The sequence below is a fragment of the Nerophis ophidion genome, linkage group LG06 (genome assembly GCF_033978795.1).
Source record: "Nerophis ophidion isolate RoL-2023_Sa linkage group LG06, RoL_Noph_v1.0, whole genome shotgun sequence".
Classification (NCBI taxonomy): domain Eukaryota; kingdom Metazoa; phylum Chordata; class Actinopteri; order Syngnathiformes; family Syngnathidae; genus Nerophis; species Nerophis ophidion.
The window spans coordinates 67,594,010-67,666,098 of record NC_084616.1 but is presented as its reverse complement, the minus strand read 5'-3'; the positions used below and the strand labels follow the sequence as shown (position 1 = coordinate 67,666,098).

At 41.3% G+C, this 72,089-nt stretch overlaps 3 protein-coding genes across 8 annotated transcripts in view; 1 reads left to right on the top strand and 2 right to left on the bottom strand.

The window, feature by feature from the left end:
* The window catches only part of LOC133555160 (sodium-driven chloride bicarbonate exchanger-like), a 123,153-nt gene extending 112,214 nt beyond the window's left edge, over window positions 1-10,939 (bottom strand). For 2 of the 3 annotated variants that reach the window (XM_061904692.1, XM_061904693.1), the window contains exon 1: window positions 10,582-10,939. In XM_061904692.1, coding sequence (XP_061760676.1) covers window positions 10,582-10,629 — 48 coding nt within the window. In that variant the 5' untranslated portion in view covers window positions 10,630-10,939. The remainder of the gene's footprint in view (window positions 1-10,581) is intronic. The other variant, XM_061904696.1, reaches the window with a different exon arrangement.
* A 6,362-nt stretch (window positions 10,940-17,301) lies between these two features.
* Window positions 17,302-56,027, top strand: LOC133555154 (serine/threonine-protein kinase 24-like). Of its 4 annotated transcripts, none has more exons than XM_061904680.1 (12): window positions 17,302-17,424; window positions 17,867-17,982; window positions 32,107-32,337; window positions 32,436-32,492; window positions 34,943-35,051; window positions 44,895-45,052; window positions 47,002-47,187; window positions 47,262-47,410; window positions 47,624-47,747; window positions 47,855-47,923; window positions 49,076-49,212; window positions 49,288-56,027. In XM_061904680.1, exons 2-12 carry the CDS (start codon window positions 17,941-17,943, stop codon window positions 49,322-49,324), a joined length of 1,299 nt encoding a protein of 432 aa, XP_061760664.1. In that variant the 5' UTR covers window positions 17,302-17,424; window positions 17,867-17,940; the 3' UTR covers window positions 49,325-56,027. The 4 variants fall into 4 exon arrangements, with proteins under 4 accessions (XP_061760664.1, XP_061760663.1, XP_061760662.1 ...); XM_061904679.1 differs by having other exon boundaries at window positions 17,328-17,449; XM_061904678.1 differs by having other exon boundaries at window positions 17,342-17,569.
* LOC133555155 (protein downstream neighbor of son homolog) lies at window positions 55,816-71,573 on the bottom strand. Its single transcript, XM_061904681.1, is given in 13 exon segments — window positions 55,816-57,676; window positions 57,739-57,869; window positions 57,951-58,020; window positions 59,737-59,935; window positions 60,006-60,134; window positions 63,869-63,950; window positions 64,044-64,146; window positions 64,360-64,435; window positions 64,507-64,685; window positions 64,757-64,866; window positions 64,869-64,956; window positions 68,167-68,241; window positions 71,113-71,573. Coding segments are annotated over 13 exon segments (1,722 nt in total). The 5' UTR covers window positions 71,452-71,573; the 3' UTR covers window positions 55,816-57,535.
* Window positions 71,574-72,089: the final 516 nt, after the last annotated feature.

The window sequence follows — 72,089 nt, the reverse complement described above, 5'->3', positions numbered from 1 at the left end:
ATTTCCAATTCTTGTTTTATGTAGAGCTTCAGTCGTTCTTGCTGCATTGCTGTCGTATTTTACGCTTCATAATGCGCCACACATTTTCGATGGGAGACAGGTCTGGACTGCAGGCGGGCCAGGAAAGTACCCACACTCTTTTTTTACGAAGCCACACTGTTGTAACACGTGCTGAATGTGGCTTGGCATTGTCTTACTGAAATAAGCAGGGGAGTCCATGATAAAGACAGCACTTAGATGGCAGCATATGTTGTTGCAAAACCTGTATGTACCTTTCAGCATTAATGGTGTCTTCACAGATGTGTAAGTTACCCATGCCTTGGGCGCTAATGTACCCCCATACCATCACAGATACTGGTTTATGAACTTTGCGTCGATAACAGTCTGGATGGTTCCTTCCCCTTTGGTGCGGTTGACACGATGAGGAATATTTCCAAAAACAATTTGAAATGTGGACTTGTCAGACCACAGAACACATTTCCACTTTGCATCAGTCCATCTTAGATGATCTCGGGCCCAGAGAAGCCGGCAGCGTTTCTGGATGTTGTTGATAAATGGCTTTTGCTTTGCATAGTAGAGCTTTAACTAGCACTTACAGATGTAGCGACAAACTATATTTAGTGACAGTGGTTCCCTGAAGTGTTCCTGAGCCCATGTGGGGAGATCCTTCTGGGATTGATGTCGGTTTTTGATACAGTGCCATCTGAGGGATCGAAGGTCACGGTAATTCATTGTTGGTTTCCGGCCATGCCGCTTACGTGAAGTGATTTCTCCGGATTCTCTGAACCTTTTGATTATATTATGGACCGTAGAAGTTGAAATCCCTAAATGTCTTGCAATTGCACTTTAAGAAATGTTGTTCTTAAACTGTTTGAATATTTGCTCACACAGTTGTGAACGAAGGGGTGTACCTCGCCCCATCCTATCTTGTGAAAGACTGATCATTTTTTGGGAAGTTCTTTTTATAACCAATCATTGCACCCACCTGTTCCCAAATAGCCTTCACACCTGTGGGATGTTCCAAATAAGTGTTTGAATAGCATTCCTCAACTTTATCAGTATTTATTGCCACCTTTCCCAACTTTTTTGTCATATGTTTGTTAAGGTTTAAACAGGGGTAGATGACGGCAGACTGACACCAGGTGGCAGTAATGTCCAAAGATTTATTATATATATATATATATATATATATATATATATATATATATTTTTTATGAATGGATGGATACATATATGGTCTATATATATATATATATATATATATATATATATATATATATATATATATATATATATATATATATATATATATATACACCATATATATATCCATCCATCCATCTTCTTCCGCTTATTCGGGGTCGGGTCGTGGGGGCAGCAGCCTAAGCAGGGAAGCCCAGACTTCCCTCTCCCCAGCCACTTCGTCTAGCTCTTCCTGGGGGATCCCGAGGCGTTCCCAGGCCAGCCGGGAGACATAGTCTTCCCAACGTGTCCTTGGTCTTCCCCGTGGCCTCCTACCGGTTGGACGTGCCCTAAACACCTCCCTAGGGAGGCGTTCGGGTGGCATATATATATATATATATATATATATATATATATATATATATATATGTATATATATGTATATATATGTATATATATGTATATATATGTATATATATGTATATATATGTATATATATATATATATATGTATGTATATATATATGTATATATATGTATATATGTATATATATGTATGTATATATATGTATATATATATATATATATATATATATATATATATATATATATATATATATATATATATATATATATATATATATATATATATGTATGTATATATATATATATATATATATATATATATGTAGGTGTGGGAAAAAATCACAAGACTACTTCATCTCTACAGATCTGTTTCATGAGGGGTTCCCTCAATCATCAGGAGATTTTAATGGAAGCATTCACATACAATGGTTTATATAGAGCACAGAGTGGGTGGGTACAAGCAGGCGTAGGGTGTGGTGATTGGCTCATGTGTTACCTAGGAGGTGTTTCCGTCTATGGCGGCATGTTGAAATGATTTCACTGCGCTTGTTGAGGGATGATAGATCTGGATGATATATAATAAACAGTTTCTCTTTTAAGCATAGGTTGCATCTTTTATTACCACTGTTGTAAGGTGTGCTGGATGCAAGAATTTGCCATGTTATTGAATATTCAACATTATTGTCTTTGAGGTTCCAAATGTGTTTGCTGAGTTCTGTGGAATTCTGCAAAGTCTGGTTTCTAAAGGAGGCGTTGTGATTATTCCATCTTGTTTTGAACGCTCCTTCGGTTAATCCTACGTACGTGTCGGATGTGTTAATGTCCTTGCGTATTACCTTTGCTTGGTAAACGACTGATGTCTGTAAGCACCTTCCGTTGAGAGGGCAACCAATAATGAATGTAACTGTCGCAAGAAACCTGATTGCCCTCTCAACGGAAGGTGCTTACAGACATCAGTCGTTTACCAAGCAAAGGTAATACGCAAGGACATTAACACATCCGACACGTACGTAGGATTAACCGAAGGAGCGTTCAAAACAAGATGGAATAATCACAACGCCTCCTTTAGAAACCAGACTTTGCAGAATTCCACAGAACTCAGCAAACACATTTGGAATCTCAAAGACAATAATGTTGAATATTCAATAACATGGCAAATTCTTGCATCCAGCACACCTTACAACAGTGGTAATAAAAGATGCAACCTATGCTTAAAAGAGAAACTGTTTATTATATATCATCCAGATCTATCATCCCTCAACAAGCGCAGTGAAATCATTTCAACATGCCGCCATAGACGGAAACACCTCCTAGGTAACACATGAGCCAATCACCACACCCTACGCCTGCTTGTACCCACCCACTCTGTGCTCTATATAAACCATTGTATGTGAATGCTTCCATTAAAATCTCCTGATGATTGAGGGAACCCCTCATGAAACAGATCTGTAGAGATGAAGTAGTCTTGTGATTTTTTCCCACACCTACATATTGCGCTCTACCACGGTATCGAGCACTATTCTCCGGATAATCCAATCAAGACATATATATATATATATATATATATATATATATATATTATAACAAGGGAAATGGAGAGTGAACAAGATCGAAGAGTGTCTATAGTGTAAGGCTATGTGCAGGATTTAACTTGAGGGATTTTACCGTAAGTGTTGGAGGTGCGTGTTGAGAGAAGCGGTGCAGTCCGACAAGGGCAAGACAGGCAGGGTAGTCCAGGGGCAAAAGCGAGGTCGAGAGGCAGGAGCAAGTCGTCGTTGTCCGGGGCGAGCGAGGAGTCAAAAACCAGGAAGCATGAGGAAGACAGGGAAGATCCGGAAGCACACGACACACAGCGTGAGTCGGGGATGAACACAGGGAAGGTACGGAAGGCTATACTCCGGCGCCAGCATGTCAAGTTGTGCAGGCTTATGAAGGCAGGTCCTTCATTACGGGCAGGTGTGGTGATTGTCGGTGAATGATTACAGCTGGCGGCCGCTGCAGGGCAGAGACGCGCGCGGCGCTTCCCTGGGCGTGTCCTGAGGTGCGCTCACTGAAGCGCACAGATGGATGAGCGCCGTTGGCAAGAGTCTGAGCCGCAACAGTGTTGCTGGCATCAAATTCTAAAGTTAATGATTATTTGCAAAAAAAAAAAAATTATCAGTTGAACATCAAATATGTTGTCATTGTAGCATATTCAACTGAATATGAGTTGAAAAGGATTTGCAAATCATTGTATTCAGTTTATATTTACAACTAACACAATTTCCCAACTCATATGGAAACGGGGTTTGTACAAAATATGTAAATGAAAATGTATTTTAATATGAATAAAATACAATTAAACTAATAAAATTGAGACTATTGATCAAAATCGCATACAAAAATATTATTTGTTTATATTGTATACAGTGGGGCAAAAAAGTATTTAGTCAGCCACCGATTGTGCAAGTTCTCCCACTTAAAATGATGACAGAGGTCTGTAATTTTCATCATAGGTACACTTCAACTGTGAGAGACAGAATGTGGGGAAAAAAAATATCCAGGAATTCACATTGTTGGAATTTTAAAGATTTATTTGTGAATTATGGTGGAAAATAAGTATTTGGTCAACCATTCAAACCTCTCACTGATGGAAGGAGGTTTTGGCTCAAAATCTCACGATACATGGCCCCATTCATTCTTTCCTTAACACGGATCAATCGTCCTGTCCCCTTGGCAGAAAAACAGCTCCAAAGCATGATGTTTCCACCCCCATGCTTCACAGTAGGTGTGGTGTTCTTGGGATGAAACCCATTATTCTTCCTCCTCCAAACACGACAAGTTGAGTTTATACCAAAAAGTTCTGTTTTGGTTTCATCTGACCACATGACATTCTCCCAATCCTCTGCTGTGTCATCCATGTATCCATTTTGGTATAAACTCAACTTGTCGTGTTTGGAGGAAGAAGAATACTGAGTTGCATCCCAAGAACACCACACCTACTGTGAAGCATGGGGGTGGAAACATCATGCTTTGGGGCTGTTTTTCTTCTAAGGAGACAGGACGATTGATCCGTGTTAAGGAAAGAATGAATGGGGCCATGTATTGTTAGATTTTGAGCCAAAACCTCCTTCCATCAGTGAGAGCTTTGAATGGTTGACCAAATACTTATTTTCCACCGTAATTTACAAATAAAATCTTTAAAATTTCTACAATGTGAATTCCTGGATTTTTTTCACATTCTGTCTCTCACAGTTGAAGTGTACCTTTGATGAAAATTACAGACCTCTGTCATCATTTTAAGTGGGAGAACTTGCACAATCAGTGGCTGACTAAATACTTTTTTGCCCCACTGTATGTTATCATTATTATTAGTAGTATTATGATTAAATGTTTTTTTATAATTGTATAATATATGCATGTTTGCCTATTTGTACAATAGGGTTTTGTTGTGGTTGGGCCAGTGCTTTTTTCTTATTGAACTGCAGAGGTGTCCAAAGTTCGGCCTGAGTTCCATTTGCAGCATGCAGCTATTTTTTTTAACCTGCATAACATTTCACCTATAACACAAATATTCTATTTATAGTAATGTTTTCTTTACATACACTATACAGTATTTAATCGGCCTGTTTGTTACCTTTTCGCAAATGCCCACAGGGCGCTAACATTCCAATGTGTTTTAGGTGGACGATTGATACTCTGATACAAACATGTGCATGTGTGCAAAGCATCGCCAACTGTATTGCAATTGCTCCTCAAAATTTGCATTTGGTTTGCACACATACACTGAGTGAGTCAGTGAGTGAGTGAGTGAGTGAGTGAGTGTGTTTGTGTGTGTGGGATAGGAGATTGGGCTAACAAACACCAATACAGACATGTACGCACATGCCTTCAACACGATAGACTATATTGCAATCACTCCTCTACAGTTACATCTAATGTGCACACATGCGCAGAATGTGCTTCTTCATGCGTGTGTGTTGGAGCAGAGGCCGCCAACACACACGTGAGCACATGCACTTGCATGCTACGTAGCTGACTGTAATAAAATTGCTCTCTGAGTGGTAAGTGCACGCACACATTTGCACGTTTAGGAAGGAAGTTTAAGGTTATAATTGGTACATGTGTGCAGCATCACTGACTGTATTGCAATTGCTCCTCTGCAGTTACATTTTGCAAAGTGTGTTTGTGCTGTGTCGGTGGAATGGGCTAACAAACTCAAACTGTATTTTTAAAACACACACAGTATGTGGGTGTTTGGGGGGGGTCTGAGGATAATTATGCCGAGCTACCATGAAGGCTAGCCGAGTCGAATGCAATTGCTCCTCTTACGTTCAGTGTGCAGACATGCAAAGTGTGTGTAATATTGTGTTTGTTGGAGCCTAGTAGATAATTTATAGACACAGGCAATTGTTCCTTCACAGTTACATTTCCATCCATCCATCAATTTTCTACCGCTTATTCCCTTTGGGGTCGCGGGGGGCGCTGGTGCCTATCTCAGCTACAATCGGGCGGAAGGCGATGTACACCCTGGACAAGTCGCCAACTCATCGCAGGGCCAACACAGATAGACAGACAACATTCACACTCACATTCACACGTTAGGGACCATTTAGTGTTGCCAATCAACCTATCCCCAGGTGCATGTCTTTGGAAGTGGGAGGAAGCCGGAGTACCCGGAGGGAACCCATGCATTCACGGGGAGAACATGCAAACTCCACACAGAAAGATCCCGAGCCCGGGATTGAACCCAGGGCTACTCAGGACCTTCGTATTGTGAGTCAGATGCACTAACCCCTTTTCCACCATGAAGCCCAAATTACATTTCACAAACGATAATATCAGCAGGCAATAAAAAAAATCTCCAAAATAATCCACAGATTCAAAATGAAGACATGTTATTTAATGAAGGCAATTGCTCCTCTGCACACGATTTAGAGAACAGATAATATTTCGTTAACATGTAGACAGAAATGACATGTTGTCATTTCATCGACAATATACGAATATTTAGTTGAATAAAAACACAAAGTGTTGATTGTATATACAAACCCCGTTTCCATATGAGTTGGGAAGTTGTGTTGGATGTAAATATAAACGGAATACAATGATTTGCAAATCCTTTTCAACCCATATTCAGTTGAATATGCTACAAAGACAACAAATTTGATGTTCAAACTGATAAACTTTTTTTTTTTGCAAATAATCATTAACTTTAGAATTAGATGCCAGCAACACGTGACAAAGAAGTTGGAAAAGGTGGCAATAAATACTGATAAAGTTGAGGAATGCTCATCAAACACTTAAATGGATCATCCCACAGGTGTGCAGGCTAATTGGGAACAGTTGGGTGCCATGATTGGGTATAAAAACAGCTTCCATGAAATGCTAAGTAATTCACAAACAAGGATGGGGTGAGGGTCACCACTTTGTAAGCAAATTGTCAAACAGATTTAGAATAACATTTCTCAACGAGCTATTGCAAGGAATTTAGGGATTTTACCATCTACGGTCTGTAAAATCATCAAAAAGTTCAGAGAACCTGGAGAAATCACTGCACGTAAGCGATGATATTACGGACTTTTGATCCCTCAGGCGGTACTGCATCAAAAACCGACATCGGTGTGTAAAGGATATCACCACACGGGCTCAGGAACACTTCATAAAACCACTGTCAGTAACTACAGTTGGTCGCTACATATGTAAGTGCAAGTTAAAACTCTACTATGCAAAGCCAAACCCATTTATCAACAATATCCTGAAACGCCGCTGGCTTGGCGGGCCCGAACTCACCCCAGATAAACTGATGCAAAGTGGAAAGGTATTTTGTGGTCTGACGAGTCCACATTTTAAATTATATTTGGAAACAGAGGACTTGATGTCCTCCAGAACAAAGAGGAAAAAAAAACATTCGGATTGTTATAGGCGCAAAGTTCAAAAGCCAGCATCTGTGATGGTATGGGGGTGTATTAGTGCCCAAGGCATGGGTAACTTACACATCTGTGAAGGCACCATTAATGCTGAATGGTCCATACAGGTTTTGGAGCAACATATGTTGTCATCCAAGCAACGTTATCACGGACGCCCCTGCTTATTTCAGCAGGACAAGTGTTACAACAGCGTGGCTTCGTAAAAAAAGAGTGCCGGTACTTTATTGGGCCGCCTGCAGTCCAGACCTGTGTACAATCGAAAATGCGTGGCTCATTATGAAGCTTAAAATATGACAGCGGAGACCCCGGACTGTTGAACGACTGAAGCTCTACATAAAACAAGAATGGGAAATAATTCCACTTTCAAAGCTTCAACAATTAGTTTCCTCAGTTCCAAAACGTTTATTGAGTGTTGTTAAAAGAAAAGTTGATGTAACACAGTGGTGAACATGTCCTTTCCCAACTACTTTGGCACGTGTTGCAGCCATGAAATTCTAAGTTAATTATTATTTTCAAAAAAAATATAATGTGTATGAGTTCGAACATCAAATATGTTGTCTTTGTAGTGCATTCAATAGAATATGGGTTAAAAAGGATTTGCAAATCATTGTATTCCGTTTATATTTACATCTAACACAATTTCCCAACTCATATGGAAACGGGGTTTGTAGATACAGTAGTGTGTTCTATATGAAAGTAATGTTAAATTATGTTGTCTGGTGCTATAATAAAATATTAATCATTTATTGTTACAAGCTATAACCCTAATTGTATTTTTTTCTATTGTCGCCAAGATTACTGACAATGATTGGCTGAACATTGTTTGAGCATATTTTAGGCTACATTGAGTTGGTTTTGGTATAGTTAATGCACAAAAGGGAATAATATGAATACGTGAATATTATATTATGGGTTTCCTGGACGTCGTCTACATCGCTAAAAGAATAATCTAAAGAAGAGAATCCCTCTGCCATCTTCTGGCACTAGTCACTTCTTGTCCCCCCCGGGGCTTCACGGTGGAAGAGGGGTTAGTGCAGGGGTGTCAAACTCAAATACAGAGTGGGCCAAAATTTAAAACCGAGCAAAGCAGCGGGCCGAGGTTGAACAAATTAACCTTTTAATAGGGACCCAAACAAGTTTTGCATTGAATCTTGAACAAGCAAGGCTCACAGTATATACATTTATAGTGACATGCAAGATCGAGTTTCAAATAATAATAATAAATAAAAAATATCAATGGCATATAAAATAAAATTTAAATAAAAATGGAACGCCTCTTTTCGGCGGCGGGGTTGAGGTGGACGGGGTCTGGTGATAGCGGGGGGGTGTATATTGTAGCGTCCCGGAAGACTTATTGCTGCAAGGGGTTGTGGGTATTTGTTCTGTTGTGTCATTCTTGTTTGGTGTGGGTTCAGTGTGGCGCATATTTGTAACAGTGTTAAAGTTGTTTATACGGCCACCCTCAGTGTGACCTGTATGGTTGTTAACCAAGTATGCATTGCATTCACTTGTATGTGTGTGTATAAGCCGCATATATTATGTGACTGGGCCGGCACGCTGTTTGTATGGAAGAAAAGGGGACGTGGCGACAGGTTGTAGAGAACGCCAAAGGCAGTGCCTTTAAGGCCCACCAACAATATTGTTGCCCGGGATGAAATTCGGGAGGGACAATGAACTTCGGGAGTCTCCTGGGAAAATCGGGAGGGTTGGCAAGTAAGAGTATTAGCGGTGAATGCTGTGTCACAGCAGCGGGCCAGTTCTAATGTTAATTTGATATTGCCTCAAGGGCCAAGTGAAATTACACGGCGGGCCAGAGTTTGATACCCATGGGTTAGTGCGTCTGCCTCACAATACGAAGGTTCTGCAGTCTTGGGTTCAATCCCGGGCTCGGGATCTTTCTGTGTGGAGTTTGCATGTTCTCCCCGTGAATGCGTGGGTTCCCTCCAGGTACTCCGGCTTCCTCCCACCTCCAAAGACATGCACCTGGGGATAGGTTGATTGGCAACACTAAATTGGCCCTAGTGTGTGAATGTGAGTGTGTTGGCCCTGCGATGAAGTGGCGATGAGGTGGCGACTTGTCCAGGGTGTACGCCGCCTTCCGCCCGATTGTAGCTGAGATAGGCGCCATCGCCCCCCACGACCCCAAAAGGGAATAAGCGGTAGAAGATGGATGGGATTGGCTAAACATTGTTTGAGCATATTTTAGGCTACATTGAGTTGGTTTTGGTGTATTTAATGCACAAAAGGGAATATAATGGATACGTGAATATTATATTATGGGTTTCCTGGACGTCGTCTACATCGCTAAAAGAATAATCTAAAGAAGAGAATCCCTCTGCCATCTTCTGGCACTAGTCACTTCTCGTCCCCCTGGGGCTTCACGGTGGAAGAGGGGTTAGTGCGTCTGCCTCACAATACGAAGGTCCTGCAGTCTTGGGTTCAAATCCAGGCTCGGGATCTTTCTGTGTGGAGTTTGCATGTTCTCCCCGTGAATGCGTGAGTTCCCTCTGGGTACTTCGGCTTCCTCCCACCTCTAAAGACATGCACCTGGGGATAGGTTGACTGGCAACTCTAAATTGGCCCTTAAGTGTGTGAAGTGAGTGTGAATATTGTCTGTCTATCTGTGTTGGCCCTGCGATGAGGTGGCGACTTGTCCAGGGTGTACCCCGCCTTCCGCCCGATTGTAGCTGAGATAGGCACCAGCGCCCCCCACGACCCCAAAAGGGAATACGCGGTAGAAAATGGATGGATATATTTTTTCTGGCTATGGTGGAAAAAGTTTGGACACCCCTGCTGTGCTGCACCATGCGATTTTTACAGAGGCACTACTCCTACTAGAGATAAGAAAGGGTCCATGAGGTTAGATGGCTTGCATAAGATGCTGCTATAGAGGACGTGTGAAGTACACTCACTGGACCTTTCATTAGGGACACCTGCACACTGCATCACCTTTATAAGCGTGTGATGAGAAATGTCAGAATAGTAACATGACTGCATCATACAAATTAAAAAAAAAAACATTTGTAATGATCATTCACGCCTTTTCTAAAAAAAAACCAAATCTACTACTCTATCATCAAATATCCACCTGACGAATCAAGAAATGATCTTTTTGTTTTCCTCACCGTTGGCAACAGTGGCTCCATTTGGGCACCCTGGTCGGTTACGTCCATCTTTTCTGCTCCGTCACAATGCGCTGCTCGTCTTCTTCTTCTTCTTCCTCGGATGCAGCTTGTGGATGATGATGGTGACGCGGAGGAGGAGGATGACGACGATGAGGAAGGTGGCCGGCAGGAGAGAAAAATGGAGGTCCTACCTCACTTACGCATGGACGTGGGGGAGGTTGCCCTCATGCAGGATGGATGAGAAGGGAAAGATGAGGTAACCTTTGTGTTTAATTGATTTGAAAGTCCGGTACAAATACCTCATTTTTATTTAATTCAGGGCTGCGTGCGTGCTGAGGTATATTAATGTGGTGGCAGGAGATTATTCATAGTCACATAACATTCATGAACACTACAGAAGCAGCAGTGACGAGAGTGAAGAAGGTACGGACTGTATTATAGCGCCCCCCGCCGGTTAATTTGGGAATTGTCCTGATTGGCCGACGTATTTGACCCGTGAAAAAACCCTTAAGCAACACTTTAAAGGCCTACTGAAACCCACTACTAACCACCACGCAGTCTGATAGTTTATACATCAATGATGAAATATTAACATTGCAACACATGCCAATACGCCCTTTTTAGTTTACTAAATTACAATTTTAAATTTCCCGGGAGTTTCGTCTTCGAAACGTTGTGTAATGATGAGGTGTATGCAGAACGTCACGGGTTTTTAGGAAGTATGAGCGCTACGCACACACACAGGTAAAAATCGTCTGCTTTAACGGCATAATTACACAGTATTTTGGACATCTGTGTTGCTGAATCTTTTGCAATTTGTTCAATTAATATTGGAGGAGTCACAGTGGAAAGATGGAGTTGGGAAGCTTTAGCCTTTAGCCACACAAACACACGGTGATTCCTTGTTTAAAATTCCCGGAGCTGAAACTTTCCTATGGATCAGAGCGCGGTCAAGCAGACATGGATCCCAACCGAATGTCAACCAGCAGGTTTCGGTGAGAAAATTGTGGTTAAAAAGTCGCCACTTACCGAATATCAGCTGAGCTTGTGTCGTCCGTACAGCTGCCGTCGACACCCGTGGACAAACCCCTCCGACTATCAGGTACTATTAAGCTCACTAAAACACTAACAACACAATAGAAAGATAAGGGATTACCCAGAATAATCCTAGTAAATATGTTTAAAAACATCGGAATACGTCCCAATGCTATCGCATTTTTTTTTTTTCTAGTCCGTCGTTATCAATATCCTCAAACACGAATCTTTCATCCTCGCTCAAATTAATGGGGAAATTGTCGTTTTCTCGGTCCAAATAACTGTTTTTGTTGGATGCTCCCATTAAAATCAATGTGAATATATGAGGAGCCCCCACACTTGCAACGTCATTGTCTGCGGCTTCCGGTAAAGGCGAGGCTTTTTCAGGAAGTACCAAAAGTGGCGAACTTTATCGTCGATTTTCTCTACTAAATCCTTTCAGCAAAAATATGACAATATCGCGAAATGATCAAGTATGACACATAGAATGGACCTGCTATCCCCGTTTAAATAAGAAAATCTAATTTCAACCCACTACTACTCACCACGCAGTCTGATAGTTTATATATCAATGATGAAATATTAACATTGCAACACATGCCAATAAGGCCTTTTTAGTTTAGTAAATTACAATTTTAAATTTCCCGGGAGTTTCGTCTTCGAAACGTTGTGTAATGATGACGTGTATGCAAGACGTCACGGATTTTTAGGAAGTATGAGCGCTGCACACACACACAGCTAAAAGTCGTCTGCTTTAACGGCATAATTATACAGTTTTTTGGAGATATGTGTTGCTGAATGTTTTGCAATTTGTTCAATTAATATTGGAGAAGTCTCAGTAGACAGATGGAGTTGGGAAGCTTTAGCCTTTAGCCACACAAACACACGGTGATTCCTTGTTTAAAATTCCCGGAGCTGAAACTTAATTGTATTAGTTTACGACAGTGGTTCTCAACCTTTTTTCAGTGATGTACCTCCAGTGAACATTTTTTTAATTCAAGTACCCCCTAATCAGAGCAAAGCATTTTTGGTTGAAAAAAAGAGATACAGAAGTAAAATACAGCACTATGTCATCAGTTTCTGATTTATTGAAGTGTATAGCAGTGCAAAAATATTGCTCATTTGTAGTGGTCTTTCTTGAACTATTTGGAAAAAAAGATAGAAAAAAATACTAAAAACAAACATAAACAAGTGATTCAAATAAAAAAAAAATAAAAAAAGATTTCTACCCATAGAAGTAATCATCAACTTAAAGTGCCCTCTTTGGGGATTGTAAAAAAGATCCATCTGGATTCATGAACTTAATTCTAAAATTTTTTTCACGAAAAAAAAAATCTTTAACATCAATATTTATGGAACATGTCCACAAAAAATCTAGCTGTCACCACAGAATATTGCATTTTTGCTTTTCTTTTAACAGTTTATGAACTTACATTCATACTTTGTTGAAGTATTATTCAATAAATATATTTATAAAGGATTTTTGAATTGTTGCTATTTTTAGAATATTTAAAAAAAATCTCACATACCCCTTGGCATACCTTCAAGTACCCACACGGTACGCGTACCCCCATTTGAGAACCACTGCTGTAATGGAACGACTGGAAATATGTGGTGCCCATCCATTCATTTACTACCGCTTATTCGGATGGTTTCCTGCAGGCTCCACTTTGGACGTGACTCTCGCTGCTATATTGGATCCACTTTGGACTGGACTCTCACGGTTATGTTATATCCACTATGGATTGGACTTTCACAATATCATGTTAGACCCGCTCGACATTCATTGCTTTCGGTCCTCTGGGGGTGGGGGGTTGCCCACATATGCGGTCCTCTTCAAGGTTTCTCATAGTCATCATTGTCACTGTCACCGACGTCCCACTGGGGTGAGTTTTCCTTGCCCTTATGTGGGCTCTACCGAGGATGTCGTTGTGGTTTGTACAGCCCTTTGAGACATTAGTGATTTAGGGCTATATAACAAACACATTGATTGATTGATATGTGATGAATGTGTTGTGATCCACTGCCCGACCATGTTGTGGTTTGGATTTTTTAGTCTTTTTGTGTTTTTGTTTGGTTTTGGACTTATTCGGTTCCGGTTTGTGCACCTCTCGGTTTGTTTCCATGGTTGCTCATTGTTTTCACCTGCTGCTTGCTTCTGACGCGCACCTGTTTTTCTGATTACTGTCATTCTTTAGCCTGCTTTCTCCCGTCAGTCTGTCTTGGTTCCTAATTTGCTACACGCAACAAGTGACGACTTCTGTTCCCGGTTCTGTTTATGCTAACTTCCATGCTAAGGCCCTTTTTTTGTTTTCTAGCTCCCATGCTAGCTCTTTTGGTTTTTGTTATTCTTAAATAAATCATTTCCTACCTGCACGCTGTGTCCGAAGCCCATCTGCATCCTTGGGAGAATGAAACCCGCTGCGCCCAACGCGCTACAGTAGGAAGCAAGCATCAAGAAGTTCTCTTGCTGAGGGCATTTCGGAGGTCAACAAAGGTGCGTGGATGGTCCTCCGAACGATTGAGGCAGAGAGGCTCCGCGTTTCGCCAGATGAAGAGTTTAAAAAAATTTCACGTACCCCTTGGCATACTTTCAAGTACCACCAGGGGTATGCGTACCCACATTTGAGAACCACTGCTGTAATGGAACAACTGGAAATATGTGGTGCCCATCCATCCATTTACTACCGCTTATTCCCTTTGGGGTCGCTGGTGCCTATTTCAGCTACCATTACATTGTAATTGTTTTATTGGCCCTACCGAGGATGTCGTTGTGGTTTGTGTTGTGGTTTGTGCAGCCTTTCGAGACACTACTGATTTAGAGCTATATAAATAAACACTGATTGATTCGTTAATTTGCATGTTCTTGAGGGTGCATGGGCGTTTGCCCAACCAGTCTACATGTGCTTTGTGGACTTGGAGAAGGCATTTGACCGTGTCCCTCAGGAAGTCCTGTGGGGAGTGCTAAGAGAGTATGGGGTATCGGACTGTCTGATTGTGGTAGTTCGCTCCCTGTACGATCAGTTTCAGAGCCTGGTCCGCATCGCCGGCAGTAAGTCGGACACGTTTCCAGTGAGGGTTGGACTCCGCCAAGGCTGTCCTTTGTCACCGATTCTGTTAATAACTTTTATGGACAGAATTTCTAAGCTCAGTCAAGGCGTTGAGGGGTTACGGTTTGGTGGCCGCGGGATTAGGTTTCTGCTTTTTGCAGATGATGTGGTCCTGATGGCTTCATCTGGCCGGGATCTTTAGCTCTCACTGGATCGGTTCGCAGCAGAGTGTGAAGCGACCGGAAGGGGAATCAGCATCGCCAGGTCCGAGTCCATGGTTTTCGCCCGGAAAAGCGTGGAGTGCCATCTCCGGGTAGGGGAGGAGACCCTGCCCAAGGTGGAGGAGTTCAAGTACCTAGGAGTCTTGTTCACGAGTGAGGGAAGAGTGGATCGTGAGATCGACAGGCGGATCGGTGCGGCGTCTTCAGTAATGCGGACGTTGTATCGATCCGTTGTGGAGAAGAAGGAGCTGAGCCGGAAGGCAAAGCTCTCAATTTACCGGTCGATCTGTGTTACCACCCTCACCTGTGGTCATGAGCTTTGGGTCATGACCGAAAGGACAAGATCACGGGTACAAGCGGCCGAAATGAGTTTCCTCCGCCGGGTGGCGGGGCTCTCCCTTAGAGATAGGGTGAGAAGCTCTGCCATCCGGGAGGAACTCAAAGTAAAGCCGCTGCTCCTCCACATTGAGAGGAGCCAGATGAGGTGGTTCGGGCATCTGGTCAGGATGCCACCCGAACGCCTCCCTAGGGAGGTGTTTAGGGCATGTCGACCTGGTAGGAGGCCACGGGGAAGACCCAGGACACCTTGGGAAGACTATGTCTCCCGGCTGGCCTGGGAACGCCTCGAGATCCCCCGGGAGGAGCTAGACGAAGTGGCTGGGGAGAGAGAAGTCTGGGCTTCCCTGCTTAGGCTGCTTCCCCCGCAACCCGACCTCTGATAAGCGGAAGAAGATGGATGGATGGAAATAAACTGAAACTGAACTGCAAATGTATGCTAAAAAACAACTTTTTCCAAATTTATGTTGTGTCTATATAATATTTTGAAATAAAGAATACATTAATTTAGCATGAACAATGCAACATTTGTTGCATGAATTGATTAACGTGGACCCCGAATTAAACAAGTTGAAAAACTTATTCGGGTGTTACCATTTGGTGGTCAATTGTACGGAATATGTACTGAACTGTGCAATCTACTAATAAAAGTTTCAATCAATCAATCATCCATCCATTTCTACCGCTTATTCCCTTTGGGGTCGCCGGTGCCTATCTCAGCTACAATTGGGCGGAAGGCGGTGTACACCCTGGACAAGTCGCCACCTCATCAATCAATCAAAAAACCTATACAGCAGGGGTGTCAAACTCAAATACAGAGTGGGCCAAAATTCTAAACTGAACAAAGCCGCGGGCCAAAGTTGAACAACTTAACATTTTAATAGGGACCCAAACAGGTTTTGCATTGAATTTTGAACAAGCAGGGCTTATATAACTTTAGTGACATGCAAAATCGAGTTTTGTTGGTAGCGGGAGTGTATATTGTAGCGTCCCGGAAGAGTTAGTTCTGCGTATTTGTTCTGTTGTGTTTATGTTGTGTTACGGTCTGGATGTTCTCCCGAAATGTGTTTGTCATTCTTATTTGGTGTGGGTTAACAGTGTGGTGTAACAGTGTTAAAGTTGTTTATACGGCCACCCTCAGTGTGACCTGTATGGCTGTTGACCAAGTATGCCTTGCATTCACTTGTGTGTGTGTAGAAGCCGCATATATTACGTGACTGGGCAGACACGCTGTTTGTATGAAGGAAAAGCGGACGTGACGACAGGTTGTAGAAGTGGATGCTAAAAGCAGTACCTTTAAGGCACGCCCCCAATATTCTTGTCCGGGAGGAAATTCGGGAGAATGGTTGCTCCGGGAGATTTTCGGGGGGTGGCACTGAAATTAGGGATTCTCCTGGAAAAATCGGGAGGGTTGGCAAGTATGAAAATTATCAATCAATCAATGTTTACTTATATAGCCCTAAATCACTAGTGTCTCAAAGGGCTGCACAAACCACTACGACATCCTCGGTAGGCCCACATAAGGGCAAGGAAAACTCACACCCAGTGGGACGTCGGTGACAACGATGACTATGAGAACCTTGGAGAGGAGGAAAGCAATGGATGTCGAGCGGGTCTAACATGATACTGTGAAAGTTCAATCCATAATGGATCCAACACAGTCGCGAGAGTCCAGTCCAAAGCGGATCCAACACAGCAGCGAGAGTCCCGTTCACAGCGGAGCCAGCAGGAAACCATCCCAAGCGGAGGCGGATCAGCAGCGCAGAGATGTCCCCAGCCGATACACAGGCAAGCAGTACATGGCCACCCCTCGACAATTAGCGTTGAATACGGTGATACACCGCCACTGTATAATACCGGCGGGCCAGCTCTAATGTTAATTTATTATTGCCTCAAGGGCCAGATGAAATTACACGGCGGGCCAAATTTGGCCCGCGGGCCAGAGTTTGACACCCATGCTATACATGATGTAAAAATCATATTATAACCGAAAACATCCATTTAATAAAAACATAGGTGAATTATTATCGGGATGTGTATAATTAAACATATTCTCTTTTGTTTTTAAATGTCTCCAAGTCGTGATGAAGTTGTACGTGTAGCGGCACCTGAGTGGAGGTCGCAGCGGGATGTCGTCCGGATCACAAGCACCCTGCGAGGCGTCATGACGCCGACAAAATGGCCGGGAGTCCGGGGCTAAAGTGAGGCAGGAGATCAAAAACACTGGCAAGCTAACCGCTAATGGGACAATAATGTGACGATTCTGTCCTCCTTGTCTTTGAGACATTTTATGTAACGTGCCGCCCGTCGACGTCGGAGAAGGTTACGAGCGCACGACCGTTCTCGGTAGATAGTAAGCTAACGACGCTAGCTAGCCAGCTAGCTAGGCTAGGCTAGCTGACACAACTCTTCAGCGAAAAGCTCGTAAAAAGTTGTGCTCCTGAATAAAAAAAAAACAAAAACAAACAAAGCTGCCACTCCCCGGGCACGCTTAAGTCGGGCGAGGGGTTATTTATTTGTTCGCCTGCTGCTGCTAGCTGGCCTCGCGTCTAGCTAACGGACACCCGCTTGTGACATTAGTATTATTGTTTGTTTGGAAAAGGTCTTCGATATTGTTAGAATACTGTCATGTCTGCCGAACAGGACGAGGTGTCCACTTAAACGTCATCGAACAAGCAGCGGACAGTTCGGACAAGAATCTGTCAGACATCACCGCCATGGCCCAGCCTCCTGTTCGACGGAACTTGCCCGGTATGCAGGTAAGACAAACACTGAAGTTGGTGTTATTATTATGGCTTGTATCTAGGGCAGGGTAATATGGCCTTTTTTAAATATCTCGATATTTTTAGGCCATATCGCGATGGACGATATATATCTCGATAGTTTGCCTTGGACTTGGATTAACACTTGACACATATAATCACAGCAGCAGTATGATTATGTGTCTGCATTAAAACATTCTTATTCATACTGCATTAATATATGCTACTTTTTAAACTTTCATGCAGAGAAGGAAATTACAACTATGTCAATTGACCAAAACTGGCCTACTGAAACCCACTACTACCCACCACGCAATCTGATAGTTTATATATCAATGATTACATTTTAACATTGCAACACATGCCAATTCGGCCTTTTTAGTTTACTAAATTGCAATTTTAAATTTCCCGGGAGTTTCTTCTTGAATTGACATGTACGAGTGACCTCACGGACTGGTAGGAAATATGAGCGCTGCGCACACACACAGCTAAAAGTCGTCTGCTTTAACGGCATAATTACACAGTATTTTGGACATTTGTGTTGCTGAATTTTTTGCAATTTGTTCAATTAATATTGGAGAAGTCAAAGTAGAAAGATGGAGTTGGGAAGCTTTAGCCTTTAGCCACACAAACACACGGTGATTCCTTGTTTAAAATTCCCGGAGGTTAAACTTTACTATGGATCAGAGCGGTCAAGCGAACATGGATCCCGACCGAATGTCAACCAGCAGGTTTCGGTGAGAAAATTGTGTTAAAGAGTCGCTTCTTACCGGAGATCAGCTGAGCTTGCGCCGTCCATAAAGCTGCCGTCGACTTCCCTGAGACACTGGCGTCAAGACACCCGTGGACACACACATCCGATTATCAGGTACTGATAAACTCACTAAAACACTAGCAACACAATAGAAAGTTAAGGGATTTCCCAGAATGATCCTAGTAAGTGTGTCTAAAAACATCTGAATCCATCCCAATGCAATCAAGTTTTTTGTTTTTTTTCTAGTCCGTCGCTATCAATATCCTCAGACACAAATCTTTCATCCTCGCTCAAATTAATGGGGAAATTGTCATTTACTTGGTCCGAATAGCTCTTTTTGTTGGAGGCGAACCATTAAAAACAATGTGAGGATGTGAGGAGCCATCAACGGGTGACGTCATCGTCTGCGACTTCCGGTAAAGGCTGGGCTTTTCTGTTAGCGACCAAAAGTTGCGAACCTAATCGTCGTTTGAATAAGAAAATCTCATTTCAGTAGGCCTTTAAAGTTATTAATGGCCCAAGTGAAATGAAATTTTCTTATTTAAACAGGGGATAGCAGGTCCATTTCATGTGTCATACTTTATCATTTTGCGATATTGCCATATTTTTGCTGAAAGGATTTAGTAGAGAACATCGACGATAAAGTTCGCAACCTTTTGTCGCTAATAAAAAAGCCTTGCCTTTACCAGAAGTAATAGACGATGTGCGCGTGACGTCACTGGTTTTAGGGCTCCTTACATCCTCACATTGTTTATAATGTATGTGTGTAGTGTGCATATGTATGTATATATTTATCATTTATTTATATACAAGCTCATTAAGTTTGTACATAGAGTGAACAAGGAAGTTCGAGCTCAGAGTAATTTATGATTTAAAGAAAAGGGGTGGGATTAAATAAGTGTATACTTCTTCTCACTCCTTTTCAAATATGTAAAAAAAAAAAAAAAGTCGAATGCTCATTTTGTTTTTTTTTGTTTTTTTTATTCTTCATTGTTTTCATTTTGTTATAATAGCCATTAAGGTTATAACACTGTATTGGATCATGCTTGCTTTTGTTTTTTTTTTTTTTTTTTTTTGCATATTTGAAATAAAAATCAATCAATCAATCAATCAATGTGAGCTTACAGCAGCAAGAGCTATTCGGACCGTGAAAGCGAGAATTTCCACATTAATTGCGTGGCGCAGTGGGAGAGTGGCCGTGCGCAACCCAAGGGTCACTGGTTCAAATCCCACCTAGAACCAACCTCGTCACGTCCGTTGTGTCCTGAGCAAGACACTTCACCCTGGCTCCTGATGGGTGCTGGTTGGCGCCTTGCATGGCAGCTCCCTCCATCAGTGTGTGAATGTGTGAGTGAATGGGTAAATGTGGAAGTAGTGTCAAAGCGCTCAGAGTACCTTGAAGGTAGAAAAGCGCTATACAAGTACAACCCATTTATTTATTTAATTTGAGCGAGGATGAGGAAATTTAGAGTGACGGACTAGGAAAAAAAAAAAGGAAGGAAAAAAAAGGCGATTTTATTAGTAGCGATTCAGATGTTTTTAGACACATTTACTAGAATAATTCTGGGAAATCCCTTATCTTTCTATTGTGTTGATAGTGTTTTAGTGAGTTAAATAGTACCTGATAGTCGGAGGGGTGTGTCCACGGGTGTTTCGACGCCAGTCTCTGAGAGAAGTCACGGCAGCTAAGCACGACAGAAGCTCCGCCGATCTCCGCTAAGAGGCGACTTATTTCCACAATTATCTCACCGAAAACTGCCTGTCGACATGTAGTCGGGATCCATGTTCACTTGACCGCTCTAATCCATAGTAAAGTTTCACCTCCGGGAATTTTAAACAAGGAATCACCGTGTGTTTGTGTGGCTAAAGGCTAAAAGCTTCCCACCTCCAACTTTCTACTTTGACTTCTCCATTATTAATTGAACAAATTGCAAAAGATTCAGCAACACAGATGTCCAAAATACTTTGTAATTGCACGATGAAAAGAGACAACTTTTAGTCGTAAGTGGTGCTGGCTAATATGTCCCCTCCAACCAATAGCGTCACAAACACGCGTCATCATACGCGTCATCATTCCGCGTCATCATTCCGCGACGTTTTCAACAGGAAACTCCGCGGGTAATTAAAAATTGTAATTTAGTAAACTAAACCGGCCGTATTGGCATGTGTTGCAATGTTAATATTTCATCATTGATATATAAACTATCAGACTGCGTGTTCGGTAGTAGTGGGTTTCAGTAGGACTTTAATTTGTCAAGTGTGGGGCACAAGCGTTGATACCAAAAAAAGCATTACTGCTAATATGTAGCATCACTTGAAAAGTCACCTGCTAATAACTTTAATAAATACAGTTTTGGTCAATTGACTTAGTTGTGATTTCTTTCTCTGCATGAAAGTTTCAATTGATCATATATTAATGCTGTATGAACAAAAATGTTTTAATGTAGACACATAGAATCATCATCCTGCTGTGATTATATGTATCAAGTGTTCATTCAAGGCTAAGGCAAAATACCGATATATATATCGTTTATCGCGATATGGCCTAAAAATATTGCGATATTAAAAAATGGCCATTACGTCCAGCCCTACTTCACATGTCAACATTTCTGTTTGGTGCCACACCCCCACATCATTAAAATGCAGAGGCAAACATTTCCACATCAACACCGTATGAAAAAACTAGAATTTAATAACATCTGTAGTAACCTATCACATAGTGAAGGACAAACACTATTTGATTTGCTATTATGCAGCTCATTTTTATTTGACACTTAAAATGTCTGTGACAATCTTGCATTTTGTGTCTTGAAATGACATGAATGTTTATCCCACTGCTTAATAACTGTTTAATAAATACAGTGTTGGTCAATTTACTTAGTTGTTATTTCCTTCTCTGCATGAAAGTTTAAAATGAGCATATATCAGGGGTCGGCAACCCGCGGCGCCCTGTCTACATGTCATCGCACCAGGATTTTCACCATGCTATCTACGTACCGGCCGGCCGTTCACATTTTGGATGCGACCTCTCTCTGAACACATAGGCAACTTCAAGGCATACTTGCTCAACAGCCATACAGGTCACACTGAGGGTTGTGATATAAACAACTTTAACACTTTAATATGCGCCATGCTGTGAATCCACACCAAACAAGAATGACAAACACATTTCAGGAGAACTTCCGCACTATAACACAACATAAACACGACAGAACTAATACCCAGAATTCCATGTATCCCTAACTATTCCAGGCTACATTATACACCCCCCCCCACCCCAACCTCAACCGACGCACGGGGGGGTTATGGGTTGGGTTGGTGGTAGCTGGGTGAAAATCGAAGAATGTTATTAACCCGGGATATTTCTGTTCGAGACACTGAAATCTGGAAATCTACTGGACTTCTCCGGGCGGTTGGCAAGTATGCGGCTGAGCCACATCAGAGTGGTCAAAGAGCCGCATGCGGCTCCGGAGCCGAGGGTTGCCGACCCCTGCGATAGACGATATATATCTCGATATTTTGCCTTGGACTTCGACTAACACTTGATACATATAATCACAGCCGTATGATGATTCTATATGTCTTTATTAAAACATTGTTCTTCATACTGCATTAATATATGCTACTTTTAAACTTTCATGCAGAGAAGGAAATTGTATAAACTAAGAAAGAAAGAGAAACTGGAAATATTGATGTATCATGTTGTATGCATGCATGCATGTAAGTTCGAAATAAACTCAAACTCAACTCAACTCAACTTTTATATAATATAACAACTAAGTCAATTGACCGAAAGAGTATTTATTAAACAGTTATTAAGCAGTGGCACAAACATTAATGTAATTTCCAAAACAGAAAATGCACGATTGTCAGAGACATTTTAAGTGTCAAATAAAAATTAGCTGCATGATAGGAAATCAAATAGTGTTCGTCCTTTGCTTTGTGGTAGGTTACTACGGATGTTATTAAATTCTAGTGTTTTCATACGGTTTTGATGTGGAAATGTTTGCCTCTGCATTTTGATGGTGTGGGCGTGTGGCACCAAACGGAAATGTTGACATGTGAAGTAAGCGCTCTTCATTCTCTAGGAGGTGACTTTTCAAATGATGCTACATATTAGCAGTAATGCTACTTTTTATAGCAACGCTTGTGCCGCATGCTTGACTTATTACAGTTGTCTGTACGACATATTCCCACTTGAAGCCAAACCACCACCAGACGATGGACCCCCTGCTGTTTTTCTTGGGAATTACTTCTTCCTTCATTCGCACCTTCTTTCTCTCGTATTGCCACTCGCACGGCTCTGCCAGCATCACAGTTAACGTTACCCATGCTGCTACCTCTCTGCTCCGCGAGGGCGTGTACGTATGTGACTTATGACGTGACAGTTTGTGACGTGTGTAAGAAGATGCGCTTTCTATCTGTGAGAAGGAGAGACAGGAAAGTGCGAGGAGAGCCTGTTGTGCAATGCCCGCAGCTAAAAGCAACTGCGTGAGAACGTATACCGGTACTCGAATATCAAGATATAGTAATTTTCTATATCGCGCAGAGACAACCCCGCGATATATTGTGTATATCGATGTATCGCCCAGCCCTACTTGAATCGTATTTTCAATACAATAAACATGTCATGCCAAGTGATTGTTAAAAAGAACGGTAGGAGAAGAAAACTGTATCACATACGTGTTTTATATTGGTGATAATTGATATTGTTTAGGACAGGGGTCTCAAACTCAATTCACCTTGGGCCACTGGATGCAGAGTCTGGGTGAGGCCGGGCCGCAAGAAAACATTTCTTAAAAAAATGTTGCATACTCCTCAGCATGTCTAGTTGTATAATGACGTTTCAAATTGTATTCCTTTCTCTCGGGGCGCCCCTGTGCTCAACAAAGAAATATTGCATCCCCCACTTTACCTGCAATTGTCTTAGCTTACCACTAACTTTTCTCTTCACTCCATGCTTTTAAAAATACATGTTTGGGGTTGTGGAATATATCTGAAATTAGCCGACGCATGGAGGATAATGTTATTTCCCCAATGTGTGTCGTTCCGCTTTTCCTCCCTACAGCAACAGAGCGGTCGGCGGATAATAGCCGGGAAAGTACCGGGATATCGAGCGCAAAAAAAGTGACAGCTCCCTGAGTGTTATCCAGCATCATATAGAAATATATGTAGTGTTCATCGTGTGAGGCAATGCAAATTAAGCAATAAAAAACACAAATAATGGTTTGAATTGGTCCAGGTTATCGGGGACTGTTATTACTGACGGACAGGTGTCTCGGTGTGACTGCAGCCAGGCACGTAAGAAAACCCTTGTCTCCATGTCAACGTTTCTGTCGCTTCCACTTAGTTTCCGCTTTTCCACCAACGCAGGGGTAGGCTACCCTGAATGTTGAAAGAGCCATTTTGGACCCAAATAACACAACGCTGTCAAGCGCCATTCATATAAAACTTGCGGGCTGCACTAACATTAAAATGTCATATCAAAGTGGGGGCCGCAAAATAACGTCTCGCGGGCCGCAATTGGCTCGCGGAAATTTTGTGTGAGACCCCTGGTTTAGGACAAGGAGCAAATATATTCAATGTAAACATTTGTATTTGAAATGCAACCTTCCTGTGATTATAATCCCCTCAGCTGTTAAAGGCAGAGAGGAAAATAAATGTCAACAACTCAGCTCAACCATGGTAAGCACTCAATGTAAACTGAATTCTCAAATGACATTGAACACCTAGTAACCTCCTAAAACAAGGCTCGGCAACCTAAAATGTTGAAAGAGCCATATTGGAGCAAAAATACAAAAAAAACAAATCTGTCTGGAGCTGCGAAAAATTAAAAGCCATATATAAGTCTTATAATGAAGGCAACACAAGACCTTTTATATTGTTGTTGTGCCATTTTTCATCAGGCAGCACGGTGACCACTATTAGGGGTTCAGGCGGGGTCCAAGGTAATGGGGCCAGTGGGGTTTTGACAGTGTGGTAGAAAAGTCTGAATCTTAAACAGGAACCATAGAGAGTTTGTTACAACAGTTTTAATTACTTACAATCAGATAGTACAAAGTTGGATTGAATCGATATGATTACAGAAAGTGTCTCCGGAGACGAAAGATGGTGCACCCTCGTGAAAGGAATGAATTAGAGCGCACACTCAGGCTTGGTCTTCCCTTCTTATTTATACACTCCATTAAGGCCTGATTTGTAGCATAACAACTTCTATAACAGTCCAATGTTCAGGGTGACTTGACCTCATATGTCGTGTCCCTCCCAATGCGCTCTTGGTCAGGGTGACTTGACCTCCCATGTCGTGTCCCTCCCAATACATTTAGTTTAGAGGTAACCCTAGGACAGAAATTTTTCACTACAACAGCAGTAGAGTTAACAGCTGTGTATAATGTATCTGTGTGCTGGGCTTCATTAAAAGTTTGAGTTGAGCATTATAAGGAGTAAGTCACTTTACTACATGACCTAAGTGGCCTTGTGGTTAGAGTGTCTGCTCTGTGATCGGTAGGTGGTGAGTTCAAACCGCGGCCGAGTCATACCAAAGCCTTTAAAAGTGGGACCCATTACGTTCCAGCATCAAGGGTTGGAATTGGTGGTTAAATCCCCAAAATGATTCCCAAGCGCGGCCCCGTGCTGCTGCTCACTGCTCCCCTCACTTCCCAGGGGGTGGAACAAGGGGACGGGTCAAATGCAGAGAGTAATTTCACCACATCTAGTGTGTGTGCGACTATCCGTGGTACATTAAGTTTAATATTAGCTGTAATAGTCCTGGGTGTACCCTGCTTTCCGCCCGAATGCAGCTGAGATAGGCTCCAGCAGCCCCTGTCACCCCAAAAGGGACAAGCGGTTCAAATTGGATGCATGGATGGATAATAGCCTACTATCAAAATGAATATGTCGCAGGCTGAAGCAAATCTTCCTTGACCGAAATGTTGAAATGTAATATTTATTCTACACACTTTTACAACATTAGAAACCATTAGTAAATCAGAGGCTAGGTGAGAGGAGTCCTGGATATTACTGTCTTTTAATGGCCAAAGGTATAGATGTGTGTGTCCAAGTTAAAAGAAACAGCAGGATGACTTATTTTAATAGATTATTACAATATTTGGCAAGCTAGGTAATGTTTGCTGTGGTCAGGAACAACATGGCAAACAAACAACTATCATAAATGCAGCTCATATTACATACGACATGCCAAACTAAATCATACACAAAGAGAATAAAAGAAAAGGATATTAAATGAGCTCAAATATATCTACAAATGAGGCATAATGATGTAATATGTACATACAACTAGCCTAAATAGCATTTTAGCATTGATTAGTTTGCAGTTGTGGACTGACTAAATATGCCTGATTAGCACTCCAACAAGTCAATAACATAAACGAAACGCACCTTTGCATTCACGTACAGCATGAAACTTTTGGTGGACAAAATGAGACAGTGAAGTAGTGGAAGTTTTTACATGTAAACAAACTGTTGCGTCATAGTCCACACTATGGTGACTTCAATAACCGCTGAAATTAGTAAGAGAAAACGATGTTCACCAAATACTGTCATCAGTGAAGCACACACACAGACATATAAAACAGTGGCCTTACTAACAATTGGGAAGGTTTGTGTAATGTTTGTCCTCAAACGAAATATATACTAAAACAGAAAAAATATTCCCCCCCCAACTTTTTCCATTTTCAATCCTTTTTTAAAAATGCTCCAGGGAGCCATGGGTTGCTGACCCCTGTCCTAAAATGAAGGTGCAAAAATAAAGAATATGTAAGAAATGCTTAATAAAGTGTAACAAAATAGTGCAAAATGTGAAAATATAAACATAGAAAATGTGAGAACTATATTCTTTGCAGGTTTACTGCCAGGAAGTTACGGCCGTGTAACATTTAATTTGGTCTGTTATTCTTATTCAAGAATGCAGTAATTAATGTTTAAATATTATTGGACCAAATTAATTTCATTTTCAAGTAGCACATTTGTTATTTTGAGGAAGCAGTGCCTGGGGAATCTGTGGTGGACTCTCCTATTTCTGGGGCTGAGGTCGCTGAGGTAGTTAAAAAGCTCCTCGGTGGCAAGGCCCCAGGGGTGGACGAGATCCGCCCGGAGTTCCTTAAGGCTCTGGATGCTGTGGGGCTGTCTTGGTTGACAAGACTTTGCAGCATCGCGTGGACATCGGGGGCGGTACCTCTGGATTGGCAGACCGGGGTGGTGGTCCCTCTCTTTAAGAAGGGGGACCGGAGGGTGTGTTCCAACTATCGTGGGATCACACTCCTCAGCCTTCCCGGTAAGGTTTATTCAGGTGTACTGGAGAGGAGGCTACGTCGGATAGTCGAACCTCGGATTCAGGAGGAACAGTGTGGTTTTCGTCCTGGTCGTGGAACTGTGGACCAGCTCTATACTCTCGGCAGGGTTCTTGAGGGTGCATGGGAGTTTGCCCAACCAGTCTACATGTGCTTTGTGGACTTGGAGAAGGCATTCGACCGTGTCCCTCGGGAAGTCCTGTGGGGAGTGCTCAGAGAGTATGGGGTATCGGACTGTCTTATTGTGGCGGTCCGTTCCCTGTACGATCAGTGCCAGAGCTTGGTCCGCATTGCCGGCAGTAAGTCGAACACATTTCCAGTGAGGGTTGGACTCCGCCAAGGCTGTCCTTTGTCACCCATTCTGTTCATGACTTTTATGGACAGAATTTCTAGGCGCAGTCAAGGCGTTGAGGGGTTCCGGTTTGGTAACCGCAGGATTAGGTCTCTGCTTTTTGCAGATGATGTGGTCCTGATGGCTTCATCTGACCGGGATCTTCAGCTCTCGCTGGATCGGTTCGCAGCCGAGTGTGAAGCGACCGGAATGAGAATCAGCACCTCCAAGTCCGAGTCCATGGTTCTCGCCCGGAAAAGGGTGGAGTGCCATCTCCGGGTTGGGGAGGAGACCCTGCCCCAAGTGGAGGAGTTCAAGTACCTAGGAGTCTTGTTCACGAGTGAGGGAAGAGTGGATCGTGAGATCGACAGGCGGATCGGTGCGGCGTCTTCAGTAATGCGGACGTTGTACCGATCCGTTGTGGTGAAGAAGGAGCTGAGCCGGAAGGCAAAGCTCTCAATTTACCGGTCGATCTACGTTCCCATCCTCACCTATGGTCATGAGCTTTGGGTCATGACCGAAAGGATAAGATCACGGGTACAAGCGGCCGAAATGAGTTTCCTCCGCCGGGTGGCGGGGCTCTCCCTTAGAGATAGGGTGAGAAGCTCTGTCATCCGGGAGGAACTCAAAGTAAAGCCGCTGCTCCTTCACATCGAGAGGAGCCAGATGAGGTGGTTCGGGCATCTGGTCAGGATGCCACCCGAACGCCTCCCTAGGGAGGTGTTTAGGGCACGTCCAACCGCTAGGAGGCCACGGGGAAGACCCAGGACACGTTGGGAAGACTATGTCTCCCGGCTGGCCTGGGAACGCCTCGGGATTCCCCGGGAAGAGCTAGACGAAGTGGCTGGGGAGAGGGAAGTCTGGGTTTCCCTGCTTAGGCTGTTGCCCCCGCGACCCGACCTCGGATAAGCGGAAGATGATGGATGGATGGATGGATTTGTTATTTTGTAGAAAAATGTATTTTATCTCTACAGTCCTGCATTTTCCGTACATCTAAAAAGGAAATGGACGTGGGTTAAGAAGTAAAGACAGGAGCGCAACTAAGAACTATAGTCTGTTTAAAAAACAAACGAAAAAAACAGCCAAACTTTAGAGGTGACTTTTCTTGTTTTATCGACCATTTCTTGGCCCCATGCAGCACTCATTTTTACTTTCTACTCTGACTCTACGCTGAGAATCAACCACGAGACAACAAAATGGCCCCATCAAACTTGATAGTTGATACCACAGACATCATATACAGTATATGGATAATGCTTTGACCACTACTGCCTATTGGCGCTGATCAGATGGACCGCCATCTTGAAAGGGGCAACATCTTCATCTGCTGACAGGTATAATGAAGTGTCAGCGCATTTAATCTATGGTAATTTACAAAATACTAAATTGATTTTCAGTTTAGTTTATCTCTAGCTGGCCACAATTTTACTGTAAAATAATATTTGGTTCACAAAATACAACCAATATTAATTTTCACTCTTACTTGTGAAAAGTAATCCCCCTGTGACCTTTTTTCCATGATTAGCAGATTTCAGCAAGAATATGCAGAACAATTCTTCTTCTTCCTCGTTGTTTCTGCTGCTGAGTAAATACCCCTCTCAAGAAGGCTGCCGAATTTCCTCCGCTTCCGCAGCCGATGCGGTGTCAAGAAGGTTAAAGTTAAAATACCAATGATTGTCACACACACACCAGGTATGGTGAAATTTTTCCTCTGCATTTGACCCATCCCCTTGTTCACCCCCTGGGAGATGAGGGGAGCAGTAGGCAGCAGCGATTGCACCGCCTGGGAATCATAATTGGTCTTTTCATGTCATCCTCGCCAGTTTCGGGTCCTAAATGACTGTCAAAGTGTACCAACTTGTCAAAATATCCATTTAGACTTCTTCTGCCCAGGTGAAATGTTTGATTTATGATCCAGAATAAACGTACAGGGAGCAAGGAAGCAAAAAAGCAGCAGACCACTCGATGATGTATACATAGACACAATAGTGATCATGGCGCTACTTTAGTTTGTCTGTGTTAGCGCTTATAATAGCAAAATGCTAATACTTGTCCCGGCAAGAAATCTGCCTTCAAAGGACTCCGGCTTATTAGTGATTCCCAGAGCCCAAAAAAAGTCTGCGGGCTATAGAGCGTTTTCCGTTCGGGCTCCAGTACTCTGGAATGCCCTCCCGGTAACAGTTCGAGATGCTACCTCAGTAGAAGCATTTAAGTCTCACCTTAAAACTCATTTGTATACTCTAGCCTTTAAATAGACTCCCTTTTTAGACCAGTTGATCTGCCGTTTCTTTTCTTTTTCTCCTCTGTCCCACTCTCCCTTGTGGAGGGGGTCCGGTCCGGTGGCCATGGATGAATTACTGGCTGTCCGGAGTCGTTACCCAGGATGGACCGCTCGTCCAGAGTCGGGACCCAGGATGGACCGCTCGCCTGTGTATCGGCTGGAACATCTCTGCGCTGCTGATCCGCCTCCGCTTGGGGTGGTTTCCTGCTGGCTCCACTGTGGACGGGACTCTCTCTGCTGTGTTGGATCCACTTTGGACTGGACTCTCGCGGTTGTGTTGGATCCTCTATGGATTGAACTTTCACAGTATCATGTTAGACCCGCTCGACATCCATTGGGGGTGCGGGGTTGCCCACATATGCGGTCCTCTCCAAGGTTTCTCATAGTCCATTGTCACCGACGTCCCACTGGGTGTGAATTTTCCTTGCACTTTTGTGGGCTCTACCGAGGATGTCGTTGTGGTTTGTGTTGTGGTTTGTGCAGCCCTTTGAGACACTAGTGATTTAGGGCTATATAAATAATCATTGATTGATTGATAAGATTCAAATCACGTAATGTAAATAAAGTATTGATGGCAGTATTTTAATGTTTTTTTTTATAAGATTTTATTGGCGTAATAGAGGGGCTCCCAAATACTTTTATTTACGTTTATTTACAAGTTAGAGTGCATTAAAAGAAATCCACCCGTCATCATGTTCCCCTTTTAAATATTGTTTAAAAATACATGTAAACAGTCCTTGTACACTGGAGGGCTTTGAATGACTCAAAGGAGAATTGCACTTTTTTGTGAATTTTGTATATTGTTCACAATAATTATGAAAGACATTACAATGGATGTTATTTGAAATGTTTTGCATTCTAAATATACAATTAATATGATCATAAGTTTGCTTACAAAGGAGCCTAAAACAGCCGCGCAATTCCACCTACAAAACCGTTAAAAATACATCCAAAAACCTTTATTGATGTTTTGTATTAATGATGCAAATATACAGTCGTGGTCAAAAATGTACATACACTTGTGAAGGACATAATGTCATGGCTGTCTTGAGTTTCCAATAATTTTTTACAACTCTTTTTTTTTTGTGATAGAGTGATTGGAGCACATACTTGTCACACAAAAAAAATCATGAAGTGTGGTTCTTTTATGAATTTATTATGGTCCTACTGAGAATGTGACCAATTCTGCTGGATCAAAAGTGTACATACAGCAACATACATTAAAGAAACGCAGTGGGGCCGCAGGGGGGACCAAGCGTCTTTTTGTGTCATCCACGACAGTTTCGGTTCCTAAATGGCTGTCAAAAGTGTACCAACTTGCTGGAGTACCTACTCAGACTTATTCTTTTCAGGTGAGATGGTTTATGATCTACAATAAACTTAGAGGTAGAAAAGAAGCGAGGAAGCAGCAGTTCACTCGATGATGTAAACAGATAGATAGGTAGTTAGTTAGTTAGTTAGTTAGTTATTCCTTTATTGATTCCTTCAGGAGAGTTCCCTCAGGAAAATTAAAATAGGCACACACGTTGGTGATTACGGTGCCACTATAAATAGTTTGCTTGTGTCAGCATGTATAATAACAATATCATTAATATTTTGTCAGTATTCAAATCACGAAATTTAAAAGGAGTATTGTTGGTGGTTTTTGAAAGGCTATTTATTGGGTTTTAGAGGAGCTCCTTTTGGCTTTGCTGTAAGCAGACTAAATTGAAAATAAATACTAGTGGCGATGACTAAGAAGAATGCGGAGTTGGAATATAATTACAACACTTTATGTACATATTTATATACATATTTATATAATATTTACATATTTATATAATATGTAATTACAAGCTCCATTCACAGACAGAGTCCCATTGCTCCGGAAAAAAAATAAAATAATACTTTTTATTTTATTTTATAAATTATTATTATTTTATTTAATTTTTTGATTTGTGGCGGCCGTAATTCTTTTGTGGCGGGCCGCCACAAATAAATTGTGTGGGAAACCCTGAGTTGGTAATAGTAATATTCAAAATTTTGACGCCAATATGTAATTTATACTGTAAATACTATCTGCTCAATCGGCCCTAAAAAAAACCGAATCAATCGATCTCAAGTAAAAATGTTTTCATCTGTGTACGTCATTACAAAATGCAACATGAATGCAAGCGTTTTGTCTTTATACTGTAAAAAAAAAATGTTTTGATGATGTAATGTTTTCTAGCCAGAGACAGGACTGCACTGTTTTTGTTTATTGGGTCAACCTGTGACGCCATAAACACTTCTTGTCCCTCAATTTTATTGTGTACTGTGTGGGAGATTGTTGCACCTCTGTACCATATTGAGATATCACAATACAAATACGTGTACTGTCATTCCGCTATATTGAATGCAATCACACCCTGTCTTGAATGTGGTGATTTCCCTATAAATCAACCGTGCTTCCTTGTATGACACTCAGAATGTCCGAGTAGACCCGGAGCAGTTTTTCACCAAGCTGGAGCGCATTGGCAAGGGTTCCTTTGGCGAGGTCTTCAAGGGCATCGACAAGCGAACTCAGAAAGTGGTGGCCATCAAGATCATTGACCTGGAGGAAGCCGAGGATGAGATTGAAGACATTCAACAGGAGATCACTGTGCTGAGCCAGTGTGACAGCCCCTTTGTCACTAAGTACTACGGCTCCTACTTGAAGGTTTGTAGTACATGTACAGGCATCATCATGAAATGACAAGTGACAGAAAATCTTTGTCAGGCCATTACTCTCATTATATTCTTATTTTAACTTGGCAGGACACCAAGTTATGGATCATCATGGAGTATTTAGGAGGAGGCTCTGCTTTAGATTTGGTGGGTTTGCATTTTCTTGTACTTAACGTTTTAGTTTATTTAATTTTTTTATTTAATTCATTTTGTGTTTATAACATTTATCAATTACTGCACAAATACTGCTCTCTTCCTCTTCAAATGTCTTGCTGATGCTCTTGTAGTCGTCCATCCCAGTCATTTGCAGGTCTACAATCGTGTCCCTTTGAAAGCTATTGCCTGTGGTCATGAGAGGTTTGACTAGACGAGAGTTTGAGGTAGAGGTAAAAAGACTCCTTGAGTAATGCCAGTAAATTAATTACTAAAAATGATGGATTGTAATTTATATTTATATAGTAACTGATAGTAATTTTCTCATTTATTTAATGGTAAAGTTAGGAGCATAAATTTTAATGTGGACCAACGGGCTTACAGCACCCATGCGAAGGGAGGCGTAAGCAGAGGCAGTGTTCAACCCCATATAATCATTTTATTTGAGGCGCACATTGATAAACATTGAACTTTTCCACACTACAAATGCGTACTTGCCGGTTTGCCCTCACTCATTAACAATTTACAGTACAGTATAATCATAATGGCAGATATTGTAATTCGGCTTTTACGTCACTGCAAACACACTTGTTTTGTCAGAGATGTAGCAGAAGACATTGGTGCTCCCAGTTTACAACTTTGTCACTATATTTAGTGAGTCCAAATATTCATAAGTAAAGTGAGGAGTGGGTCTTGTGTCATGTAGATACGAGTTTTCACAAAATACAAAGTATTTGCAGTGCGAACGAGAACAAAGATGCGTCTCCACAAGCCCAGGTTGTCGGGATTATCAACACCGTGCAGCGGGTCTACAAAACATTTTAAAAGCAAGGAACCTTGCTTAAAGAAAGCTTAGAGACACACCTCTGCCATTTGCTAACACTTGGCCTTCTTGGTGATGTACATAAATCAGCAGTGTTCAAACTGTGACCTATGGGTCATTTGTGGAATGGCTCTTTCTCAACGGCCCGTGGAACATTGTAGAAATGAATTAATGAAAAACCCCATAAAAAATTTAAAAATAAATTAAAAAGGCATAATTTAATGCAAAACGGCTGAAATGATAGTGCTAAAGAATAAAAAAAAAACATTCGTCTTTCAATGTATGTTTAACATTTCTAGATCTTTTACTGATGTTATTTTATTACATTTTACATGATGACATCAACAGCGCTGCAAATTAAAGGCATAAAATAAAAACAGCTCACTAATCAGGAGCTGCTTGTTTCAAGCAGACATTAGTGTGTAATGTAAAAAGGAAGTAGTGTGTCATTTCTGGTGGATGATAACATATCATGTAATAATGGTGTCTAATCTGGATACACCATCTAATCCAATTTTGATCCACCCATGATGATGATAATATTTAAAGCATAGCTGCATAGACTTCTGAAATTGCACTCACCAACATCCGGGCTGAATTAAAAATCCCCTAAATGCTGACATTTTTGTGAGGCTATAAAATACTCAAGTTTGTCAGTCAAAATTTTGAAAATAATAAATAAAAATGTCTTTAATGTGTATTATAAAGCCTGTTATCAAAGCTGCATTGAAGACCCTCCTAAAACAGCAATCAAACAATTGTCTCTGTCGGATCTGTTAGTGCATGAGCTAAAAGTCAGTAACTTCTGATTCTTACTTCACAGCATTTTTTAAAAATATAGCAATTTGACAATATTTTCAAAATAACGGTTCACAAAATCGCCTGATAAAAAATACAAATACAAGTAAAATTGTTCATTATTTAAATTTGAAGCTGCCCTTTTCACCTTAGCTTTGACATATTGGTGGTTACATTGCTGTAACTAAATAAACTTGCATTTCATGCTAATAATTGAAGTGCTCCACTGTTAATTGTTTTTTACCCAAGTACTTTGAATGGGCGTATGTTGTTTTTGCAATATTTTTTTACGACACAAAGTCATAAAACTGTAGTATCATGTCCGGAATTTTTTATGCTCTTGCATACATGTTGCAAATATGTCAAATGGATCGAGCAGCTCAGTAAATCATTGACACTGATAAGGAGAAAGACACAGTGAGAACTCGAGGGGACACAAAGCAGATTGATCAAGTTTGTCATGCAATAATATTTCACTGGCAGGTCAGGTCACCTACTTGCTAACATTTTTGCAACAGATTTCCCAAAGCTGTGTTACGGACCCAGTTTGGGTCCATAACACAGAACATGCCTGTCATACAGACGTTCTATGACTACTCTTTTTTTAAAGTCTGTTCCTAAAAATAGCAGAGCACTCATAACCCATTAAGGGTCTTTGTCATTTAAATCAAGAAGTTTAATTGAGTCAGTGCAGCGGAGATCTAAGGATTTATTCCACAATTTTATACCGTAGGGTGCGGTGCACATTAGCTCAGATGTTGAGCTCATGGTTTGTACGGTTAGCACCTGAAATGTTTTGTTTTGTTTTGGATTTGTTTCAAAGATGGAGCCAGGTGCTCTGGATGAGACCCAAATCGCCACCATACTGAGAGAGATCCTCAAGGGGCTGGAGTATCTACACTCGGAGAAGAAGATCCACAGGGATATCAAAGGTATGCACAGATGCACACACCTGTAACCTTGACTGCATTGCTGTCACTCCTCCACAGTTATATTTCCTACCAGATAATAGTAGAAAGACTCTAAATTAATCCACAAAGTCAAAAGAAAGATTTGTCTTTTAATGAATGTGATCGCTCCTCTGTCTGTCTACAGGATAGAGAGAAAAAGAGGATTATACTGTAATTCGTTACAGATACATTCTTGAATATAATTTTTTTAACTTCTGCACATTTTTGGGGATTTTTGCCTAACAATCACCATTTGTATATAAGACAATAACACATATATTTTTCTTTTTTAAATGCATTCCAAATCAATTTTGCTTACAATATAGCCAATGGTAGTTGGTCCATTCCGCCTACAAAGCCCTCCACAAGACATCCAAACACCTTTATAAAGGTTTTATATACACACTGTAAATGTAATAAAGTAACAGACACATTTATAGTTACATGTACTTTTACTCTGGATGGTGTGGCTCGGTTGCTAGAGCGGCCGTGCTAGCAACTTGAGGGTTCCTGGTTCTTAGTCACGTTTGTTGTGTTCTTAAGAATGCGCCGTGATCAGAGTCTTCCATGGCAGCTCCTGCCATCAGCGTGTGAATGTGTTTGTGTGTGAATGGGTGAATGTGAAAATAGTTTCAAAGCGATTTAAATATCTTGAAGGTAGAAAAGAGCTATATAAGTATAACCCATTTACCGTTCATTTAACATCCATCCATCCATCCATCCCTTTGCTACCGCTTATTCCCTTTGGGGTTGCGGGGGGCGCTGGTGCCTAGCTCTGCTACAATCGGGCGTAAGGCGGTGTACACCCTGGACGACTCGCCGCCTCATCGCAGTTCATTTAACATATTTTGTATATTTTTATCATTTTAAAGGGGAACATTATCACCAAACCTATGCAAGCGTCAATATATACCTTGATGTCGCAGAAAAAAGACCATGTATTTTTTTAACCGATTTCAGAACTCTAAATGGGTGAATTTTGGCAAATTAAACGCCTTTCTGTTTATCGGTCTTTTAGCGATGACGTCAGAACGTGACGTCACCGAGGTAATACACCTGCCATTTTCATTTTCACATTACAAACACCGGGTCTCAGCTCTGTTATTTTCGACTATTTTTTGGAACCTTGGAGACATCATGCCTCGTCGGTGTGTTGTTGGAGGGTGTAACAACACTAACAGGGAGGGATTCAAGTTGCACCACTGGCAAAAAATCTGCCGCCAGACCCCCATTGAATTTGCCAGAGTGTCTGCACATTTTACCGGTGATGCTAAGACAGACATGGCACAGAGATGTATGGATAACCTGCAGATGCATTTGCAACGATTAAGTCAACGAAATCACAAAGGTGAGTTTTGTTGATGTTGTTGACTTATGTGCTAATCAGACATAATTGGTCGCAGCATGACTGCCAGCTAATCGATGCTAACATGCTATGCTAATCGATGCTAACATGCTATTTACGCTAGCTGTATGTACATTTGAAACTAGATACCCACATTTAATGCGAAACGAACACTTACCAATCGACGGATTTAAGTTGCTCCAGTGTCACAAGATGCGAAAGTCCTGATCGTTTGGTCTGCACATTTACCGGCGATGCTAATACGGCAGCCATGCTGTGGGCCACTTCATTAGGTACACCCATGCTATGGCCGAATAGCGTTAATAGCTATTCGCTCAATAGCTTCAATTTCTTCTTCAATTTCGTTTTCGCTATCTGCCTCCATACTCCGACCATCTGTTTCAATACATGCGTTATCTGTTGAATCGCTTAAGCCGCTGAAATCCGAGTCTGAATCCGAGCTAATGTCGCTATATGTTGCTGTGGTAACCGCCATGTTGTTTGTATTGGCAGCCCTGTATGACGTCACAGGGAAATGGACAGTCTCATCGCAAATAGCGAAAATCAAGAACTTTAAAGCTTTTTTTAGGGATATTCCGGGAGGTGTAACATTTTGAAAAAAACTTCGAAAAATAAAACAAGCCACTGGGAACTGATTTTTATTGTTTTTAACCCTTTTGAAATTGTGATAATGTTCCCCTTTAAGAATTTGGTGGCGCATTACTTTTAAAAATGCATCACAACATTCCATTTTTTTCCACTGATTACTACTCACTGCGGACATCCTGAGAGCCAACAAACATAATAAAACATCACTTAATGTACAATGTCTGCTGTCACAAGGATGCCGACTCCGAGGATGTTCATATGTTCCCATCTGAATCTAGAATTAGTCATAATCCTCACAAGGAAAAAGGGGTGGAACCAAACATCTTTTTGTGTATTTTTCACCATTTTTGGGGTCTTAATTGGATGCCAAAGTTGACTAACTCGTCAGATTATGTCTTCATCCTTCGACTATCCAGGTAAGAGCGTTTATTTATGATCTAGAATAAACTTTTGCGAGCTCTGAAGCGTGAGAGCAGCTCATCAGCCGCTGATGTCAACACAGCAGCGCATGCTGTTCGCTCCCTCTGATCACGGCGCCGCTGAAAATAGTTCATCTGCATTAGCACTTTTAATAAAAATATTGCTAATATTTGGTTAATATTCAAGTAAAAAAAATTTAAGTATTTTGGGATGTTTGAAATTATAAGCAGACTTTCATTTACATTTATTTATGTTATTAGAATGCATAAAATAATGTATATCCATTGTCTTTTCTCATAATGATTGTGAATGTTTTTTTTAAAGGTTTATTTGACGTTGATCGGACGTTGTACCGATCCGTTGTGGTGAAGAAGGAGCTGAGCCGGAAGGCAAAGCTCTCAATTTACCGGTCGATCTACGTTCCCATCCTCACCTATGGTCATGAGCTTTGGGTCATGACCGAAAGGATAAGATCACGGGTACAAGCGGCCGAAATGAGTTTCCTCCGCCGTGTGGCGGGGCTCTCCCTTAGAGATAGGGTGAGAAGCTCTGCCATCCGGGAGGAACTCAAAGTATAGCCGCTGCTCCTCCACATCGAGAGGAGCCAGATGAGGTGGTTCGGGCATCTGGTCAGGATGCCACCCGAACGCCTCCCTAGGGAGGTGTTTAGGGCACGTCCAACCGGTAAGAGGCCACGGGGAAGACCCAGGACACGTTGGGAAGATTATGTCTCCCGGCTGGCCTGGGAACGCCTCGGGATCCCCCGGGAAGAGCTAGACGGAGTGGCTGGGGAGAGGGAAGTCTGGGTTTCCCTGCTTAGGCTGTTGCCCCCGCGACCCGACCTCGGATAAGCGGAAGATGATGGATGGATGGTTTATTTGAAATAGGGACATATACAAAAACTAGACATCTGAAACAGTTATCCAATGTATGCATCATAGTGTTTGTAGCCAAAGCTAATTTACAACACTTGTCCCCAACAACAACAACACTGATCCAACAACATTAAAATAGGAAAATAAAAAAAAGAATACGGCAAAGATGAGTCGATAATAATAATAGAAATAATACAAAGTGCAAAGTAGATAAAAGCCAATAATAATAATAGCACAAAGTGCAGACTAGATAAAACAATAGTAAAAATTAGTAAAAAACTAAACATGGGAACTAGGGCTGGGCTATACTGACTGCCTTTTTTTAATACCGCGATATTTTTAGGCCATATCGCGATATACGATATATATTACGATATTTTGCCTTAGCCTTGAATGAACACTTGATGCATATAATCACAGCAGTATGATGATTCTATGTGTCTACATTAAAACATTATTTTTCATACTGCACTAATATATCCTACTTTTACACTTTCATGCAGAGAAGGAAATCACAACTAAGTCAATTTACCAAAACTATTTATTAAAGTTATTAGCAGGTGACTTTTCAAATTATGCTACATATTAGCAGTAATGCTACTTTTGGTAGCAACGCTTGTGCCCCACACTTGACAAATTAAAGTTGTCTATTCGACATATTCCCGCTTGAAGCCGAACTACCGCCAGACGATGGACCCCGTGCTGTTTTTCTTGGGAATTAGTTCTTCCTTCATTTGTTACGAGATCCGCACTTCTTTCTCCGCAACAACCTGCTAGCATCACAGCTAACGTTAGCCACGCCGCGACCTCTCTGCTGGGCGAGGGCGTATACGTATGACGTATGACGTGACAGTAAGTGACGTATGAATGTGCGCCTGCTTGTCTATGAGGAGACACAGGAAAGAGGAGGAGAGTGTAATGCCCGCAGCTGCGTGAGAACGTCTACTCGAATATTACGATATAGTCATTTTGTATATCGCACAGAGACAAACCCGCGTTATATATCGTATATCAATATATCGCCCAGCCCTAATGGGAACACGATTGTTGCTCAACTAGCCATAATTGTATTTGTTTTTTGAAAGTGACAAATGCAGGTATACTTTTCAAAGTGTCAGGTAAAGAGTTCCATAGTTGTGGTCCTTTCATTGAAAAGGCAGTCCGTGCAAAAGATATTCTACGGAATGGAACGCAACAGTTCCCTTTTGACTTTGCCCGGGTGGTAGATCTGGTACCACTTTGCAGTCTTGTAATAGCCTTGCAGAGCAATTGGGGGGCAGAGTTATTCAAGCGAATAAAAAACAGTTTGACTGTGTGTAACAATATTCGATCAGCATTTCCGTTTTCTTGGCATTGAGTTGCAAAAAGTTAGCGGACATCCATTGTTAAATTTCCTTAAGACACGCCTCTAGCTGACTACAATCCGGCGTGTTGGTCTGCTTTAGGGGCATGTAGAGTTGGGTGTCATCAGCATAACAGTGAAAGCCAACACGGTATTTGCGTATGATGTCACCTAGCGGCAGCATACAGATGCTGAAGAGTGCAGGGCCTAGGACCGAACCCTGGGGAACTCCACACGTTACCTTAACATAGTCCGAGGTAACATTGTTATGGGAGACGCACTGCATCCTGTCAGTAAGATAAGAGTTAAACCAAGACCAGGCTAAGTCTGACATACCAATTCGTGTTTTGATACGCTCTAATAAAATATTATGATCGACGGTATCGAAAGCAGCGCTAAGATCGAGGAGCAGCAACATAGATGATGCATCAGAATCCATTGTTAGCAATAGATCATTAGTCATTTTTGCGAGGGCTGTCTCCGTAGAGTGATTTGCCCCGAAACCGGATTGAAAGGTTTCACATAGATTGTTGGACGCTAAGTGTTCATTTAGCTACTCTGCAACAATTTTTTCGAGTAATTTCAAAATAAAGGGAAGGTGAGACACCGGTCGGTAGTTTACCATGAGGTCAGGATCGAGGTTAGGTCTTTTAAGGAGAGGATGAATAACCGCTTTTTTGAATGCTGGGGAACAGTGCCAGAGGAAACAGATACGTTTATAATATTTAGCACTGATGAACCTAATAATACAAAGAGCTCCTTGATAAGTTTCCCAGGAAGTGGGTCAAGTAAACATGTTTGTTTTATTCCATTTACACGTTGTAACAATTCTTCTGATGTTATTTCATCAAAGACAGTGAAACTATTTTGGAGGGCAGTATCCTCCGTATACACACAAAGAATTATTGAATTTATAAAAGTAAAAGCACAACTGAGAGTTAAGCAGTTTCTTATCATCTTAAAACAGCCTAGGTTTACCTCCAGGGTTTTACATATTTTCTTATGTAACTTTTAAAATTCAGATGATAGTCTATGATAATCCCAAATATTTGACTTCAGATAGTTGTTCAATGAGCTCCTCATTAATTTTTATATTCAGGTTTGTTTGAGGCAGCTGTTTTATGGAGAAGCAGACAGAGTTAGTCCTTTTAGTGTTTAGCGTTAAACAGGATGATGCTAGCCAAGATGCTTTTTTGTCTAGTTTAGCATTTAACTTTTCAGCAACTAGAGTACAGGTTTTACCTGATGTATATACGACTGTGTCATCCGCATACATCTGTAAATCTATATCTATGCATTAGGGGTGTAACGGTAGACAAAAATTTTGGTTCGGTACATACCTCGGTTTAGAAGTCACGGTTCGGTTCATTTTCGGTACAGTAAGAAAACATGAAACTATTAATTTTTTGGTTATTTATTTACCAGATTTGGAAACAATGGCTTTATGCTTTTAACATTGGGAACACTATAATAATTATGTCCATGTTAATCCACATTAAACTGCCTCAAGTTGTTGCTCAGATTAAATAAAATGACAAAACTTTTCTTCTACATTTAAAAAGTGCAACATTAAACAGTTTCAAGTCAACTCATAATGCTTAATTTATTACAGCATTTGGGAAGTCTGTAGTTTATTTCTATTATGTAAATGTTATATATTTATCAACATGTGATAGCAGGGACCCTGCCATTCAAACGAGGCTGCTACATTACTACAATGATTAATGTAACTAAAGCTGAAAAAATAGCACAATTGCAATAGGAGAGACTATTCACCCCTGAACACCATGGAGTTCATGTAGGCTTAATGATGCAGTTACTTTATTATATCACTAGCATGCGCACGCACGCACACACACCGCACAATGAGCTAACAGACACACTGCAAAATGAGCTAACGTTACGCTAAAAGTTAATTAGCCTTCACCTCAAGCCAGGACTGCGAGTGAACTGAGCTGTTTTTTGTATCTCGAACGTTGACTGGGAGGTGTTTATTATAATTTGGGGAGAATCCGCTGCTCATCTGCTAAACCCCTATCTGCTCGACACTGAAGCACTGACTACATTTGCTCTGAATACGCACTGCTGATTGGTTGTTACCGCTCTGAATACGCACTGCTGATTGGCTTTTACCGCTATATATGTAAGCAATCAGATGGTTGTTGGGTGAGACAATGCTGGGTGCTGTGTAGGAGATAGAGGCAGAATGGAGCGGAGCAGCTTGTTAAGACTTTAGCTTAGGCGGTTACTTAATTTGTTCGTGTGGAAACTCGTTCGGTACACCTCCGAACCGAACCGGAACCCCCGTACCGAAACGGTTCAATACAAATACACGTACTGTTACACCCCTACTGTGCATACATCTGGTAGGTCATTGATGTATAGACTGAATGGTTTCAATCCCAAGACACTACCCTGAGGTATCCCTGTTCCAATTTTCCGGAAGGAAGATCTCACATTATCAATGGTGACACATTGTTCACAGCCTTTTAGACTCAAACCAGGACAATGACTGTTTGGATAGTTTAATTTAGTTAGTTTTGAAATTAAAATGACATAATTGACTGTATCAAAAGCTTTTTTTACGTCTAGAAATACTGCACCGACACCGACTACTTGTCCTTTGTCAAGGAAATGTTTGATCTTTTCAGTTAAAAAACAAGTGGCAGATTCTGTAGAATGGTTACGTTTGAATCCAAATTGCAGGGTATTCTAATAGTGATTTGTCTCAAGGTGGTGCATTAGTTGTTCCGAAACAATCTTCTCCAGGACTTTAGATAAAACTGGAAGAAGGCTGATAGGTATGTAGTTAGATGTCATTCCAGCATCACCAGATTTTAAAAGTGGTATTACCTGTACAGTTTTCTATCCATTTGGGAATTGCCCAGTTTTAATGGAAATATTAATAAGACGGGGAAGAGGCTGTATAAGGATGCCGCTATATTTTTTAAGAAAAGCTGTGTCTAGGTTATAAATATCCTTTGAGTGTGTGGTGTTTAGGTCATGTAATTTAGGACAGTTGTCTGACTAACCTCCTTGAGCTGAAATGAGCTGTCTTGTTTATCAGTTATGTCTGTTATTTGGTCATCATTAGTCATACAAGAGAAACCCGAGGAAAGGTTTTTGACAGATTCTATAAAAAATGTATTGAACTCATTTGAGACTTGTGTACAATCAGTAATGATGGCGTCTCCTACTTTAAGTTTATATTGGGTTTGGGTTTGGGTTTAATAAGCTATGTAGTAGTTTCCGGATCATTTTGCCATTTCCTTTGGCCTCTAATATAGCATGTGGATGTAATAGTTTGATTGGGACATTCTGAGCTGTTTAACTACTTGATTACGCAAACCTTTAAATATTTACAAATTGGTGTCACTACGGGTTATGATAAAAGTTTTTAAGGTATAATTTCTCTTTATCATTAATATCCGGATATCATCATTAATCCATGGTAACTGAAATTTTCTGTGGGATTTTTTTCGCTTTCTAATAAATTCATCAATAATGTGTCCGATAGTAGACATTAGCTGATTACAACAGGCATGTACTTGGTCATGTTGTTGGAGCTCGTCCCGATTAATACCCTTTATTTCGTTTTCAAATGCAGTTGTTGATTGGCGAGGGATCTCAAGTTTAAAAGTTTTCTGATCTTGACTTTTAAACGTTGTATCAATAGGCAAAATTCCAAAAGAAGAGCAGTTCCCTTGTAAGTTTTCTGCTACGAATGTGTACGTCCAAGTTGGAGTCATGAAGCCTTTCTAGATTTCCAAACTGTCAGCACCTGTATTGATAAGGCCATTCTCTCGTAAAAGGATCAATCTAATTGGCATAATTCAAACCATGGTTAAAAAGAGCCGTGCCCTCACAAAGAGCATCTTGACTCCCTGAATACCATCAATCCGCGTGTGATCTTAAATACATTGTCAAGCTTTGTTGTACTTATCTAAAATGTCGCCTTTTTTATTTAAAAATACTATTTGTTAAAAGTGTTGGTCATCTGACCTCAAAATAATTAGTTACAGTTTCAAATTACTTCACCCGAAACGTAATTGAGTTAGCAACTCGGTTACCTCATTGTAAGAGTACTTAATTACGTAATTTTATACCCCATAACATATTTAACATCAGAGATTTTTATATTTGCTCATTGAAGAATAAAAACACAATATACATTATTTGAGAAGATTTGGCATCTATCTGAACCCTGTGCCAAATGTGCCATATGATATAAATAGCAATAAAAATGTATGAAAATTGAATAATCTGTAAAGTAACAATATTCAATATTGAAAGTACAAAACCCGATATGTTACCAACAATTTTAACTTGGGCAAAAAAACACACAGGAACATCTGGCCTTTAAAGGGGAACTGCATGTTTTTTCGTTCACAATCATAATGAAAGACATGACGACGGATGGATTTAAAAAAGAAAAATGCATTCGAAGTAATAAACGTAAATCAAGTCCGCTCTTAGCTGCTGAAAGCCACAAAAGCGTGAATGCCCTTGAAGCATGCATATTGCAATTTATCGACGCTGGAAAATTTACCGACTTTAATTTTCATTTATCGTTGGTTTAATTGATTTATAGAATATCAGCCCGGACCTATGGCGCTAATTAAACTATTGGCTTCGGAATTCAGCTTGAAATATTTTTAGACATGTGCTAACTAACAAAGATGACTACTTAATTTAAAATTAGTTATTTATACCGTAACTGTGTTCATAATGCTGTTACAAAAATAATAATTACAGTGGAAATGAAGAAATTAAAACGGTGCTTTGATAAAAAGACAATAATTGTTACTAAAATCTAAATATTTGTTAATACCTGAATATACTGGACACGCACAGACACTTAAGTTTCTTTTCATATGTGGTCTTTGGTGGTACCCCGGCTTTACAACATATTCTATTCATCCTTGGCTGAATGGGGTAGCTGTTAAACCATTTATAAGTTAGCAACTGTTTTAGTGTTCTATATTGTATATTATTATATTAATGTAAATGTTGTCTGTGCTTTCTGTTACTATTTGTATTACAATGAGATGTGTGGAGTAAATGTATGGTCCTATTTTTTTTCACTTGACTGAAAGAAATTGGATTTGCGGTGATTTTAGTCAAACCTAGCCGTTGCCTGGCTGGTTGGGAAAGATTAATCCCTGTTTGAATTTTCTGATCAGACTTTTTGATGTTGCATGACTATAACTATGGTGTTTTTTTGCTCACCACAGCTGCTAACGTGCTGCTTTCTGAGCAAGGCGAGGTCAAGCTGGCAGATTTTGGCGTGGCAGGCCAGCTTACCGACACCCAGATCAAGCGCAACACCTTTGTGGGCACGCCCTTCTGGATGGCTCCTGAAGTCATTAAACAGTCTGCATACGACTCTAAGGTGAGGAAAGCCTGTCAGATATGACTTTGCTAATGTGGACAAAACATGGTAAGTATCTGTGCTGGTTTAATGTACAGTGGAATCTTAAATGTCAAACACAATCCAAATCCCCAGGGGAAAGACACAACTGCCTACTGTGGTGTACCCTTGTTATTTAAGTGGCATGTTTTTATTTTGAAGGCCTGACTTTACAGTAGAGCTGCACGATTATGGCCAAAATAATAATCACAAATATTTTTCTCAGTATTGAAATCAAGATTATTAATCACAATCAATCATTATGTCAGGTAAAGCATAGTGTTTCCAATCGGTTGGCATTTAACTTGCAATAATTGGGTCCTGCAGGTGGGAGGATGTGTGTGAATGTGGTGTCAAGTAATTTCAATCAATCAATCAGTACACGTTTACTTATATAGCCCTTAATCACAAAGATGATGCATGAACCACATCAACATCCTCTGATCCCACATCAGGGCAAGAAAAAAAACTCAAGCCAATGGGAACAACGAGAAACAATGGAAGGGACCGCAGATGTTGGGACCCCCCGCCCTCATGGGTAACAGGTGCAATGGATGCCGAGTAGATACGGGTGATAACGTGAGAGTCCAGTCTATAATGGGCCAGCAGGGGATCCTCGTGTGTGTAGACAAGTCAGCAGCGCAGAGACGTCACCAAATGATGCACAGAGGAGTGGTTCCAACTTGGAACAGCTCGCACCTCCTTCGACGATACAGATCCGTGGCCACCTGATAAGGAGGGCAGAGCAGAAAAAAGAGAGACGGTAGATCAACTCGTCTATAAAGGGGTCTATTTTAATAATTAAAGTACCAATGATTGTCACACACACACTAGGTGAGGCAAAATTATTCTCTGCGTTTGACCCATCACCCTTGATCACCCCCCTGGGAAGTGAGGGGAGTAGTGAGCAGCAGCGGTGGCTGCGCCCGGGAATCATTTTGGGGGATTTAACCCCCAATTCCAACCCTTGATGCTTAGTGCCAAGCAGGGAGGTAATGGGTCCCATTTTTATAGTATTTGGTCTAAAGGCTAGAGTGTATAAATAAGTTTTAAGATGGGACTTAAATGCTTCTACCGAGGTAGCATTTCTCACTGTTACCGGTAGGGAATTCTAGAGTACTGGATTGAGCCCAAATAAAAAACACTATCGCCCGCATACTTTTTTCGGGCTATGGGAATCACTATTAGGCCGGAGTTCTTTGATTGCAGATTTCTGGACAGGATATATACTATCATACAATCAGCAAGATCGAATGGAGCTAGACCGTGTAGTATTTTATACATAAGTAGCAAAACCTTAAAGTTGCATCTTACAGTAAGTGCACAGGAAGCCAGTGCAGGTGAACCAATATATAGGCATAATATGATCAAACTTTCTTGTTCTTGTCAAAAGTCTAGCAGATGCATTTTGTACCAACTGTAATTTTTTTAATGCTAGACATAGGGAGATCCAGTACAGTAATCTGGAATGAGATAGTCTAATAAAAGGGTTAATAATTTTTATGCATATATTTAAAGACAAATCTTTGTGGTTTTGTTCATAATTAGTATTAGCATTTAATATTTTTTTCATTCCATGAAGCCTTCAACTCTATTTATCCATTGTTTTTTTTTTTTTAAATAAAATATTTTAATGGTAATACTAACCGGAGGGAATTTTATTGCAGTTAATCATCATTGCAACATTACTTAGAAGTAGTCTGCTAAGAATAAGCCTGATTGCCCGCCAAGTGCTTGAGCCCGTACTAAGTCTGCAACCAAACAGGACGTCACGTGCAACCCAGATACAGAAAAAATGGTAACATTTGATTTTACGTGAATCGATATTCATTAGTGCCAACGGAATTTGATCGGTAACAATAAAGGTACTTAATTCAGTACCCAGCCTTATTTGGGTGGAAGTGTAGCAACATGTCTTGTGTGCCTTTCAGGCTGATATCTGGTCTCTGGGAATAACTGCTATTGAGCTGGCGAAAGGCGAGCCGCCTCACTCGGAGCTCCATCCTATGAAGGTTTTGTTTCTCATCCCAAAGAACAACCCCCCAACCCTGGAGGGAAACTACAGCAAGCCACTCAAAGAGTTTGTTGAAGCCTGCCTCAACAAAGAGCCCAGTTTTGTAAGTACGCCTATCAGGTCAAGATGTGTACCTTCAGCCTGTTATTGAGAATCTGGCCTGTTTCATTCCTGCAGAGGCCAACTGCCAAAGAGCTGCTGAAGCATAAGCTAATTGTACGCCATGCTAAGAAGACATCCTACTTAACTGAACTGGTAGACAAGTACAAACGCTGGAAGGCTGACCAGTCCAGAACCACAGAATCCAGTTCTGATGAGTCTGATTCGTAAGCATTGTTTGCGATACTTAATAAGATTGAATGGACGTTGAAGTTTGCATGTGTGAATGTCTGCATTGTGCCTTGCCATTTAGTGACAACCAGTCCAGTGTGTGCCCTGCAGTCAGCTGGAGTTTATCCAGTTCATCCGTGGCCCTGTACAGGATAATGAATGAATGTGTGATGTTGCTTGACATGACAGCATGTTTGTTTGTACGACAGGGAGCAGGACGGGCAGGCTTCAGGCGGAAACGACTTTGGCAGCGACGACTGGATCTTCACCATCCGGGAGAAAGACCCTAAGAAGCTGCAAAATGGAGAGGGACAGTTGGGGGCGACAGAGCAGGTGTTGTACATTAGCAGCTCGATGAAAAGGACATTTGTTGATTTTCCACATTGCCTACTTTTAGTTTATTTGTGCTGTACTTTCTCTCACCTTCTGTTTATTTGCAGATGATAGACATTCCAAAGAGGCCTTATTCACAGAACCTGTCCACAGTCATTTCTCCGGCATTCGCAGAGGTAAACTTTTCAACCTGTAATAAACTAAATAGCCACAACTAAATACCAGGAACCATTTAACTCAACATCAAATGCAATAGAGGAAATAAGTATTTGGTGCCCTGCTTTTTTGGTTTGTTTTTTAAACGACACTTTCCGGCCTGCATACTGTGTTGTTATTGGAGCTTTCACTAACCTAAGGACAGACGTTTAAGGCAGTGGTTCTCAACCTTTTTTCAGTGATGTACCCCCTGTGAACATTTTTTTAATTCAAGTACCCCCGAATCAGAGCAGAGCATTTTTGGTTGAAAAAAAGAGATAAAGAAGTAAAATACAGCACTATGTCATCAGTTTCTGATTAATTAAATTGTATAAAAGTGCAAAATATTGCTCATTTGTAGTGGTCTTTCTTGAACTATTTGGAAAAAAAGATAAAAATAAACAAGTGATTCAATTATAAAGATTTATACACAAAGAAGTAATCATCAACTTAAAGTGCCCTTTCTGGGGATTGTAATAGAGATCCATCTGAATTAATGAACTTAATTCTAAACATTTCTTCACAAAAAAATAAATCTTTAACATAAATCTTTATGGAACATGTCCACAAAAAATCTAGCTGTCAACACTGAATGTTGCATTGTTGCATATCTTTTCACAGTTTATGAACTTTCATTCATATTTTGTTGAAGTATTATTCAATAAATATATTTGTGAATTGTTGCTATTTTTAGAATATTTAAAAAAAATCTCATGCCCCTTGGCATGCCTTCTAATACCCCCAGGGGTACGCGTACCCCCATTTGAGAACCACTGGTTTTAGGGATCAATCTAATTGAGGGATCGGCAACCATGTTGCCCCCTTTTTGACAAGGACAACTCCAGACTAGTCCGAAAGACGTAAAACAACATATTTTTATAAACATTTGAATCTTTTTACATTTAACTTTACTAGCAAAACACATGTTTCCATGCAGAATAAACTAATTTTCTTGAGATTTTTCTCTTTTTGGAATAAATGTATGGTTATTTATTCAAGGGAGATTTACACACTCTTTGTAAAGAGGTTAACATATACAATCTGCAGGGATCTAGTAATTGTACGTGTTAAATATGTATTCCCTACAATATGTGGTGAATACCTACAATTACTACTCTGTGTTTAATTCCCAGCTGAAGTCCAGGCAGGAACAGGTAAGCCGGAACCCTTTGGTCCTTGATGACTTGAAGGAGTCCATCCTGCGGGCGGAAGAGGCTTACCCCGGCATTACCGATTCCCTGGTGGCTCACATGGTCCACAGGCTTCAGAGGTACGAACATGTCCCGTTAGAATCACATTTACATTTTCTGCGTTATTAAGATTTCCCTGCCTATTTTTCTTGCAGTTTTTCCACAAGCAGGTCATCCTCCTCTGCACCCTAGGGAGTGATTCAATGCTGCCCTCCTACTGAAGCATCTCGTCCAGCAACACATCCCGCAATAACTGCACTTGGAACTGAGACCATTGGTTGCGCGCGCAGTACTAGCTTATTTTTAAGCTCTTGGCTTCTAGAGACTTCTTTCAAGACACGCTGGACACTTCTAGCCTGGATCGCTACGTGGTGTTTGTCTATCAATGAACTGAAGCTCACAAAGGCCGAGAGCAGACTTCAACCCACCACGCTTAAATTTCAAGCAAGGAGCGTGTCCCATCAGAACCTCACACGCACCAACATGCCTACAGGTGAACAGCAGAGTTCTTCATGCAAAACCTCAGGTAAAGCGCTTTAAACACCCTTGTCAGTGGGCAGGGTCTTCTTCCGGATCCCAGTTCATTGGCTGTGTCTCGATCGGTGCACTTGCGTACTTACACTCAGTCTTGTAAGTACATAAGTCTGTTCAGACTGCCAAGTGCGTGACAATACAGTACACTGCGATATTGCCCTTGAAAACTTACCACCCTTGGTAGTTGCCAACTTGTCTACGTTGCAGAAAAGGAGGGACTAACTTAACTGGTTACAATTGAAAAGAATAAGTTATATTGCTACCATTTCCAGAAAGTCTGACAGTCCTGGATTTGTGGCACCACACAGTCAACATTCACACACTCAAGACTACGTACACTGTAGTACCTTGTTTTTGGTCTGTAATCCCTTCCACAAGGTCAGATAAACAGAAAATAGTAATTTTCCAGAGCAGTAATGTTGTAAAATTTATGAGTCAGTGTCAGAAACCCAACAATAAGGAGTAGAATACCTATAGTGTTACATGCACAAAAACAATGTCAAATACAATGGAACCTCGATTTACAAACTTGATTGGTTCTTCAATAGGCTTCATAAATAAAACTATTTGGTTTCAGGAAACAATGTTAACGTAATCATTAGTTTACATTTTACTAAAAGCTTGTACACTTTGAACACAATATAAAGTGCTGTACTGTACTGTATCCCAGTAATACATACCAAGGGATAAATGGATTACCTTTCTATTTAATACCAAAGTCAAAAAAATTCATCTTAACTGTTGTCATTCCTATGCAGCCGCCACACACACGCACACATTTTCTTTTCTGTGAGTTTTAATCACCATCACAATCAATTTACTTCAAGGATGGCGCTCGCTTGCTTTTTAAAGTATTTTTTTTACGTCAGCCATTTCAATAACGTCAACTTGTCACAATAAATGCAGAACAATTTCTGAGCACACGTATGTACACGCAGACAAGATTCGTACAACAAAGCGTATTTATTATTCGGTCTGTGGTTTCTTAATTAGAAAAATTATTTGGGCACTCTGCGAATGATTCACAATCAAACTGACTAGTTTATTACATGCGATGTTTTGGCCCTGGGAAAAATGTAGGCAACATTTACAATGAACATTGAGGTACCACTGTACTAAGGTGTACACATTATACTTATATAAGTGTACTGACGCAAGTACTCCATTTGAGACACAGTCAAGGTGTACGAGATGGCACACGTAGATGCTGATCAAAGTTTTAAAAGACGATGCGATTGAACAGAGAATGCTTAGATGATGTCTGTTATGCTTTCTCATCCTTTGATTTATATGGGGTTTGTTTGCAAGAACATCCCAGAAGTCTTTTCTTTCAGTTTCAATCCACCATCACAATCAGTTTGCTTCAAAGATGGGGCTTGCTTGTTTTTTAAAGTCCATTTTTTTCAATGTCCACCATTTCAAAAACGCCAACTTGACACATTATATGCAGAAAAGTTTCTAAGTACAGCCTTTAATAGATGATTGAACTTTTTCAACCAGGGGTGTCCAAAAGTGTTCCACTAAGGTCTGCATATCAAAGAATGTAAGGGACGAGCGGTTGTTTTGAATGTCTTTACATTTTAATCAAACAAATCAATCCAAATTGTCCAAAAAAAATAAAAAAACAGCCTCCTTAAACATCTCAACCGCTATTAAATGTGGAGGTACTTCATGTTTCACAACATTCTGTAAAGTTAAGACAATGTATTTTGCAATCATAGTCCCAATTGATCAATAGATTGGAAGTTAACATGTTAACTACTAGCATTGTTTGAATTTCCATTTCATATGGACAGTTCCAAAATTGAAATATATAGCAGTTCAGACCTTATGTACATAACTAGTTAGTTTTATGTAATCTAACTTTCTTGGTGCTAACTTTAGCAGTGCAGTCTAAACATATTGCATTGACATTTAGAACTTTCTAAAAACTGAATATTTAAGCAATGTGTCAACACAGGTTGTTGGTATGCTTAATGTTAGCTCAAAACGCTAGCATCACATTGACAATATCATTGTCCACTCCCAATACTGTTGCGATGTGCTCAGCACGAGAGCAAAGGTCAGTGCTGATGAATGCTGGACTGACCATTGCCTCAACCACTCCACCATGTCTATCCGTCTGATGCGAAAAAGAAGGCGCCAAAAGGGACAAACTTGCTGAAGATTTAACATTGAGCGAAATAATTTACCAACAGTTGCAGGCAGCCCTCCATTCAGACTTGCCAGACCAGTACCCACAAGATATTGAAAATCATTGGGACACCCTTTCTGCTACCGTCATGAACTCTTGCAAGCCATCCTTGGTCACAAAATGCAGAGATATCAAGACCGGTAGGATGAAAACGATACCGAAATTTAGCAGCTTATCAACACCAAGCAGAAAACCTTCCTCTGCAACTGTAAGGATAAAAGTAAAAGCCGAAGTAAAATCAGCTTTCTAATCACAGGTTAGGAACCAGTGGTGGACACAAAAAGCCCTGGAAATCCAACAGCTTGCTGATTATGGATAACCAGATGCTTTTTTTGAAACCACAAGAGCAATATATGGCCCTATCCATCATTGCCTCTGATCCCCCTTTCGCTTTGAGGAAGGACCCTCCCTGATGGAGGACAAGGACACCATAACACACGGGTGGAAGAAGCACTATGAAGAGCTTCCAAACAGGGACACCATGTCTGAGTTTGAAACCTTGGGTGAACTCCCCCAACTGCTGATCATTGAGAGTATGGAAGAACCACTCATTCTGAAAGAGGTGCAGGACGCTCTCGGAACGATGAAAAACAAGGCTCCTGGGTCTGATGGCATCCCAGCTGAGGTCCTGAAAGAAGCTGGGCTTGAACACATCTACTCCCTGCTCATTGAAATATGGGGAAAAGAGGAAATACCAGCACAGCTAAGGTATGCTTTAGTCATCTCCCTCTTTAAGAAGGGTGACAAAGCAGACTGCGAGAACTGCCATAGTATTTCCCTTTTTTCCACCATAGGAAAGGCGTTAGCTCGGGTGTCGGGCAACAGACTCAACCCCATGTCCGAAAGAACTCTTCCTGAGTCGGAATCGATTCCGTTCAGAGGCACTATGGGTATATTTATAAGTTGCTTGTCAGAAATTGAACTGGAAATTGTGATGTGTCATGTTGTATGCATGCATGTTCGAAATAAACACAAACTCAACTTAACTCAACTCAGCTGCAGGAAAAGTGCCTGAAAACAGAATTCGCTTCTACACATGGCCTTCATAGACCTCACCAAATACTTTCCCTTAGTCAACCATCAGGCGCTCCGGCTGGTGCTGGCAAAAATTGGCTGCCCAGAAAAATCCATCATGGTGTTGCAGCTGCTGCCCTACAACATGTATGCCACTGTATTGACTGGCTTTCCAGATGAAACGGAACCCTTTTGGGTTGACACAGGAGTCAAGCAAGGACACGTTATTGCACCATCACTGTTTTCCATCTTCATTGCAGCCATCCTTCTACCACAGGGAGTCAATATTATGTACAGCAACAGATTTAAGGTTGAATGTCGAACCACTACCTTATCGATAACAGAGCTGCAGTATGCAGATATTAATGCTCGTGTAGCCCTTTCAGAAGAGGACCTACAGTGCACCTTGACTGCTTTTGTGAAAGGTCACAAACAGCTTGATCTGTCCATCAACACCAAGAAGACTCAAAGCACTCTCCCTAACATCTCCATTGAAAACACCAGGTTGTAAAATGTAGACCACTTCCCATATCTTGGCAGCTTTTTGTCATCTAAAGCCACCATTGATAAAGAGCTACACCACCGTCTCAGCTGTATCAGCGGAGCATACTCTAGGCCAGTGGTTCTTAACCTTGTTGGAGGTACCGAACCCCACCAGTTTCGTATGCGCATTCACCAAACCCTTCTTTAGTGAAAAATATATATACATATTTATTTCAAATTCAAGACAAAGTTATATGTTTTTGGTAACACTTTAGTATGGGCAACATATTCTAAAAGTAACAAAGACTTAATTTAGAGTTATTTGGACACTAAGGGATAATATTCTAAGTTACAAAGACTTAATTTAGTTATTTGGAAACTAGGGGAACATATTCTAAGTTACAAAGACTTAATTTAGAGTTATTTGGAAACTAGGGGAACATATTCTAAGTAACAAAGACTTAATTTAGAGTTATTTGGACACTAGGGGAACATATTCTAAGTAACAAAGACTTATTTCAGTTATTTGGTTAGGGTCAGGGTTAGAGGGTTAGGTTATATTAAGGCCATGCCTAATAAGGCATTAATGAGTACTTAATAATGACTAGTTAAAAGCCAATATGTTACTAATTTGCATGTTAATAAGCAACTAATTAATGGTGAATATGTTCCCCATACTAAAGTGTGACAATGTTTTTTTTTTTACTGGTGCACAAAATGAACCGTGAATGAACATCACCTTTTTTAGACAGCAAAACCAACACAGTGCATTAACTTACAACAAAAAACAGACCTGAAAATCATTGAACTGTTGCCGAATCCGTATTAAAAAAAACAGACCTGAAAATCATTGAACTGTTGCCGTATCCGTAATACAATGACAGGGAGAAGTTTGTATTCATACAATGAGTCGGGTGTGTTTTGACCTCCGCCGAACCCCTGAGGCCGACTCACTGAACCCCTATAGTTCGATCGAACCCAGGTTAAGGACCACTGCTCTAGGCTAAAGAAAAGGGTCTTTGCGAACCATGACCTCTAGGCAAAGACCAAAATATTAGTCTACAAAGATGTGCTGCTCCCCACTCTCCTGTATGAGTCAGACACATGGACAACATATAGCAAGCATCTGAGATCACTCAAGGCCTTCCATCAGAGGCACCTCCAAAGAATCCCCAGGACGGACCAACACCAGCATCCTGGAGGAGGCTGGCATCTTTGCTATCACCGTCACCATTGCCCAACACCTGCTCAGTTGGACTGACCATGGGATTAGGATGCCTGACTTTCAACTTCCCAGACAAGTCCTGTACTCTTCGCTTGCCCATGGAAAGTGTGTCCCAGGGGGCCAAAAGAAAAGGTAGAAAGACAACATCAAGGATAAACTCAAGAAGTGCCATATATGCTTAAAACCTGGGAGGCTACAGCGACGAACACGGCCAACTGGAGGGAAACTGTCTGTAACGGGGTTGCACAGTACAATAATGACCTCTTGTCTATGAAGGTGCTCATTCATCCAGGTCGTTGTCATCTCAGTCCAATTGCGATCGATTGAATGCCCTGTGATAATAATGATCTCCACATTAATGCAGAGCAGAAGCACAGACAAACTAAAAAGATCACCTCCACTCAGAAGGTTCCACTAAAACTCACAACTGCCCACCCATGTCACATGTCACCGAACTATGTGGGTCTAGGATTGGCCTCTTCACCCTCCTGAAAACCCATAAGGACAAAGAAGGAAGACGACAGACATACTCAACCATGCGTGTCTGCCAATGATGTTAGCATTTTGCTGGCATACTGCCCATGTCTCAAATGCCGGAGGTTAGCAACAGATACTGGGCCCATTTTGCCAGTTATTATTATTTTGGCATCTAAATCACCTTTTTTGAGGGCTTTTACATATTCAATCAAATACCAAATGTTTTAAAAGTGTGTCCAGCCGGAAATTGTTCACGTTATTCATGGCAGGACATGCTGAACTCGTCCAAAACCCATTCGGTTGGCAGATGCCATTTTTTGGGAATACATTTTCTGTGCAAGGGTCAGATGCAGGCTGTGTTTAATTTTCTATTTAGAGTATGTTATAGTCCACATAAAAAAAAATAGCTATGAGCCACAAAATGCCTGTAGGATGCACTTTGGATACCCCCGCGTTCAATGGTTATGTCAAACGCCACTCTTAATGCTCTCTGCACACAAGAACTGCCATGTTTCATTTTAGGTTTATTAGCCATGACATCTAATTTCATATTTTTTATATTTCAACTATGTTTGCACAATGTAAGTGTGGCCATTATTTCAAGAAAACGGAAAGCGAAAGTTAAAGACAAGTTGCTAATAGCCATGTTTTGCTACGTTTACTGGAGAATCTACTACTGTCCTAATGCAGCAATAACAAGTCGGATTAATCGTTATACAGGGATGAAGACGAATTCACAAATATATATCAACTGTATTTTTATAACAGCAGACATAGAATGCTTTACAGATACCTGATAAAGCTACACAGTGGGAAAACATTACGCTGAGGAAAGAACTATAAAACGTGTACATTTTGTTGTATCATGGCTGGCAAATTATAGAAGTGTTTATATTTGCTTGTCATCTCAAGGTAAATGTTAAGCTTTTAAAGTGAAATAAAAAAATAAAGATATAATGTTACACTCAGCTTTCCTGCCTCCCTCACTCTCAATACTACAGGCTGTCCCTGAACTGTTGACATAAATGTATATACTTTGATCTTTACAAAAAATATATCCATCCATTTCTACTGCTTGTCCCTCAGATATTTAAAAAAAAAAATGTAATATTCAAAATGTGATTGTATATATGTGTATACAATATGATTAACGATGTACACAAATTGTGTCCTCTGATTAAAAGTTTGTTATAAATTTTACATTAAATATATTGAAACAAATCTAATCACTAACATGAATGCATTTAAAATGATTTGCTTGTATTACATGCATTACTTTAGAGCAGGGGTGCCCATTACGTCGATCGCGATCGACTGGTCGATCTCGGAGGGTGTGTCAGTCGATCTCAAGCCAGGCATTAAAAAATAGACATAAAAATGAGCAATCATCAATCATACCAAGACTTCACTTTCGTCAGTTGTTTGACATTCTCGGCACCCGAGGGTCTTGTGAGATGACGCTGGCTGCTGCGAGCTCATATTTAAGAAAAAAATCACTAACAGGGCGGACGCAGAGAAACACATTTTATTTCTAGAGACTCCGTACCTACTGTCAAAACTCTAAAGACCGACAGCACAGTTCCTGTCTTCACCATAAAAGACCTGTTTCATCCTGCCTGTGCTAACAAAATAAGAGTCTCAGAAAGCTAGCGTGCACAAGCTAGCAAGCTACGGAGTTTGATGCCAATGTATTTCTCCCCCGCCCTCAGCGACCGCTTTCTCACTTGCTTGCCCACCCGCACAGTCACTGACGTCACTCACCTGCTGCCAGACATTAAAGGGCCACACACATATGCTACTCTCATAACAAAGTGTTTAAAAACGAGTATGCAAGTTGGACAAATGAGATGCCAAATCCAACCACTTTCATGTGGTATTGGACAGAAAGGAGGACTTTTTTTTTCCTCCATTTGAAAATGCGGACGTTATCAGCACCACTGTCTAATTCCAATCAATGCAAGTCATCAGAATCAAATACACCAACTTATATTCTTGTCTTCATGAAAGAAAGGAATCTATGTGTGTTAAACATGTTTGTATTATCATTAAACACCATTAACTTAACAAAAATGTCTCTTTCATAAATAAATAAATATAAATTATAAATAGGAATGAGGTAGATCTCCTCGACTTGGTCAATTGAAAAGTAGCTCGCCTGCAGAAAAAGTGTGAGCGCCCCTGCTTTAGAGTATAACAAAATATTTACATTATACTGCATATAATTTTCTTTTCTTTTTTTAAACAAATGTAATTATACACATTTTTGTTTAGTGTTCAAAGACTTTAGGCACATACTGTAGAATACAATTATTTATTTTTTTTACATTGAAAACATCCGAAAATAAAAACATAAGTTAAAGCAATTGTACACTAAACACAAACTATTACATTTCCAGTGCATATTATAGCAGGTATAATGCCTAAGTGCACTTTATTTTGTGCAACCAAACCACACTGAAAACCAACTAGGACCACGTCAGTTCTTCCAAGTGTAGCTGTAGTCCTCCATGGTGATCTGCATGAGCGCTGTCTTACCGAGGCTGGGGGATTGCTGCAGCTGCTGGATGGAGGCGGGATGAAGGCCGCATGAAGAAAGGTCCGCCGTCCCGCTGACGCACTACAGAAACATGAAACAATGTAAACGTGTTCTTTTACAAAAAATATGTGTTTTTGTTTTACCTGTAGCTTGGGATTGTGCACGTTCATGATGGCTGTCGGCGTGTGAGTATGGAGAGTGGCTGAGAAGTTTCCTTTCTGTGCGGGTCCAAGCAAGGTGGTTATGGCGTGGAGAGAGGATGGCAGAATGGGCCCTTAAAGGTGACAAAAAAAAAAAGGAATTTCACAAATGTGTGTTAAATGGAGCTGGCTTAACCCACGGTGCCTTCAGCTACCTGCTATCTCCAGACAGCTGACGTTCTGGTAGGTAGAACCAACCTGGCTCTTGACGTTCACGCAACGAGCCTGAAAGAACCATTTATTGAAGACATAAACGTTGAATTGTAATGTTTGACAGTAAGCTACATTTTCCCTACTTCTCACTTATGCACTGAAAAGACTAGTTTTGAGCGTACCGAAACACGTGCACGTACACGCAAAGCTGATCTATTAAATTTGTGCGCAGAGAATTACATCTCAAAATAAAGAAGCACAATCCATTTAGTGCAGGGGTCACCAACCTTTTTGAAACCAAGAGCTACTTCTTGGGTACTGATTAATGCGAAGAGCTACCAACCAGTCTGATACACACTTAAATAAATTGCCAGAAATAGCTAAATTGCTCAATTTGCCTTTAATAAATAAATCTGTATATATAAAACGGTGGAAGAGTGGTTAGTGCATCTGCCTCACAATACGAAGTTCCTGCAGTCCTGGGTTCAAATCCAGGCTCGGGATCTTTCTGTGTGGAGTTTGCATGTTCTCCCCGTGAATGCGTGGGTTCCCTCCGGGTACTCCGGCTTCCTCCCACTTCCAAAGACATGCACCTGGGGATAGGTTGATTGGCAACACTAAATTGGCCCTAGTGTGTGAATGTGAGTGTGAATGTTGTCTGTCTATCTGTGTTGGCCCTGCGATGAGGTGGCGACTTGTCCAGGGTGTACCCCGCCTGCCGCCCGATTGTAGCTGAGATAGGCGCCAGCGCCCCCCACGACCCCAAAAGGGAATAAGCGGTAGAAAATGGATGGATGGATGGATATAAAAACATGGGTATTCCTGTCTGTCATGCCGTCCTATATATTTTTTCCTTTTACGGAAGGTTTTTTTGTAGAGAATAAATTATGAAAAAAACACTTAATTGAATGGTTTAAAAGAGGAGAAAACTCGAAAAAAATTAAAATTAAATTTTGGAACAGTTTATCTTCAATTTCGACTTTTTAAAGTTCAAAATTCAACCGAAAAATATTAACAGAAAAACAAGCTAATTTGAATCTTTTTGAAAAAATAAAAAAAAAAGAATTAATGGAACATTAGTAATTTTTCCTGATTTAAGATTAATTTTAGAATTTTGATGATATGTTTTAAATAGGTTAAAATCCAATCTGCACTCTGTTAGAATATATAACAAATTGGACCAAGCTTTATTTCTAACAAAGAAAAATCATTATTTCTTCTAGATTTTCCAGAACAAAAATTTTAAAAGAAAATCAAAACACTTTGATATAAGATTTAAATTTGATTCTACAGATTTCTAGATTTGCCAGAATAATTATTTTGAATTTTAATCATAAATTTGAAGAAATATTTCACAAATAATCTTCGTCGAAAAAACAGAAGCTAAAATGAAGACATGCACCTGGGGATAGGTTGATTGGCAACACTAAATTGGCCCTAGTGTGTGAATGTTGTCTGTCTATCTGTGTTGGCCCTGCGATGAGGTGGCGACTTGTCCAGGGTGTACCCCGCCTTCCGCCCGATTGTAGCTGAGATAAGCGCCCGCGACCCCAAAGGGGATAAGCGGTAAAAAATGGATGGATGGATGGGCATTTAGTAGTACACGCAAAATCATATAAATAAAGGCGGTCTGCACCACTTTTTAATTGCCTTCGTCGATCACATGCAATACGCCCACTAATCGTACACGCAATTTTGTAGTTTGCATGGCATTCGGTTCTTAGTACATCAGGACCTTAATGTAAGTACTAAGTGCAACAACTGAGAAATGTCCTGTGATGTCCACACCTTCAGTGAGTGCATGGCAGCGCCTCTAAAAGCGAGTGGCGCCAACAATGTTGGAGGAAGTCCTGCCTGAGAGCCGGCCGAGGCGACGATGCTCTTGCAGTTGATGAGGAAGTTGATGAGCGTGAAGGTGTGCGGTCCTTCTATGGACAGCACAGATTCAGGCTTGTGGTCCAGACTCACCGCCTGGCTCTCCTTGCGACTGGACACACAGTTATGGAGCATGTGGACACACAATGGGACATGGTGCCAGGTCAGTGTGAAAAGGATACAGTTGCATAGACACTCGGTCTGGATTCTTGATCTTGTCCTGGACTCCTATTTGCTTTAGCCAGGAGAGGCTGCTGCCTCCATTTTCATTGTCGTCTTCACATCCATCCCAACAGTCGTTATGCTCTGACCTATTGCAGTGGAAATTACAATCTTTATTTAGGGTCTATTATACAAACCCCGTTTCCATATGAGTTGGGAAATTGTGTTATATGTAAATATAAACTAAATACAATGATTTGCAAATCTTTTTCAACCCATAATCAGTTGAATACGCTACAAAGACAACATATGATGTTCAAACTGATCAACTTTTTTTTTCTGCAAATAATCATTAACTTTAGAATTTGATGCCAGCAACAAATGACAAAGAAGTTGGGAAAGGTGGTGATAAATACTGGTAAACATTTTTTCAAGGAATGCTCATCAAACACTTATTTGGAACAGGCAAATTGGGAACAGGTGGGTGCCATGATTGGGTATAAAAGCAGCTTCCATGAAATGCTAAGTAATTCACAAACAAGGATGGGGGCGAGGGTCACCACTTTGTCAACAAATGCGTGAGCAAATTGTTGAACAGTTTAAGAAAAACCTTTCTCAACCAGCGATTGCAAGGAATTTAGAGATTTCACCATGTACGCTCCGTAATATCATCAAAGGGTTCAGAGAATGTGGAGAAATCACTGCACGTAAGCAGCCAAGCCCGTGACCTTCGATCCCTCAGGCTGTACTGCATCAACAAGCGACAGTGTGTAAAGGATATCACCACGTGGGCTCAGGAACACTTCAGAAACCCACTAAGAGTAACTAAAGTGGTTCGCTACATCTATAAGTGCAAGTTAAAACTCTCCTATGCAAGGCAAAAACTGTTTATCAACAACACCTAGAAACGCCTTCGGCTTCGCTGGGCTTGAGCTCATCTAAGATGGACTGATAGAAAGTGGAAAAGTGTTCTGTGGTCTGACGAGTCCACATTTCAAATTGTTTTTAGAAACTGTGGACATCGTGTCCTCCGGACCAAAGAGGAAAACAACCAACCGGATTGTTATAGGCGCAAAGTTGAAAAGACAGCATCTGTGATGGTATGGGGGTGTATTAGTGCCCAAGACTTGGGTAACTTACACATCTGTGAAGGCACAATTAATGCTGAAAGGTACATACAGGTTTTGGAGCAACATATCTTGTCATCCAAGCAATGTTACCCTGGACGCCCCTGCTTATTTCAGCAAAACAATGCCAAGCCACGTGTTACATCAACGTGGCTTCATAGTAAAAGAGTGCAGGTACTAGACTGGCCTGCCTGTAGACCAGACCTGTCTTCCATTGAAAATGTGTGGCACATTATGAAGCCTAAAATACTATAACAGAGACCCCGGACTATTGAACAACTTAAGCTGTACATCAAGCAAGAATGGGAAAGAATTCCACCTGAGAAGCTTAAAAAATGTGTCTCCTCAGTTCCCAAACGTTTACTGAGTGTTAAAAGAAAAGGTGATGTAACCCAGTGGTGAACATGCCCTTTCCCAACTACGTTGACACGTGTCGCAGCCATGAAATTTAAAGTTAATTATTATTTGCAAAAAAAAAAAAAATTTTATGAGTTTGAACATCAAATATCTTGTCTTTGTAATGCATTCATTTGAATATGGGTTGAAAAAGATTTGCAAATCATTGTATTCCGTTTATATTTACATCTAACACAATTTCCCAACTAATATGGAAATGGGTTTTGTATTTACTTGAATACATTATAACGCTATTCATGTTTGAGGGATATCCAAAAATGGTCTAATCAACTTTATGATGAAAACAGCCACTAATAGATTACATTATGACAAGCAAATTGATTTGGTGCTACCCGTTTACTCTAGCTCAGGGGCCACCAACTTTTCGGAAGCTGGGTTCTACTTCTTGAGTCCTAAGTAATAGCAATGGCATTGAAGAAGTTGGGTGTGTACGACATGGTGTTAGTTTGAATGAAGCTTTGGCTGTGAAGGCCTTGATCTGGAGAAGCTGGTGAGCTACAGGGCCATGGGGATGGAGGTTGAAAACGAGCTGCTTCCCGTGCAACATCCCATGAGTGACTGCAAAGGTTTTGTCGTGCGCACGCTTGCATTATCAGTTGTGAAGAAGGAGTTGAGCCGGAAGGCAAAACTCAACTTTTCAGTCGATCCATGTTCCCATCCTTATATGTTCATGAACTTTGGGTTATGACCCAAAGGACAAGATCACGGGTAGTTTCCTCCGTTGGGCGATGGGGCTCTCCCTTCAAGATAGGGTAGAGGCTCTGTTATTCGGGAGGAGCTTTAAGTAAAGCTCCACATCGAGAAGAACCAGGGGTCAGAATGCCGCCTGAACACCTTCCTGGGAAGGTGTTAAGAGCGTGTTCGATTGGTAGGAGACCACAGATAAAACCCAGGAGAATATCAACTGAACACCTTATTTTTTAAATCTCTAAATGAAAAGACTGTTTACATATTTGGCAAACTAAAAGGCAACATTGAGGGAGGGCAGAGTAGAGTGTAGCCTGTGTTATCTTTTACAATAAGCAGCAACAATTCAAATTGCATTGAACAAAGAGAGCACAGTCTACCAAGACAAATTCCCTATGTGTTCAACATACTTGGCCAATAAAGACGATTCTAACAAGAAAAGTATGTAATTAATAACAAATAATAATAATAACATATTTGTTTGTAAATATAAATAAAACATTTGTTTAACCTTTTCAAAGACTCAAAATGATCATGTCATATACAGCACCTGTATGTCATTGACCACACCCATAGCCATGCCTCCATCCATCCATCCATCCATCATCTTCCGCTTATCCGAGGTCGGGTCGCGGGGGCAACAGCCTGAGCAGGGAAACCCAGACTTCCCTCTCCCCAGCCACTTCGTCTAGCTCTTCCCGGGGGATCCCGAGGCGTTCCCAGGCCAGCCGGGAGACATAGTCTTCCCAACGTGTCCTGGGTCTTCCCCGTGGCCTCCTACCGGTTGGACGTGCCCTAAACACCTCCCTAGGGAGGCGTTCGGGTGGCATCCTGACCAGATGCCCGAACCACCTCATCTGGCTCCTCTCGATGTGAAGGAGCAGCGGCTTTACTTTGAGTTCCTCCCGGATGGCAGAGCTTCTCACCCTATCTCTAAGGGAGAGCCCCGCCACACGGCGGAGGAAACTCATTTCGGCCGCTTGTACCCGTGATCTTATCCTTTCGGTCATGACCCAAAGCTCATGACCATAGGTGAGGATGGGAACGTAGATCGACCGGTAAATTGAGAGCTTTACCTTCCGGCTCAGCTCCTTCTTCACCACAACGGACCGGTACAACGTCCGCATTACTGAAGACGCCGCACCGATCCGCCTGTCGATCTCACGATCCACTCTTCCCTCACTCGTGAACAAGACTCCTAGGTACTTGAACTCCTCCACTTGGGGCAGGGTCTCCTCCCCAACCCGGAGATGGCACTCCACCCTTTTCCGGGCGAGAACCATGGACTCGGACTTGGAGGTGCTGATTCTCATTCCGGTCGCTTCACACTCGGCTGCGAAACGATCCAGCGAGAGCTAAAGATCCCGGTCAGATGAAGCCATCAGGACCACATCATCTGCAAAAAGCAGAGACCTAATCCTGCGGTTACCAAACCGGAACCCCTCAACGCCTTGACTGCGCCTAGAAATTCTGTCCATAAAAGTTATGAACAGAATCGGTGACAAAGGACAGCCTTGGCGGAGTCCAACCCTCACTGGAAATGTGTTCGACTTAGCCATGCCTCACCACCACATATTTAGTGGCCATCTAGGATAAACCTGTAATTTTGTGTAAAATGCATGTTTAAAAATTATATATATTAAATATCTTACTCTTGCTGCTGCTCCTTGCAAGGATTCCGTTGCTCACTGGTCTTCTTCCTTTCGTCCAAGAGAGGCATACTGAACTCGATGCCTGGCACAGGCCAACGGTGGCCACAACAAAATCAAAAGTTATTCAAACGATAAAAAAAAATTGGAAATAGAAGCAGCAAATGCAACAACTGACCTTCAGCCTCCATGGCCTCCCGCAAGCCTCTAGCTGTGGGAGAAATCAGAGCAGTGATGCTGCTTGAACCTGCCAGACCTGCTGCCCTGAACAACACTGTGAACTGACAAGTAGCACCAGCATAGTGGGGAAAGAAAATATTTGTCAGCAGTACATTCACTGAATCTACTACCGTATTTATTATTTCTATTCATGAACACTATCAAGATGGCAACTCTGAGGTCTTAATGTACAAAATAAAGGTAAAATGGTTCTGTTTCTGTGTTAAAGTTGATATTTGTGCAGGATTTCTTGAATTAGAAGACAAAAGCCATACCTGATAAGCGCACACGTAGAAGTAAGGACACAGCCTGGACTTTAGTAGACTGTAAAGCGACGACAGACTGGCTGACCTACAGACATACAGAAACGAGTTGATGTTTGCATTTCTGAGAACCTGAACCTTGACGCCTGGCTTCCTCACCATTCATTCATCAGACTCTGCTGCAGTGTGGCGTCTTGTGCCCAGGGGGCGCTTGTGCCTGTGAACCTTCTATTGGCATTCATCCTGGGGAACAAGGGCACCCATGGCAGGCTGGGATGCTGCCAGTAGATAAGGCTTTGCTGAAAAGCACAGCGCAGCTTGCTGCAAGACTTAGGATCCTGTAGGTAGAAACAGTAATCTCAATACAACATAGAGTTCTTAAAAAGGTTTGGCAGAAAAGGATTGATACCTGTAGACTGTGAGGTAAAGTGATGAATTGTGTTCTGCAGTGCTGACTCAGCCCCAACGCTTCCTCTTGAGCTTTGGGCTGCTCAGACCAAGACAATGACCGCAGAGACGAAAGAGGAGGCGTGTCTTCAAACTCCAGTCAGCTGGATACTCTGTGCAGAGAGAAGCTTCTATGGAGAGAGGAGCAATGGCCTGCGGACTCTTGATGAAGAGACAAGTCAAGTCACATTAATATACTGGAACTTTCTGGGGAAAAACACTTAAGTTTATCATGATGTACAAAAACACTACAAATAAACAATCACACTTAAATGTGATGGTGCCATATCCTCTGAAGTAGACATTTTTGTTTCGCATAATGGGTATTTCTGACGATATCTGAAAGTGACAAAAATCAATTGTCCACTGCAGAGGACATTGGTTCTCATGATAATACAAAAAGCCTGTATTTGAAAAAATTACAGTGTTTTTCCAGGTTTACAGCTCTGTTGTGGATCGCTCCTTTAGTTACATTTTAAGTGCACACATGCACAGAGTGTGACAGTTACAGGTGGGCGGCAACAATAATTCAATTAGAATATAGCTTTGATTTAAATTACGATGCTACTGTTTATTCTTTAATGAGTTAAACTAATAATCAGAGCCGCATGGTGTAACCTGAACTTTAACTATGTGGACATCGTTTCTGCACAGCCTTTGCAATAGAGGGGACACGAGAGCGGTGTTGTGTGGATGCCTGTGAGATGGGTGGTGGCGAACATTGTGAAGTTTTCTTTATTAATGCACACATTTTAAAAATGTGCATTCATTAAAAAAAAGTGGAAAAAGTTATTTTTCCTAAAATGCAAATTGAGGCGGGGAGCACCGTGGAACAGGGGTTAGTGCATGTGCCTCACAATTCGCAGGTCCTGAGTTCGATCCCGGGCTCGGTATCTTTCTATGTGGTGTTTTTGCATGTTTTCCTCGTGACTGCGTGGTTTCCCACAGGGTACTCCGGCTTCCTCCTACCTCCAAGAACATGCACCTGGGGTTGATTGGCAACACTAAATTGGCCTTAGTGTGTGAATGTTGTCTGTCCATCTGTGTTGGCCCTGCGATAAGGTGGAAACTTGTCCAGAGTGTACCCAACCAAAGAACGAGATTCCTCTACAGAATCTTCTCTCTGGTCAACAAAAGCACCTTGAAGATTCTAGCGGGAACTCTCATTCAACCCTTCTTCGATTACGCTTGCACCTCCTGGTACCCCAGCACCTCCAAAACCCTCAAATCTAGACTCCAAACATCCCAGAATAAGCTAGTCCGGTTACTTTTAGACCTCCACCCCAGATCACACCTCACTCCAACCCACTTCTCCAAAGTGGGCTGGCTCAGGGTGGAGGACAGAGTAAAATAACTTGCACTGAGCCTAGTCTATAAAATCCGCTACACCTTCCTGATAGCGAAGTACATGTCAAACTACTTCCTTAACGTAAATGACCGCCATAACCACAACACCAGGGGGAGCTCCACAAATCACGTTAAACCCAGATTCCGATCTAACAAAGGTCTTAACTCATTCTCTTTCTATGCCACATCGATGTGGAATGCACTCCCAACAGGTATAAAAGTAAGTGCATCTCTATATTCCTTCAAAACCGCTCTAAAACAACACCTCCAGGCAACTTCAATCCTTTACTAATACCCGCCTCCATTTACATCCCATTTCCCCGGATTATAAATAACCTAATGTAAATAATCAAATGTACTTCTAATGTATTTACTTGCTCTTATGCCATCTGAACTCACTATGTTCTCTGCTCGCTGTACATATCCTACTGTAAGACCTACACTGTTTCAATGTCCATTTCTCTGTTGATGCAATTGTTGATGACTGAAGTACTGATATCAACCAAAGATCCTCATCCCACCCCCCGATTGTAAATAATGTAAATAATTCATTGTATATACTATGATGATTAACCTGTGTGATGACTGCATTATGCTGATAGTATATATTTGTACCATGATTGATTAACGTGAAACCGACTTAAACAAGTTGAAAAACTTATTCGGGTGTTACCATTTAGTGGGTCAATTGTGCGGAATATGTACTGAACTGTGCTATCTACTAATAAAAGTATCAATCAATCAATCAAAAACCCCGTCTTCCACCCAAATGCATGCTGAATGATAGGCTTCAGCACCTCCCTCGACCCCGAAAGGGACAAGCGGTAGAAAATGCGTGGATGGACAAATTGAGGCAACAAAGTGTGTTTTTTATCCAACAAACTGATAGATACATTACTTGATAAAATAATCAATAGCTGCAGCCCTAATTACGGGGACTAGATAAACGATGAGAAAAAAAAAAACACCAACGAGCCTGATATAATTGTTGTCCAAAGACATCGTCAATCTCTTTAAAGAAGTCCCGCATAAAGAGAAATTGACACCACTGTCCTGGCTCTACCCACTAATGGCTCTCATTCATCAAGTTGGAAGAAGAGCGATCATATTATTTAATTGGCTTCGGACGATGCACACTATAATTCATCATGGATGAGTTTGGACTTAGGGGGGGAACAGGGATACCGAAAGTTAGTTTATGCAAGCAAAGGTACAACTCCTGTGAGCTCTGTGTTGAAATTGACACCCAAAACTACCTTGGGTGTGTGTAATATGCCAACATGCTCCTGGTATAAAAGACTGCAGTAGAAATTGATGAAGTTGGGGGAAACAATGGATTTTAGATGTGTTGCAATTCGGACATTAAGTATTATAGAATCGATTAGTAAACATCAATAATCAATCTATTTATTTATTGTACAATTTGGCTGACTAAGAGAGATCTGACCAGCTCCTTTACTAGAGGGCACTTATGTTTCAGTTTTGCACACATATTCATTCAATTAATAATCATTGGAATTAATTTACTCGTTTCCCATTACTAACTCAGTGGCCTAGTGGTTAGAGTGTCTGCCCTGAGATAGGTAGGTCGTGAGTTCAAATCCCGGCTGAATCATATAAAAATGGGACCCATTTCCTCCCTGCTTGGCACTCAGCATTAAGGGTTGGAATTGGGGGTTAAATCACCATAAATGATTCCCAGGGCGCGGCACCGCTGCTGCCCACTGCTCCCCTCACCTCCCAAGGGGTTATCAAGGGTGATGGGTCAAAATCAGAGAATAATTTTGCCACATCTAGTATGATTGTGACAATCATTGGTACTTACTTGATGAATTGGGGTTATTTTTAAGTTGAAAGTGATAAACGCGTATTTTGTGAAACAAAAATAAATGTAAGACCGCATCGGTATAACTAAATTAAAGATGTATCAATAATTTATTTTTAATTGAATCAGAGATCCTGAATCGTGAGGTGCCCAAAGATTTCCACGTCTAAAATTGACACATTTGTTTTTTGTAAATGTACCTTCAACAGCAGCGGTGTTTCAACGTTTCCTTCGTTTTCCTCAAACAGAGAGTCGTCTTCAGAACCCGGAGAACACTGAAAAGATGAGCACACATGAAAAAAAATATAAATAAATAAATAATAAATGGGTTGTACTTGTATAGCGCTTTTCTACCTTCAAGGTACTCAAAGCGCTTTGACATTACTTCCACATTTACCCATTCACACACACATTCACACACTGATGGAGGGAGCTGCCATGCAAGGCGCCAAACAGCCCCCATCAGGAGCAAGGGTGAAGTGTCTTGCTCAGGACACAACGGACGTGACGAGGTTGGTACTAGGTGGGATTTGAACCAGGGACCCTCGGGTTGCGCACGGCCACTCTCCCACTGCGCCACGCCGTCCCTATACATGCAAAAATGTAACAAGGTCTTTTTTTTTTTTTTAATACAAATTCACATTGTGGGGTTTTGCATATTCTTCACCACATGCTAACAATAATAGTGATACAAATATTCAGAACTTAGAGCAGGGATGTCGTTCCCAATGAGGGTCACATAGTTTATATTAATACAAGTAAAGGGTTTGTGTGTGGTGCTCTCCACAATTCATTCAGCACACCTAAATCCATCCTGTGTGGGTCAGGATATGCTGAGCATAAAATAAATGTAAAGAAATGTGCTTTTTATTTTGCAGAATAGATTGATTGGCAACACTAAATAGGCCCTAGTGTGTGAGTGTGAATGTTGTCTGTCTATCTGTGTTGGCCCTGCGATGAGGTGGCGACTTGTCCAGGGTGTACTAGACTCAAAACATCCCAGAACAAGCTAGCCAGGTTATTTCTAGACCTCCGCCCTAGATCACACCTCACTCCTACCCACTTCTCCAAAGTGGTCTGGCTCAGGGTGGAGGACAGAGTAAAACAACTTGCACTGAGCCTAGTCTATACAACTCGCTACACCTCCCTGTTACCGAAGTACATGTAAAACTACTTCCAGAACGTAAATGACCGCCATAACCACAACACCAGGGGGAGCTCCGCAAACCACGTTAAACCCAGATTCCGATCTAACAAAGGTCTTCTTAACTTATTCTCCTTCTATGCCACATCAGTATGGAATGCACTCCCAACTGGTGTAAAAAATAAAGTGCGTCTCTATCCTCCTTCAAAACCGCACTAAAAGAACAACTCCAGGCAACTACAACCCTAGACTAACGCCCTCCCCCCGGATTGTAAATAAACAAATAAATGTATATACTTGTTTGTATGCTTTCTGAGCGCACTATGTTCACTGCTCGCTGTACATATCCTACGAAGTCAGACCTACACTGTTTCAATGTCCATTTCTCAGATTATATAATTGTTGATGACTGAGGTGCTGATATCAACCAAACCTAAACCCCCGCCCCGTTAGCTGTGATGCTAGCAGAGCCGTGCGAGTGGTGATACGAGAGGAAAGGTGCGAATCTGGCAACAAATGAAAGAGGAAGTAATTCCCAAGAAAAACAGCAAGGGGTCCATCATCTGGCGGTGGTTCGGCTTCAAGCGGGACTATGTCGAATAGACAACTTTAATTTGTCAAGTGTGGGGCACAAGCGTTGCTATTAAAAGTAGCAGTACTGCTAATATGTAGCATCATTTGAAAAGTCACCTGCTAGAGAATGAAGACTGCTTACTCCGCATGTCAACATCTCCGTTCGGTACCACACGCCCACACCATCAAAATGCCTCGGATAAGCGGAAGAAGATGGATGGATGGATAGTCCTTCGCTATCAATATCCTCAGCCACGAATCTTTCATCCTTGCTGAAATTAATGTGTAAATTGTTGTTTTCTCGGTCTGAATAGCTCTTTTTGTTGGAGCCTCCCATTATATTTTTCCCATTATATATTTCCCATATTTATATCCTATTATATATTTCCTTTTAAACCCCCATTATTTACTTTTTACATTTTTTTTTAAATTGAACTCAACTCTGTACACCTGCTGGAATTTTAATTTTCCTGAAGGAACTCTCCTGAAGGAATCAATAAAGTACTATCTATCTATCTATAATCAATGTGAGGATGTGAGGAGCTGTCACGCCAAATTTCTTCTCCCTACAAAAACCTCCCCCCCCCCCATTTAGTTCCGGGGTCATGATTAATACAGACGTTTTGTTAACGCTATATTATAAAAAAATACAACGCTTCATTATAAAAACATAACACTATATTATAAAAATACAGACGTTTTGTTAACGCTATATTATAAAAATATAATGCTATATTATAAAAATATAACGCTATATTATAAAAATACAGACGTTTTGTTAACGCTATATTATACAAAAATGTAAAAAACAATTTACAAACAAGCTATGGGATGACATAAGAGGAAACTTGACCCCGGAAGTAAATGCGTCATCCCATAGCTTGAGTTTGTAAATTGTTTTTAATTTTTTTCTTCTAATATAGCGTTAACAAAACGTCTGTTTTTCTGTAATACATCGTTATATTTTTATAACACAGCGTTATATTTTTATAATATGGCATTAACAAAACGTCTGTATTAATCATGACCCTGGAAGTAAATGGGGGGGAAGGTTTTTGTAGGGGGGAAGAAATTTGGCGTGACAGAGCTATCACACGGGTGACGTCATCGTCTGCGACTTCCGGTACAGGCAAGGCTTTTTTATTAGGACCAAAAGTTGCGAAATTGATCGTCGATGTTCTCTACTAAATCCTTTCAGCCAAAATATGGCAATATCTCGAAATGATCAAGCATGACACATAGAATGGACCTGTTATCCCCGTTTAAATAAGACAATCTCATTTCAGTAGGCCTTTAACTTTAACTTAAATAGATGGATATCGACTTAAAAGAGCAGGTGCAAACACAAATAAAACATCCACTGGGAAGCCACAATGCAAAGCCCTAATTAGTTACGCCACACTCCATTATTAATGATAACTTTACTCACATGTTCCTGTCGTTCAAGTCTGTCCGCTTGCCTCAACAATGACACCTCGTCGACATATTCTGTTTGGGTCGTCGCCGTCTTGTCGTCTTCGTCGTGAATGAGCCGCCTCTTGCTGGGAGTGGACGTGTTGTCGATGTTGGCGAAAGGGTTCCTGCGCTTCGCCGGAGCCCCTTTGTTGAAAAGAGGACCAGGAGCAAAGGGCCGACATGCCGGCGACGACGACGAGCTTTGTCCGCTCGGGCTGGAAGAAGAAGCTTCGCTGCGCGCTCTTTTCCTTCGCATTCGCATGATTTCCGAAGGCCGCTTGAAGCTGGGAGAATAGCCCGACTCGTCAGACATGTTGTTAACGTTTTACTTGATCGGATATTTTTGAAATAATACGACATATATGTCAACAATCCACACGCTCGTCGGTGGTTTACAAATCTGGCGCTTCTTATTCTTCTTCTTCGCCGTTTTCTTCTTCTCGTCTATTTAATGGCAGTTGTCATGTGCAAGGCCGCCATCTCCTGGTCTGGAGTGAGAAAGGAATGTCCAGCCAACCATCCATTCTCTACCGCTTATTCCCTTTTGGGTCGCTGGTGCCTGTCTCAGCTACAATCGGGCGGAAGAAGGCGTACACCCTGGACAAGTCGCCAGCTCATTGCAGGACCAACACTAATAGACAGACAACATTCACACTCACATTCACACACTAGGGACCATTTTAGTGTTGCCAATCAACCTATCCCCAGGTGGGAGGAAGCCGGAGTACCCGGAGAGAACCCACGCATTCACGGGGAGGACATGCAAACTCCACGCAGAAAGATCCCGAGCCCGGGATTGAACCCGAGACTAGATTAGATTAGATTAGATCAGTGGTTCTTAACCTGGGTTCGATCGAACCCTACGGGGTTCGACGGAGGTCAAGACACACTCAACTCATATTGTAAATAAAAACGTCTCCCTATTAGCGTATTGTGGATACCCCCAAACAA

What these genes read in the sequence shown, in the direction of transcription:
- LOC133555154 (XM_061904680.1), top strand. Translation starts at nt 17,941, where the DNA reads ATGGCCCAGCCTCCTGTTCGACGGAACTTGCCCGGTATGCAG. An exon ending in AGTCTGCATACGACTCTAAG is followed by an intron (nt 45,053 to 47,001) that starts GTGAGGAAAGCC and finishes TGTGCCTTTCAG; the next exon opens with GCTGATATCTGGTCTCTGGG. An exon ending in AGTTCTGATGAGTCTGATTC is followed by an intron (nt 47,411 to 47,623) that starts GTAAGCATTGTT and finishes TTTGTACGACAG; the next exon opens with GGAGCAGGACGGGCAGGCTT.